At 42.6% G+C, this 72089-nt stretch overlaps 4 non-coding genes and 2 pseudogenes across 4 annotated transcripts; 4 read left to right on the forward strand and 2 right to left on the reverse strand.

Annotated features, from left to right (window-relative positions):
- Window positions 1-4844: 4844 nt before the first annotated feature.
- TRNAF-GAA (transfer RNA phenylalanine (anticodon GAA)) lies at window positions 4845-4917 on the forward strand. Its single transcript has one exon. It is a non-coding gene; the product is annotated as a tRNA-Phe (tRNA).
- Window positions 4918-7563: 2646 nt separating this feature from the next.
- Window positions 7564-7635, forward strand: TRNAA-UGC (transfer RNA alanine (anticodon UGC)). Its single transcript has one exon. It is a non-coding gene; the product is annotated as a tRNA-Ala (tRNA).
- Window positions 7636-13532: 5897 nt separating this feature from the next.
- Window positions 13533-13604, reverse strand: TRNAA-AGC (transfer RNA alanine (anticodon AGC)). Its single transcript has one exon. It is a non-coding gene; the product is annotated as a tRNA-Ala (tRNA).
- Window positions 13605-40752: 27148 nt separating this feature from the next.
- Window positions 40753-44059, reverse strand: LOC143682961 (Na(+)/H(+) exchange regulatory cofactor NHE-RF3-like; annotated as a pseudogene).
- Window positions 44060-49580: 5521 nt separating this feature from the next.
- Window positions 49581-49699, forward strand: LOC143685488 (U2 spliceosomal RNA; annotated as a pseudogene).
- Window positions 49700-66811: 17112 nt separating this feature from the next.
- Window positions 66812-66883, forward strand: TRNAA-CGC (transfer RNA alanine (anticodon CGC)). The gene has a single exon. It is a non-coding gene; the product is annotated as a tRNA-Ala (tRNA).
- The last annotated feature ends 5206 nt before the right edge of the window (window positions 66884-72089 follow it).

The raw sequence follows: 72089 nt of genomic DNA on the forward strand, positions 1-72089 counted from the left end.
GTATACAGTATAGTTAACTGTTGTTAGGTGAAACATATATCTGTTACTGTATTCCTTTTGTAATTAAGCATGTTCCAAGGTGATGTGTATAGCTCCCAAGTTGACAAGGGGTGGACCATGGTGGTTAGGATCTGCTGTAACTTGGCCAAATGATTATGACTAGTTGTCTGGTCAGGTAAGCACTGGCCTGCCCATTGCTGTGAGCCAGGATGCTTCCTGGCTAAACTGGAAGGCTGGTGTATTAAGTCATCAGTGATTTGATTGCATCTGTGGCTGACTACATCTGAGATCAATTAAGGCATGTCTCTCACAAGGTAATCTAATCATTTGAAGGATTTTAAGGAAGAAGAGAGACACTTCCACAGCTTCCTCAGACAGCAAGCTTCTCCTGTGGAGTTTCCTTCATCAGAGCTGCCAGCTGCACAGCCCATCCTGTGGATTCTGGACTAATCCATTCCCACAGTTGCATGAGACACTTTTATAAATCTCATATTTACAGATATTTCCTGTTGGTTCTGTTTATTTAGAGAATTCTGACTACACAGTTTGCAATATGCCTTAAAGATCAAGTGGGACTCCTTCAAGTTACTTTTCCTTCTTATGAAAGAAATCAAGGTCCCTTAATGTTCCAAATAATATTGGTAATTAACTTTTCCAATTCTGCAAATTATCCTGCTGCAATTTTCATTGGTAAAACCTTGAATCTGTAAATCAGTTTTGGTATAATTGACATGTTCACAATATTTATTCTTCCAATCTATGGACACAAAATATCCTTTCATTTACTTTGGTCTTCTTTGATTTCTTTTAGCAATGCTTTGTAGCTTTCTAAATCCAGGAACTTCACATTCTTCGTTAAGTTTATTCCAAAGGTTTTTATTCTTCTAGTTGATTTTGTAAATGACATTTACCATTGATTCTTCAAGAATCAATATGAGCATGTGGTTCTTCTTGATTTGTTAATGTGGTATATTTCATCAATTGATTTTCTCATGTTGAACCACCTGGCATATGTGGGATGAAGCCACTTGATCATGGTGTATATAATCTTTTAATGTGTGGTTTGATTCAATTTGCAAGCATTTTGGTGAGTATTTTTACATCTATGTTCATTAGATATTTTAGTCCATCATTTTCTTTTCTTGTAGTGTCTTTATCTGGTTTTGGTACTGTGGTGATTTTGGCTTCATAGAAGGAGTTATGTAAAGTTTCCCCTTCTTCAGTTGTTTGACAGCATTTGCTCATGATTGTACTAATGCTTCTTGGAGTGATCAGTGGAACTCACCTGTGAAGCCATCTGGTACAGCATTCTTCTTGGTTGGGAAGTGTTTGATGACCCTTTCAATCTCTTTATGGTGGTTGGTTTGTTGAGATATTCTACTTCTTCTGGAGTCAGTGTGAGTATTTTGTGTGTTCCTAGAAAATGTTCAGTTCAATTTAAGTTGTCTAGTTTGCTGGTGTACATTTGTTCCTACTACCCTCCTATGATCCTTTTATCTCGGTGCATTAAGCGCTAATGACCCTCCTCTCATTACTGATTTTGTTTATTTGCATCTTTGCTCTTTTTTTCTTTGTCAGTCTAGCTAAGGGCTAGATCTTCTCAAAGAACCAACTTTTGGTTTTGTTGACCAATTTTTTCTTGTTCTCAATTTCCTTTATTTATGCTCTAATCTTTGTAATTTCTTTCTTACTGCTTGCTTTGTGTTCAGTTAGCTGTCCTTCCTCTAGTTCCTATGGGTCTGTACTTAGGTCATTGATTTTAACTCTTTCTTGCATATAATATAGGTATTTAATGCTATAGATTTACCTCTCAACACTGCCTTTGGGGCATCCCATAAGTTTTGATAAATATATTTTGGAGCACCCTGGTTGGACGCATATATATTGATGATATTGATATTGATATTGTTTATTGATGGATTGCTCCTTATATTAATGTATTATCTGTCCTTTTTTGTCTCTTGTATTTAAAGCCTACATTGTCCAATATTAGTATAGCTACCCCAGATTGTTTTTCATATGCTTCGTGTCAAAAATCTTTTTCCAGCCTTTCACTTTCATCCTATTTGTATCCTTGTGTCTCAGATGAGTACTTTGTAAACAGCAGGTATAAGACTCATATTTTTCTGTAAAGGCAGTGTTGAATCCAACCATTTTATCCTGTGGTCTTTATATGTCATATCTTATTTTATCTCTCATGCTACCATTTTGTTAACCTTACTGATAGTCTTCATTTCTACACTCACTCAAGCCTCTCTCTCCTTTTCTTTCCTTTCAGCTTGCAGGACTCTAGGAGGGCAGATATCTTGTTAACAATCTCCCTCAACTTCTGCCTATCTGAGAATATCTTACTCTCCTTTATTTTGAAGGAATAGTTTGCTCAATAGATAATTCTAGGCTGTTGTTACAGTTTGCAAGCTGTCAGAATGCAATATACCAAAGTTGGAATGGTTTTATACAAGGGAAATTTTAAAGGTTGGAAATTTACAGTTCTAAACCTACTAAAAATGTCCAAACTAAGTATCCTCGAAAAGATACCTTAATTCAAGAAGGCTGATGAGTCAGGAACACCAGTTTCAGCTGGGAAATCATGTGGCTGGCATCTGCGTGTCCCTTGCTCCTAGCTCCATTGTTTTCAGCTCCTGTTCTGTAAAGTTTCCTCCTTTTGCTTCTCTAGGGCTGGCTTTCATCTCTTGGTTTCCCTTGGCTCTCTGCAGGTTCTGGCTTGCTTAACATCACACGGAAATTTCTACTGGGCTCTGAGCATCCCCCAACATTTGTGTCTCTCTTCTCCAAGTGTCAACATCTGTGTCAGCTCTATGTCAGCTCTGAACTCTCTCCAAAATGTTTCCTCTTTTAAAGGGCTCCAGTAAACTAATCAAATGTTCTGCCCTAAGGTATGGAATCAGGATTAAAAGAAATAGTTGCTCCCTGAAGATTGGCTCAGGATTCAAACATGGCTTTTCTGGGAAATATAATACATTCAAACCAGCGCAGCTGTCAATTTTTCTCTTTCAGTATCTTGAATAAATTGTACCACTTTCCTCTTGGTGGTACCACTAATAAATTAGTGATTTCTCTTATCAAGTATCCCTTGTATGCAATGAATGCTTTTTTCTTTTACTGCTTTCAGAATTATCTCTTTATCTTTGGCATTTGACATTCTGAAGTAGGTCTTGAGGAGGTCTATTTGCATTTATTCATTCTGAGGTACATTGTGCTTCATGGAGCTGGGTATCAATGCCTTTGATAAGAGTTGGGAATTTTTAACCTTTATTTCCTCAAATATTTTTTTCTGTCCCCTCTCTCTTCTCTACTCCTTCTGGGACACCTATGAATGCATCTATTTGCATGCTTCATGTTTTCAAACAGTTCCCAGAAATCCCTACTCAGCTTTTCCCTTTCTTTTCTTTATCTGTTCTTTTGTCTCTTTGAATTCACTGTCTTCCAGCTCACAGCTCCATTCTTCTGCCTGTTCAAGTCGGCTGCTGTGTGCTTCTAGCGCATTTTTCATTTCTTGTGCCCCATGAGATCAAACAGTTTTGATTGCATGGTTCAAATTCTTCTTTTTTAAAAACTATTTTTATTGAAAAATCTTCGCACACATAGAGTCCATACATGGTATACCATCAATGGCTCACAATTTCATCACATAGTTATGTATTCATCACCGTGATCATTTTTGGACATTTGTATCACTCCAGGAAAAGAAAAAAAAATGAAAATAGAAAAAACTCACATATCTTATAACCCTTACCCGTCCATGTCCTTGATGACCACTATTTCAATCTACCCAATTTTTTACCATTTATCCACTATTACTTATTTGTTATCCTTCTTTTTTTTACTCATCTGTTTAAGAGACTTGTTTGAACATCATTCATTAGTTCTTTCAGATTCTGTATCTCCTTTGACTTTAATTTGTTGCACAAATCTCTTAAACAGATGAGTAAAAATTGACTGAACCATATCTTATTGCTTCTTCACATGATGGGTTATAATATTTTGTGGATGTCTGGTCAATTAGATTATCTTCATGAGTTTACTCTGAAGATCAGATTCTCTCTCTTATGAGAATTTTGCTGTTGACTGGATTTGTGTTACTTCTCTTCTTCGACTCTGTATTTCTCAGTACTACCAACCATAGTTAGGCCAGTGACCCTGGAAGGCGACACACACCAGCTCCTCAGGGCCCAGTAGGAAGGTCTCCTAAAGATGCCTAAAACTCTTTAATTTGGCTCCCCAGGGAGCCCTCTTCTCTTCACCAAGAAGCATTTCAGATGTCTTCCCGGAGGTGCACGTTTTTCTCCCGCTAGCAGAGGGCACTCCTCAGCAACGTGCTCCCCTGCGCTGCCGAAGCAGTCTTACCTCCCTGCTGCTCCAGACAAAGGCATGCCCACCAGGCTGGGGTGAAACCGTCCGTGGTCCCAGCGTGCCGGCTTTCTGGACAACAGCTGACGCACTGCTAGATCTGGTCCCGCCCCCACCGCCCTTCAGTCTGGAGCTGCCCGCCCTCCAGAGACTGGAGAACGGGACTCTTTCTGCCCCAAGAGTCAGGCAGGGACGCAAGGAGCCGGGCTGGGGGCGGTACTCGCCACCTCTCGCCACAGCTTTGCTCTCTTCTTCCCGCACTTTCCCAGGTGTGGAGGAGCACTTCCTGGATCTCCAGAACCAGGATCTTTTGTCAAAGAGGGTTACTGCCTGACTCATAGTCGTTTATCCTTGAGATAAGTGAGTCCAGCGTCTTCCTAATTGACCATCGTGGAACTTTAACCTATTATATTTTGGAAGAACATCTAAGGGTGCTTCATTATCAGTCGCAATGAAGACCAAAAGGCCCCCTGGCCAAAATAGCTCAGTTGGGAGAGCGTTAGACTGAAGATCTAAAGGTCTCTGGTTCAATCCTGGGTTTCGGCAATTAGTGTTGCTTTTGCATACTTATTAGTCCTCCCTTAATAGTTGCATCAAATTGGGTTGCAACACCTTTAAGCCATTTGCAAATCCAATCAAGGTGTGTACGTAACACTGTCTCCTTTGCTGGTATATCTACTTAGGTCCTCCTTGAAGCGCTAACTAACAGAGTGCATATTTTATTCAAAGTTTCAAAACCTAGGAAATTATTGGCCCAGGAATTTCCAATATACTAATGCCAATGTGCTGGTACATTTCTGTTTTGATGCTATCTTGGTCTGCGGTGTGCAGCGGTGATTTCATCACAGTTGTGGAAATGACCTGTGGTTAAAAGAACCACTTAGTGGGTGACTGTATATACTCATGCAGCACATGCATGGAAAATCAAATTTAACAAATCAAAATTCTCAATTTCTGTCTGAATCCACTCTACCATTAAATTTCTAGATAAGGAAAGTTTTTGAACCCTGGTGAGCTTTTAAGCAATTACAACACCCCAACTTCTCTTTTTGACCAGACATCTTTGCAGTCTTGCACTCCTGTCTGGAATTTCCAAATTTTCAGTTATTTCTGTTTTGTCACCCAGGAAAAAGCAAAAATCAACACTCCTCTATGAATCATTTTGTGAATCATTCTCAAGGGGACATAGAACAGTGAAACATGAAAGCAAGTAAAGACATCAAGACTCAGTAACTATACCCCATGGTTTCCCCTCTAACTTCAGCACCTGCCTCGAAATTCTTTTGAGGGGATAATAGGTCTTTTTTTGCATTTTCAACTATTTTCTCTTCTTTTCAAATAACTGTTTCCATTTCAAAGTATCTATTTTCCCAAACAACACCTGAACACTGACTGATTCATGAGAAAATAACTTATGATACTCCAATATCAGAACTGCATCTAGTTGCAGAAGGAAAATTGGTACAAACAGAAGCAGCATCAGAGTAGGGACAGTACACAGGAACCACACTTCCTTCATTGGGTCACCTAGCACATCTGAATTCAGAAGATTGCGTTTTATTTGATTGGACAAACAATATTAATGAGTGTTTTATTGCCTAACTCAGAATAAGGCAAATATGGCATGAATGTGTTCTTCTCTAAAATTAAATGTGTAAATCCTCAGAGGATGCTGTATTAATGAATTCCTATTATAGTTTATATGTATATATGTTCCACTAGTACTGTTGATAGATTGTCTGAATTTTGCTACTGCTCTTAAATTTTTCCAAATTCCCAATGTCTTCATGACACAAAGAGATAAAATTCTAAATCCCTGAGAATCTAACAGGCATCCAGGTCTCTCCAGGAGCAACGCAAGGTAATGACCACAGAGGTTTCTGCAGTCTTTGCTGATATCGCTGTTACAGCTCAAACAGCCAAGATGCCGCCACCTCTCCCTATGTACACACGCAGTAAAGCAGACACACACACACGTGCACACTTTAGTGTTTGTGTGTGACACTTACCTAATTCTCTCCTTCTGTGAATCCTATTTCTCCACATTCCCTGTCCTTATTCTACAAATCCCATGAGCCAATCACAGAACTACATCTGCAGGCAAATCATCTTCTGCCAATTTCAAAGGGACGCAGTGTTATCTTATGATTAATGACAGACACTCATATAACAGTCAAAGTAAAGGAAAGAGCTGTTAATAGGCACTAGAAAGCTGGTGCCAGGAGAGGGTTTTCCTCGGTCTCAGGTACTTCAAAGAACACCAGCTCACTCATGACAAATCCCAGAGTTCAGAACAGCCCAGAGAAAGCTGGTTTGTGTTTCCTTCTAACTTGAGAATGGGTCTCCTATCCCCAAATGTCAAGGCTCACTCTTCAGCCTTCACCCCCCTTCACATGTGCGCTCCTCCCGGTCATCGCACACCCATGGCTGGAGGCCAGAGTCCTGGGCGGAGCGCACCTGTAACCACATCCTCACAGGTGTGTCCCCTGAGCACTCATGGGTCAGAGCCACGAGTCCTCCCCCCTCCCAGGCTTCCTTCCTTCCCCAAAGAATCTGTAAAACCTCCTTTTCTGCACTTTCTCCTCCTTGGCTTCTCTTTTTAACAAAGGCTTCTTCCAGTGTTTCCTCTTGTCATTTAGTCCTCCGTCTATTTGCCTTCGGCTTCCTGCTCATAATTCAGACCTTCTCTCCGTCCTGGAAGCTGCGCTTTCGCTCATGCCTTGTGCATTTCTCTTCCGGACGATGTCAGGGCCCCTGAGTCAGCGGGTGCCTAGAGCACAAGAGCAAAGACCCTGCCCAGGAAACGGCGAGTGCATCTTCCCCTGGGATTCTTCTCAGCGCCGCGTTCCTCCGTCAGATCGGCCCCCAGCATTCGGGCTCAGGACACCGTAACCATCGTGAAGGGCTCCGGGAGGGAAAAGCCGAAGTCAGTAGCTTTCTCTCTCGGGCTGAGGTTTCTGGGGACACAGAAAGAAGTGAAAACAGACTTTATTCCGTGCCACCCATCACAGCAGCCGAGATTACAGCAACTCACCGCGTTCACGCCACTGTGGACCCTTCCTGTGGGATGATCTGACTCGGTCTCAAACGCTTTGCCTTCCATTACCAGCCCTGCATTAAAAAATTCAGTTCCTTCCACTGCTTCGTCGGTATCTCCTTCTCCGATAAGCGTTTTTCGGACGGTTTGGGTGAGGGGGTGTAGCTCAGCGGTAGAGCGCACGCTTTGCATGCGTGAGGCCCCGGGTTCGATCCCCGGCACTTCCATACCTCATGTAGTTTTACATTATCTTCCGAACTCAAAGGAAAACAGTGCTATTTTCATTTCTGTATTGTGCCTGCGCACATGGAAAGTAAAAATATACCCTTAGATTTCTTTAAATGTCCGTGCTGTTCGCCGCGCGCTCCAAAGATGACTGAAGCAGCAGAGCAGGGCAAGAGCGCAGGGTGGGAAAGAGCGCGTCTCAGCACAGTCTCTGCAACACCAAAGCCACATCCACGCGCCCTTACCGTGGCTGCTGTCTGTACTATCATTAAGGAGATGTAAAGGCGGAAAGGACACGGGGAGGGCCGCTTAGTTTGTCTTGGTTCTTTTTGTTTCCTGGGGATTGGAGAGAGGGTGATTAGGCAAGCAGAGAAGGCTGTCCACTCCACTGATTCCTCTTCCTGTCCCCACCTATTGACCTGCACAGGGAGCACCGCCCAGAGCTCGGTCCATAAAGAGGCAATGACGGCTGTGAATCCCGAGGTTTTCTCGGGGCAGGATGCTGGATAAAGAATCCAAGAGTGTCGAGCCATTACAGGCTACCACACAGCAAAGTAAGAAATAACTATGGATCACACATTCCCAAATGATATTCCATAATGTCCACATTCTTGTAATTTCTCACATTTTCCTCATTGTTTTAACTCTATATAAATCGATGCCAGGGAATCTCAGCATCTAACAGAAACCTTCTATGAAGCACGGAAAGGTTTATCTGTCATAGTGGAAAGTGGGTGCAAAGTAACTGTGACTATCACAGGTGTGCTGAGTGCTTCCACTGGTGAAGAAGAGTCACTTCCTCTGCTCTTGCTGGTCCAATCTGGTCATGTCTGCTTTGTACATCCAGAAAACTCTTAGGAATTTCCTGTCTTCTGATGCTCTTTTCAGGATTTCCAATGCTTCATTCCAATGTTAAGTTGGCGCTATCTGTGCACATGTTTTCTGTTTGCTACTTGTTCCCATTGACCAGTCTGACCCCCTATGTCAGGCCGGGGTTTCCTTACTTATGGAAGCCCTTATTACCAAAAATATGCACAGAAGGCACTCAGGAGGTCTCAGGACTGAGATCACTCTCAATCAAGCTCTCAAACATTTATGGAGAGGGGCTAGTGAAGTGTTTGCCTCATCAGGGATTAGATGAGGGATTAGATGACTCACCTCTTCAGGACAATTTAGAAGTCACCCAAAGAGCCCTGGATTTTTCTGTGGATGTGCTCACAGCTGATGCCAGGACACTCTCTGTAAGCCCAACACCTGCAGTCCCCTCAAGCAACTGAGGCCTGCAGACTCCCAACTTGCAATCCAAGCTTGAAAGTCTGCAGGTTCTAGGGCAGAGGCTGCAGTCATTCTCTCCACCCTCCAGAAAGAGGTGGGAATTCTGGACCCTGCAGCGTCTCCAGCCACCTCCTGGTTGTGCCACCAGTGCTCTAGGGTAGGAACAAGTTGTTAAAACCTTCCTGGACCTCAGTCAGGCTGTGCTCTGGAACAGACAGTTGAAGGAAGAGACCATTCCTCTCCCTCCCTGTAGGAAAGTCTCGTGTCACCTCCCTCTCCTTTGCTGTCACATTTGTACCCTCTTCTCTACCCCTGAGCCATGGCTCTATTTGCTCTTGAACTTTGCAAGGAAGGGCCTTCTACCGTTTGGTCAGATTGGCTTTTCTGGTTGATGCAGACATGAGCAGAACATGAGCGCACTGCAAACGCGCAGGTGAGCGCCTCCAAGAAAACAGACAACCTGGATATTACCAGACCCATATGAGTTAGACTTATCTGGAAGAAAGCTTAAGACGGTATTGCCTGAATAGCTCGAGCCCTGGGCTAGCTCGTTAAAACGCTGGTTCTCCATCAACTGAACTACCCAACCCCACGGTGACACCGTTTCTGAAGATCCTTCCAAGTTTAAGATATTCGTTCTTGTCTCCCCTTTCTCATCGCGCTCGATCACGCACTCCCACTAACACCTGAGGTGCTTTCGCCCACAGGTGGAGCAGACCCTGCCTCTACATTCAATTCTCCGTGCACACCCGCGCGGGAGTATAAACCACGCGGCTTCCCTCGAGTCCACTAGGACCGGCGGTATCTCCTCTACTGAAAATCTCAACCGCGCGCGCCAGCAACGTACTTCAGCGACTAAAGCGCACCCAGGAGCGCGCAAGGTGCAGCGGTGCAGGGCAGGACAGGGAGGTCTTCTTGCGGAACGGTGGGTCAGCTTCCTTCCACCCAGCTGGTGCCTGCTCGCCTCCCGGGATCCTGGAAGGAGCTTCGCAGGGACGGGCTGCAGGGTGCTCTGTCTCTCCCTCCAAATCTCAGGGCCCTCCAGGGCTCCACCCCTCCCTTCTCCGTCTTCTTTCCGAAGACGCTGCCACCAGGCAGCCCACCACACCCGCAGCCTCCCTCTCCTCAACTCTGGCCACGTCCTGTCTGACACCTTCGCCTTTTCAACTCCTCTTCTCTGTTAAATTTCCCAGTTAGCTCCATTCGCTGTCAGTCAATTCTCTGTGGGCTTTCATAAAAGTGACCTCTAGTGTATTTGAACTCTCCTAATCACTGATACCTTATTTTAAACAAAGGATTTTGATGTTTCCTAAAAAAGAGGTTAAGTTTAAGTAAATGAAGCATTTCTGTGGCTCAAAGCAAACGGAATGGAAAATTAGTCCTGGCTTGTCCTACACATGCATTTTATTGAGGAACTATAAAATTGAGATAAATGCCAGTGCTTGTTCCAAATAGTTTGCTGTGAAATCCATGATCATTAATGCCATTCTATTCTCAATTCAGTTGATTTATATTTTCCATTAAAGCTCAAGTTTGAAGATATCAAGTTTGGACAGTGATGACATTGATGCTTTCTGAGGAATCGAAGTTTTATCCCCTGTAGTTGAAATTTTCAATAATTTTTATATTATTAAATATATTTACAGCCTAATATTCCAACCACCTCATGAACAAAGCATTCATTTGTGTTAATGTAGCACCGAAGAGTGGAATCCATGGCTGATTAGAACTTGAGCATCTCATGTATGAGTGAAACAAAATTCAGTGTGTAGATGGGAATGAAAGAGAAAGTAAGCTCAAAGAAGATAGAGACTGACCAAAGTTTATTATTTGACGGGGTTTAGAGAAGTTCCTTGGCTATGACGTGGCATAGATCGTTTGATGGAGTTTCAATTTTTCAATGAGAGATTTCAGTGTTTAAGTCCCTGTAGGGGGCTAGTCTTACGACTGGCTTTGCCTACATATTTCTAACTTTTACATAGAGGCTAGATTCCCTTTGGAAATTCTTCAAGGCTATTGTGCTGTGTACCTCTTTTCATACTGTGTTCCTCCTGTTTCCTCAACTGTCTCGTACAAGGCAAGGCTTTGAGGGGACAAACTAAGGTCACAATAGAAGAGGAACCATTGGTCAAATGTATGCACCTCAGGAATGTTCTACTCTATCCTCCCTCTGTGGGCAGGAAGGCAGCTTTGGAGTCTCTTGCAAGGATTACATGGATGAGCAAAAGAGTTCTTTTAAGCATGAAGATAAAAATACTTGAGAGAAGAAGAAAGAGTGTAGATTGACTCAGGATTTGGAGTCATACTAAATTTTGGGAAAGAAGGATTCACTTAAGAATACCTCAGCAAACTTGACTAGCCTTCTGCTGAGCTCGTAAGAGGTAGGGATAAGCAGGATTTATGCCAGGTTTTAACATTTTTGTTGTTGTTAGGTTGACTTCTTTTTAATTAGAAACAAGAAACAGAAAATTCTTGCCATGACTATGTGATATTAGGGTTTGTATAGACATTGAGCATAAATTAACCGTGCAACTTAATGGACAAAATACCTAATTCCTATCCGGAAAATTGAGGGCTCCCAATGACAATTTAACAATATTTTTAAAATCTCTTTATTTCCTAATATAATGGATAATCCTTACCTCTCACTCTGCATATTCTCCAGGATCCCTGTCCTTCAGACTTACATAAAAATACCAAGTTCAGGAGAGCAGTCATGTCAGCAGAGATCCTGACACAGAGGTTTGAGTGTCCTCTGAAACCTGCAAATTGTTACATAGAAGAAATACTCTAAAATGAAAAGAAATGTCATAGTTGTGCCATGTGACACCCATTTAAGGGGCTGAAAATAATGAGTAGACTTGGAGTCCAAATGCCTGATCCAGGAGCTAAATTCTGCAATGAAACTAGTGTAGATGAAAATGGAGAATGACAGCCAAGAACAGAGAAGGAAATCAGAGGAGGGTGGTTCATTTTCTGTTCATGGATGTCTTGCTTTTTATCCCCTTTTCTGTCTTCTTTTCTTGTCAGTAATATTGGAAAATGGTACCTCAGGTGAAAATATTGATGAATCTGGTTGCTTGTGACTGTGCACTCATTTCTTCCCTATGTTGTTGCAACCACGCTGTACAATGGCAAATCACTGGGTCTTTTTTTTTTTTAATTTCATCTAAAAAGGGATATTCTCATGGAAAAAGAATGAAAGCTGACCCCGTCATACAACATTACAAAGAAAAAAAATTTTTTATTGAGAAACCATCACACACATACAGTCCATGCATGGTGTACAATCAATGGCTCACAATGTCATCACATAATTCTGTATTCAACACTGTGATCATTTTTCGAACATTTGCATCACTCCAGTAAAAGAAATAAAAAAGAAAAATCATATACATCCCCTACACTATACCCTTCCCTTTCATTGACCAATAGTATTTTCAATCTTCACAATTTATTTTACCCTTTATCCAACCTATTATTTATTTTTATCCCTATTGTTTTACTCATCAGTCCTTACCAGGAACAAAAGGACCATCAGACACAAGGTTTCCACAGTCACATGTCACATTGTAAAAGCTATGTACTTCTACAATCATCTCCAAGAATCAAGGCTACTGGAATACAGCTCTACAGTTTCAGTCACTTCCTTCCAGCCACTCCAATACACCGTAAACTAAAAAGGGATATCTATCCATATAATGCAAGAGAATAATCTCCAGGACAACCTCTGGACTCTGAAATCTCTCAGCCACTGAGACATTATCATGTATGACTTCTCTCTTCCCCCATTTGGTCAAGAAGTCTTTCTCAATCCCCTGATGTGGCTCCCAGTCTCCTAAATGTTCTGTGACATTAGTAGCACTCCTTCTATCTGACCATCAGAGTTTCCATTAATTTAATCATAGAACGTGAGATTCCTAAGAGGTACCTCAGAAAATGCCATCGCATTCCAGACATATTTCTTCCTAACCTCAGTGTGCAGTAACAGAGCAACTTGTGAAAATGACCTGCAAGCCTGTGAATCATTTTGACAAAAATGACAACACTTCAAAGGGAAGACAGGGAACTGAATGGGGACCTCTAGGCTGTCCATCAAAAGCTCTCCTGACACAGCTATTTGAGCACACCAGAACATTTCTGCAAATAGTTTCCCAACTGTGGAGTTTGGAAGCCCTCACGGTCTTTGAGAGAAGTCATTCCTCACTCAGTCTTTATCCATGAGGACATGGTGGACTCCTCAGGGATGAAGAGCTGGCTCACAGCTCTCAGAGACTAGTGACCAAAAGGACCTTCTCCAGGCAGGGCGCATTGGATGGAGTGAAAGGAGAGGGCAGGGCAGGAAATACAGAGTGTGATGTTTTCCTTCTTCAGCCTGTCAGACTTGGGCGTGGGAGAGAGAAGGAGGGAGAGGGGTGAGAGAGGGAGGAAAATCCTAAAGAACTGTCCAAGGGCACCTTATTTTTTTACTTTTACTTTGGTGGTCTCTTTTTCTTTTCTTTTCTTTTTGGTGCGCAGTGCTTCCTACTTAAGATTCAGGAGACCCAGGGTCAGAGTAGCATTTGCTCAGGAAGTATCCTCTATTGTGCTAGGGATTATGAAAAGTTAACTCCAGAGCGCGGGGTGGAGGTGCTGGGGATCGAACCCAGGGCCTCGTGCATGCTAAGCACGCGCTCTACCACTGAGCTACACCCCCTGGGCGTTGTCCCACGGTATGCACGGGAAGTGGTGTTACCTGATCTCTTGGTGTTTGAGGATTTACTGAGTAACTGAAGTCCACGCTGCTGTTTCTGAAACCCTCAAGAAAGGAACTTAGCATTGTGGAGTGGAAGACCCCGTTCCTGCCACTTGCAGCTCGCTCAGCTGTCAGCCGCTCCAGGGACTGCGCCGAGCGGACCTCATCGCGGCGTGGGAGCTGCAGCCCGCCAAGGACAGCGGCAGGATGGAGCCTTCTCCTGACACTCCACATCGCTGCCTCTCCACCTGGACCAGGTAGAGTGCAAGGATGATGTGAAAACCGGGACCGCGAGAGCGTCGCAGGAAATTTAGGGCCAGGTGGGGAGAAAGAGCGAATTGGCATGAGCTCACAGGACTGGGTGTGGGGCCAGACGCCCCCGGCCCTCCTCAAGGCCCAGAACAGGGGTCAAGAGAGCAGACGGTCTCCCCGGAGGGCAGGACGGCAGCGCGGAGGGGAAAGGCCTTGAGTGCCCCTCGGTCTTCCACGCCCGTCTCAGGAGACCTGGGCGCAGTGGTTCCCTAGTGGTTGCGCTGGAGACCCGGGCCGCGCCGGTACGGACGTCTCGGTGGTGAAATCCTCTACCGCCTCGTGCTTTTCCGTCCCCTCGCGGGGCGCAGAGCACCCCACGGCCGCCGCGGAGAACTTCTCTCTTCCAAGCCCCGGCGAGGCCAGGCCCGCTTCTGGGCATGGGGTGACTCGGGGTCTCGCAGCCGCACCCCCAGCTCCGCACCAACCCGGACCCGGCCCGAAGTGGGATAAAAGCGTGCGTCGCAGAGACCCGGGCGTCCTGTGCGCGGGGATCCCGGTGGAGAGCGCGGCGTGGGGAGCGCAGTGGAGCGCTGTGCAGGGCGCCCCGAGTGAGCATTTCTGTTGGCGGGGCAGGAGCTGCTGGGCCTGGGAGCTCCGCAGAGCCGCGGGACCTCTGTCTGTCCTGCTGTCCGTCTGCGGTGGTAGTTGTCCTGTGCATTGCAGAATGTTTATCAACATCCCTGACCTCTACACCCAACAGACGCCAGTAATGACCCTCTCCCCTTTATAGCCAGAAAGGCTTTACGTTGCCAATTGTCCCAGCACTTTACCCCAAAATGTCCCCGATCGAGAACCACCGTCCTGGACCAAAGGACAAACTAGGGATGACTTATATGGCTGCCTCATCCTGAAAGGAATATAAGGTTTTCTTTTGATCGTTATATGGAGAACCCAAGAAGAGAGCTACAAGCATTGTTTTCCAATCGTTTATTCACTAGAAAGTATTTATAAACTACGTGTAATGTGAGAATCATTGAAATCCTACAAATATCCATTGGACATTGGAAATTCAACCGGACATCAAAAATTATTAAAGGATAGTGAGTCTGTGACTTCAAGAAGTTTTGCCTGGAGCTGGAGGGGAGTAGGACACAAATACATCAGCACTTACACTATCAATTGCTGACAGGGTGACAACAGACCTCTCTCTGATTCAGTTATTTGATTGATGAGGCTGTTTCTCTAGGAACAGTGTTGAGGAGGTGTAACAACTTTTATGGCAGAAGATAATTATTTTTATATCCCACATGCTCATATTGAATACCTTTTTATTTCCCTGGTGGATATGTCCAGTAATCAGATCAAAACACATATCCGGGTGCATCAGCTAGGGTTCTCTACAGAAACAGAATCAGCAGGAGATGGCTGTAAATCTTAGACCTATTAAAGTGTCTCACCTAACCGTGAGGATTGGGAGTCAAGCATATGTAGGGCAAGCTACAAGCTGGCAGCTCCAATGAAGTCCTCAATGGATTCATGGGAGAGGCTGGCTGGTGAAGCAGGAACAGTGATTGTATCTCCTGAATCCTCCTTAAAAATCTTCCGGTGATTAGATTAAGCACCACTCATTTCTGAAGAGACTCCCATTAGTTGATTGCAAATGTAATCAACTGTGAATGCAGCCGAATCTGTGAAATGTCCTCATAGCAACAGCCAGGTCAAAGCTTGCCTGACCAGACAACCGGGCACCATCACCTGGCCAAGTTGACATGAACCTGACCATGACAGCAGGCTTGAGATAAAAACTGGGCAGAGTAGGAATTTGGAGAGGAAGAGGGTTATTAACTACAGTGAGACTGCACTTAAACCTATGTATTTATGGAAAAACGGGTCCAGGAATGGGTTGTATATAGGAAGAATATATATATATATATGACAGAGGACATAACTCAGAGAATCACTAAAATGTAGAGGTCCACTGTAAAGAAGCCCCAGAATGAGCTTGAAAAAGAGATTTTAAAGAAGTTGGAGGAAAACAAGGAGCTCCAGGAGGATTGAGATGTAAGAAAGCAGTCAAGGACAATATGTTTGGGTCCTAGCCCTGTAGCTCTGAATGCAACATTATTTGGAAATAGGGATTTTTTTTTTTTTTGCAGAAATTATCAAGTTAACATGAGACAATACTGGATTAGGTTAGGCCCTAAGCCCAAAGACTGTGCTTTCATAAGAGAACAGAGAGGTGGATTTGGATGCAGAGATGAGAGGAGACAAAGGTCAGTAGGCATGTGACAATATAGGCAGGTAAGAAAGGTCAAAAATTGCTGGGACCCCCTGGAAGCTTGGAAGACACAAGGAAGGGTTCTTCCCTAGAGCCCACAGAGCACGGCACTGCTGGGAACTTGATTTCAGACTTGTAGCCCCCAAAACTGTCACAAGAACATTTTTGTGCTGTTTTAACCACTCCGATTGTGGTACTTTGTTATAGCAGCCCTGGGAAACTAGTTAATTACTCATGGCTACAGAAGAAATTACAGGGAAGAACATGTGAAAGAATCTCCAGACCTTACACAGGGCTGGATTATTTCACTTTCTCAACAGCTGAAGCACAGAACGTCTCACTACATGAGCATCAAATGAAGGGTGAGCTTTGGGGTAAGGCCAATTTAGCACTAGATGAAATATATTCTTGTCCTGACTAACAAAGTTTAAAATGAAACCTCAAAGGATAGAACCAGTTTCAATGTTTACAAATAATTTAATTATATCTCAGAAAATGCGTAAAATTATTTAAAGGAATACATTTAAAAATTCCGGCTTCTACTAATGTACAATTGACATGGCCTGATAGCTAAAAAAAATCACTAGATATACAAAAAAGCATGAAAATATGCCATAAATTAAAGATGAAAAAATCAGTCAAAAGGAGACCCAGAAATTACTTTTGTGATAGGATTTGTAGATCAGAACATGGCCATGGCTAATCTAAATATAATCCTTATATACAAGAAGGGAGAGGAAAGTGTGGCATGTTACAGACAGACATGAAATAATATAACTTTAAAAAGATCAAAACTGAATTTGTAGAGATGAAGTACATAGTGTACATCTGGAAAAATACACCAGTGGGTGGAGGATGGATTAGAAACCAAGACCAAGCACTGGGTGTGCTCAGGTTCTCTTTTCATTGAGGATAATCTCTCTCATTAGCCTCCCAATTATGCAAATTTAGGGCATTTAGAACTGATCTGCTTTGCCCATCCTGGAAACTGCCCAACATCTACTAGCCATAGATAAGAGAAAACCCTGTAGTCAGAGACCCTCAGCCACTTCTGGTCCTCAGGGTTCTCTGACTGAAGTGACATTTCTAGATGCATAATTCCCCCTTTGGGGTTTCCCTCTTCCCCAGGAGTTTCCTGAACCCTACTTTCCCTCTGGGGAAAAGGCTCCCTTGTACCACAGCCTCTGAAAGCTCACCTGCTGTGAGATTTCCCCTCCCACCCAACCTGTCAAGCCAGTGCCCCAAGAAATGACTTCTGTGTTTTTACCATGTACTGGTCATTCCTTTCTCTTGATCAGCTCTGGAATCCTCAAGTCCAAGGTCTCAACCACATGAAGAGAAGACAAATCACCCAATCAAACCCAAGCCAGAATTGAAACAGACACATTCCAGATATTCAAAAAGTTAGATATAGTCACAGAAGCTATCAAAAGAGACCCAAATTCACCTTTTATAAAGAAAACTGTAGCACTTGAGATGAAAAAAAAGATACACTTGATGAATGAAACAGCATATTTGAACTTTCAGAAGAGATTAGGGAGGTAGAGGGCATAGCATTAAAAAAATGTGAAGCGCCACGCCCCGCAGCAGCCGAGCCGCCCGACCTCCTTCTCCCCTCTCTTTCTCCGCCGGCCCGCCGCGCGGCACCCACGCCCCGCAGCAGCCGAGCCGCCCGACCTCCTTCTCCCCTCTCTTTCTCCGCCGGCCCGCCGCGCGGCGCCCACGCCCCGCAGCAGCCGAGCCGCCCGACCTCCTTCTCCCCTCTCTTCCCCCTCCTGCTCCGGCTGCTCTCCAACCACCACGGTGCCCTCTTCCCCCGCCTTCACCGTGCTCCTCCGCCACCAGCCTCGACAGCCTTGCCGCCCTCACCTTTCCTCCTCCAGAACAGCTACTGGGGGAGTGGAGATAATACAGAGTAGCTCCCGGAGCCACGACGGAGATCAAAGGGACAACGTACCCCATCCTGGAACGGCTGACTATCTGGGAGAACCAGCTCCGGTGAGATCACCAAGGGGCACGGGCTTTCCTGGGTGGGACGGCAAGCGAACGGAGTCCCTCCCTTCCACCTTCCTGGGCCAGCTGGTAGAATTGGACAGGCGGTCCTCTTAGGCCGCGGCGGCTGGTGCCCCCACCACACGAGGCCCCCCGGAACAACTGAGATAGTTGGGTCGGAAATCCCCAGACTGCGGAGAACAGTGACCGGGGGATCCCTTCCAAACACGTGACTCCCCCGTTGGCTGGGAACAGTGTACTCTCCCGGGCTGCGACAGCTGGCGCCCTCCCGCCACGCTTGGTGCCCCAGGCCGACTGGCTAATTTGGCCGGACGCTCTCCTGTGCTGCGACGGCCGGCGACCCTCCCCGCGTTTGGAACCCCGGGCAGGCTGGCATTCTTCCAAGACGCTTCAGTTGCCGAACCTCCCCTACGGCGAGAGTTTTCCAGAGTTGAGGGACCCACAGCAACTTTCGCTGGTGGAACCCACAGACAGGCGTGTGCCACGAGCGCCACCTACTGGGCAGGATAGGAAGAACAGAACCCAGAGATTGCGCAGAAAAATCTTTCAAGCTGTGGGGTCGAACACCCGGGGAAATCTGACTAAATGCCCAGACGCCAGCAGAAGATAACGGATCACGCTCAGAAAATTGAACATATGGCCCAGTCAAACGAAGAAACCAATAGTTCAAATGAGATACAGGAGCTGAAACAACTAATGCTGAATATACGAACAGAAATGGAAAACCTCTTCAAAAATGAAATCGATAAATTGAGAGAGGACATGAAGAAGACATGGGCTGAACATAAAGAAGAAATAGAAAAACTGAAAAAACAAATCACAGAACTTATGGAAGTGAAAGATAAAGTAGAAAAGATGGAAAAAACAATGGATACCTACAATGACAGATTTAAAGAAACAGAAGATAGAATTAGTGATTTGGAGGATGAAACATCTGAATTCCAAAAAGAAACAGAAACTATCCGGAAAAGAATGGAAAAATTTGAACAAGGTATCAGGGAACTCAAGGACAATGTGAACCATACAAATATACGTGTAGTGGGTATCCCAGAAGGAGAAGAGAAGGGAAAAGGAGGAGAAAAACTAATGGAAGAAATTATCACTGAAAATTTCCCAAATCTTATGAAAGACCTAAAATTACAGATCCAAGAAGTGCAGCGCACCCCAAAGAGATTAGACCCAAATAGGCGTTCTCCAAGACACTTACTAGTTAGAATGTCAGAGGTCAAAGAGAAAGAGAGGATCTTGAAGGCAGCGAGAGAAAAACAATCCGTCACATACAAGGGAAACCCAATAAGACTATGTGTAGATTTCTCAGCAGAAACCATGGAAGCTAGAAGACAGTGGGATGATATATTTAAGTTACTAAAAGAGAAAAACTGCCAGCCAAGACTCCTATATCCAGCAAAATTGTCCTTCAAAAATGAGGGAGAAATTAAAACATTCTCAGACAAAAAGTCACTAAGAGAATTTGTGACCAAGAGACCAGCTCTGCAAGAAATACTAAAGGAAGCACTAGAGTCAGATACAAAAAGACAGAAGAGAGAGACATGGAGAAAAGTGTAGAAAGAAGGAAAGTCAGATATGATATATATAATACAAAAGGCAAAATGGTAGAGGAAAATATTATCCAAACAGTAATAACTCTAAATGTCAATGGACTGAATTCCCCAATTAAAAGACATAGACTGGCAGAATGGATTAAAAAACAGGATCCTTCTATATGCTGTCTACAGGAAACACATCTTAGACCCAAAGATAAATATAGGTTGAAAGTGAAAGGTTGGGAAAAGATATTTCATGCAAACAACAACCAGAAAAGAGCAGGAGTGGCTATACTAATATCCAACAAATTAGACTTCAAATGTAAAACAGTTAAAAGAGACAAAGAAGGACACTATATACTATTAAAAGGAACAATTAAGCAAGAAGACATAACAATCATAAATATTTATGCACCGAACCAGAATGCCCCAAAATACGTGAGGAATACACTGCAAACAATGAAGAGGGAAATAGACACATATACCATAATAGTTGGAGACTTCAATTCACCACTCTCATCAATGGACAGAACATCTACACAGAGGATCAATAAAGAAATAGAGAACCTGAATATTACTATAAATGAACTTGACTTAACAGACATTTATAGGACATTACATCCCACAACAGCAGGATACACCTTTTTTTCAAGTGCTCATGGATCATTCTCAAAGATAGACCATATGCTGGGTCACAAAGCAAGTCTTAACAAATTTAAAAATATTGAAATCATACACAACACTTTCTCGGATCATAAAGGAATGAAGTTGGAAATCAATAATAGGCGGAGGGCCAGAAAATTCATAAATACATGGAGGCTCAACAACACACTCTTAAACAACAAGTGGGTCAAAGAAGAAATTGCAAGAGAAATTAGTAAATACCTAGAGGCAAATGAAAATGAAGATACAACATATCAAAACTTATGGGACGCAGCAAAGGCAGTGCTAAGAAGGAAATTTATTGCCCTAAATGCCTTTATCAGAAAAGAAGAAAAGGCAAAAATTCAGGAATTAACTGTCCACTTGGAAGAACTGGAGAAAGAACAGCAAACTAATCCCAAAGCAAGCAAAAGGAAAGAAATAACAAAGATTAGAGCAGAAATAAATGAAATTGAAAACATGAAAACAATAGAGAAAATCAATAAGACCAGAAGTTGGTTCTATGAGAAAATCAACAAGATTGATGGGCCCTTAGCAAGATTGACAAAAAGAAGAAGAGAGAGGATGCAAATAAATAAGATTAGAAATGAAAGAGGAGACATAACTACTGACCTCACAGAAATAAAGGAGGTAATAACAGGATACTATGAACAACTTTACGCTAATAAATACAACAATTTAGAAGAAATGGACAGGTTCCTGGAAAGACATGAACAACCAACTTTGACTCAAGAAGAAATAGACGACCTCAACAAACCAATCACAAGTAAAGAGATTGAATTAGTTATTCAAAAGCTCCCTAAAAAGAAAAGTCCAGGACCAGACGGCTTCACATGTGAATTCTATCAAACATTCCAGAAAGAATTAGTACCTACTCTCCTCAAACTCTTCAACATAATCGAAGTGGAGGGAAAACTACCTAATTCATTCTATGAAGCCAACATCACCCTCATACCAAAACCAGGCAAAGATATTACAAAAAAAGAAAACTACAGACCAATCTCTCTAATGAATACAGATGCAAAAATCCTCAATAAAATTCTAGCAAATCGTATCCAACAACACATTAAAAGAATTATACATCATGACCAAGTAGGATTCATCCCAGGTATGCAAGGATGGTTCAACATAAGAAAATCAATTAATGTAATACACCATATCAACAAATCAAAGCAGAAAAATCACATGGTCATCTCAATTGATGCAGAGAAGGCATTTGACAAGATTCAACATCCTTTCCTGCTGAAAACACTTCAAAAGATAGGAATACAAGGGAACTTCCTTAAAATGATAGAGGGAATATATGAAAAACCCACAGCTAATATCATCCTCAATGGGGAAAAATTGAAAACTTTCCCCCTAAGATCAGGAACAAGACAAGGATGTCCACTATCACCACTATTATTCAACATTGTGTTGGAAGTTCTAGCCAGAGCAATTAGGCAAGAAAAAGAAATACAAGGCATCAAAATTGGAAAGGAAGAAGTAAAACTATCACTGTTTGCAGACGATATGATACTATATGTAGAAAACCCAGAAAAATCCACAACAAAATTACTAGAGCTAATAAATGAGTACAGCAAAGTAGCAGGCTACAAGATCAACATTCAAAAATCTGTAGCTTTTCTATACACTAGTAATGAACAAGCTGAGGCGGAAATCAAGAAACGAATCCCATTTACAATCGCAACTAAAAGAATAAAATACCTAGGAATAAATTTAACCAAAGAGACAAAAAACCTATATAAAGAAAACTACAAAAAACTGTTAAAAGAAATCACAGAAGACCTAAATAGATGGAAGGGCATACCGTGTTCATGGATTGGAAGACTAAATATAGTTAAGATGTCAATCCTACCTAAATTGATTTACAGATTCAATGCAATACCAATCAAAATCCCAACAACTTAATTTTCAGAAATAGAAAAACCAATAAGCAAATTTATCTGGAAGGGCAGGGTGCCCCGAATTGCTAAAAACATCTTGAGGAAAAAAAACGAAGCTGGAGGTCTCGCGCTGCCTGACTTTAAGGCATATTATGAAGCCACAGTGGTCAAAACAGCATGGTATTGGCATAAAGATAGATATATCGACCAATGGAATCGAATAGAGTGCTCAGATATAGACCCTCTCATCTATGGACATTTGATCTTTGATAAGGCAGTCAAGCCAACTCACCTGGGACAGAGCAGTCTCTTCAATAAATGGTGCCTAGAGAACTGGATATCCATATGCAAAAGAATGAAAAAAGACCCATCTCTCACACCCTATACAAAAGTTAACTCAAAATGGATCAAAGATCTAAACATTAGGTCTAAGACCATAAAACAGATAGAGGAAAATGTTGGGAGATATCTTATGGATCTTACAACTGGAGGTGGTTTTATGGACCTTAAACCTAAAGCAAGAACACTGAAGAAGGAAATAAATAAATGGGAGCTCCTCAAAATTAAACACTTTTGTGCATCAGAGAACTTCATCAAGAAAGTAGAAAGACAGCCTACACAATGGGAGACAATATTTGGAAACGACATATCAGATAAAGGTCTAGTATCCAGAATTTATAAAGAGATTGTTCAACTCAACAACAAAAAGACAGCCAACCCAATTACAAAATGGGAAAAAGACTTAAACAGACAACTACCAGAAGAAGAAATACGGATGGCCAAGAGGCACATGAAGAGATGCTCAATGTCCCTGGCCATTAGAGAAATGCAAATCAAAACCACAATGAGATATCATCTCACACCCACCAGAATGGCCATTATCAACAAAACAGAAAATGACAAGTGCTGGAGAGGATGCGGAGAAAGAGGCACACTTATCCACTGTTGGTGGGAATGTCAAAGGGTGCAACCACTGTGGAAGGCAGTTTGGCGGTTCCTCAAAAAGCTGAATATAGAATTGCCATACGACCCAGCAATACCATTGCTAGGTATCTACTCAAAGGACTTAAGGGCAAAGACACAAAATGGACATTTGCACACCAATGTTTATAGCAGCGTTATTTACAATTGCAAAGAGATGGAAACAGCCAAAATCTCCATCAACAGAAGAGTGGCTAAACAAACTGTGGTATATACATACGATGGAATATTATGCAGCTTTAAGACAAGATAAACTTATGAACCATGTAATAACATGGATGGACCTAGAGAATATTATGCTGAGTGAATCCAGCCAAAAACTAAAGGACAAATACTGTATGGTCCCACTGATGTGAACGGACATTCGAGAATAAACTTGAAATATGTCATTGGTAATAGAGTTCAGCAGGAGTTAGAAACAGGGTAAGACAATGGGTAATTGAAGCTGAAGGGATACAGACTGTGCAACAGGACTAGATACAAAAACTCAAAAATGGACAGCACAATAATACCTAATTGTAAAGTAATCATGTTAAAATACTGAATGAAGCTGCATCTGAGCTATAGGGTTTTTTTTGTTTTTGTTTGCTTGTTGGTTTGTTTGTTGTTGTTGTTTTTTACTATTATTACTACTTTTATTTCTTTTCCTTATATTAACATTTTATATCCTTTTCTGTTGTGTTGCTAGTTCCTCTAAACCGATGCAAATGTACTAAGAAACAATGATCATGCATCTATGTGATGATGTTAAGAATTACTGAGTGCATATGTAGAACGGTATGATTTCTAAATGTTGTGTTAATTTCTTTTTTTTTTTCCGTTAATAAAAATAAAAATAAAAATAAATAAATAAAATAAAAAAAAAAAATGTGAAGCACAGAGAGAGAGAAAACAGAACTGAACAGAGCACCAGTGAGATATGGGACAACTTCGAGTTGCCTAATAAATGGATTTGGAGTTCTCAAAGGACAGAAGAAAAGGAGGGCAAGAAGGAGTGTGAAAAACAAAATATTTGAAAAATGAATGACTGAAAAATATCCAAACTTGATGAATAATATACACTCAGGCATACAAGAAATTCACTGTACCCCAGCATATGAAATATGAAGAAATCCACACAAAGTAACATCGTAACCAAATTACTAGAGAGAAAGTTTTAAAAGCAATCAACAGAAAAAGAAATTTTACCTACAGAGGAACAAAGGTAAGAATTGTTGTGGTTACCTGTTAGAAAGAATGCAGGTGAGACGACGGGAGCAACATCCTAAAGCACTGAGAGAAAAAAATAGCCTAGTATTTTATATCCAGTGAAAATCTTTCAAATATTAAGGCAAACTAAAGGGATTTGCAGACATACAAAAAATGAAAGAACTCACCATGAGCAAGCCCACATTGTAGGAAATGTTAAAGGAAGTGTCCCAGAAAAAAGAAAATGAGAGCAGATTAAAATCTTGTTCTCAATAGTGGAATGAAGAGCCCTGGAAATAGTGATAGTGTTGCTAAATACAGAAGTTCCTCTCATCATTTACACATCCTTAAAGATCATTGCTAAAATTCAAAGAATAATAGTGTATTGTGGGTTTCTGGTGAATGGAGGAGTAAAATGATAAAATGGCACAAGCTCTGGGAGAGGAAACCTTGAAGCTCTCCTGATCCTAAGAGAAGAGTCACAGTGCTGGCAGCCCGTGTGTGCCCTTTCTGCTGGCCTGGCCCCATAAAGCTCCCCTGACCAGGGCGCAGCACTGACCTCCGGGCACGAGGGTGCTGATTCCACTTCCCCACCCACAGGCACTGGGAAGAGACCTCCACGGTGAGTAAGTTCCTAAGGAATCCTCAGGGGTGACTCTTGGCCTAGTGTTTCCTGGCCTTGGGGCTGTGCTGGAGTTGGAGCAAACCCTTTGGAGAACAGCTGGCCAGTTTCTTATGAAGGTCAACACATACTTACCATGACCCAGTCGTCCCTCTCCCGAGAGAAAGAACAGCACGAGTCTGCAAGAAGGTTGTGGAAGTGTTCATGGAAGCTGTGATTGCCTTTCCCTAAAGAGAAATCACAATAAAAGAATGGGGATCTTTTTCCACCACCACAGCTCAAAGGAATCAGACACTGTCCTTCTCCCCCTTGAAGAATCAGAAGTGGCCGTACACACTGACTTCCTAGGTTCAGTTAAAGACATCTACTAACCTTTCATTATGGACAAACCATCACTTTGTTCAGAGGTGAGGAGGAAGTGGTGCCTGACCTGATGGAGTTTGGAGGGGTCACAGGGAAAACCTGGAAGCCCACCAGACCACCTGGGAATGGGGGACACACTGTTCCCTCCCTGAGGTTGCTGGTTACAGAGTGAAACCCTTTCTCAAGAAATGGGATTGAGGGAAACAACACAATGGAAAATATAGATGATGTATTTCCTTTTGCACATATTGATGTGGAGACTGGTTTTTCCAGATGAAACTATACTGGGCTTTATTCACAGAGGCTGGTGAGAAGGGCAAGGCTGCAGTAAAAGGGGAGGCAGGGATGAGCTGCGAATGATGCTTCCTGAAGACACACAGGGGTGCGCAGAGAGACCAAGGAGGAGGTGGTGGAGCGGTCTGCAGGAGAAGACACAGAGAGGACTATGCTGAAGGAATTCCATCCTGCACTTTCCGTCGATGTGATTCCAGCCCCACAACACCAAAAACAGGCATTCTGAGGGGGCGGGGACTTGGAGAGACTGACAGGCTGGGAAGAACTAGGAGCAGGAACTTTTCCTTTGGTCTGGAATTCATTCATCCCTGAGCACAACCGGAAAAAGGATCTAGTTGAGATTGTAGAAAGAGTAGAGTTCGGTGTACTGACAACGGTCAGCTTTTCAAGAAAGGACAGAAAGCAGGTGATGTGCTTCCAAATTCTTCTTGAAAACTCCACACTCTGCACTGTGCTGTGGCTCAGTGGTAAAGTACGTGCTTTGAGTGCAGGAGCCGCTGGGTTGGGTCCTCAGTACCTCCACAGGGAGTTCAGGTTTTCAATCTTAACAGACGTTTTACCAGACTTGTTCCGACTTTTCATTTCCATTCATTATTGCTGGATAGCTGAAAAAACAAAAAAACGAGAAAAGTTCAAACCTGCTAAATATCCACCAAGTTCTATGAAATTACCCAGAGTTTTTGTTTTGTTTTGTTTCTTACCTAGTCTCCCATTTGCCACACTTACTATACTTCTTGGTATTTTTTGCAGCACCTTTTGTGTCTTGGCAGTTTGTGTAGTCTGAGGGAAGGAAATTGCAGGAAAAGCAACTGGAGACAGAGCACATATGCCAGCCTAGGACTCTGGTGGTGGTAGAATGGAACTGGCTGTCGGGTAACCTGTCGGTTACCGAATGTGGAGTGCACTAACTGGAATGGGACATCGGAAGGGGAGCTTTCCGTCTTGCATTCAGTTATCCTCATTGTGGCTTCACTGCATAAAAATAAATGGTTTCAGGCTGGATTTTTTTGAAATTGTTAATTACACTTTGTCCTACTAAATTTTAGGTTCTAGAATATCAGAAATCAGGGATCATGAGTTATAAAGGATTTCCTGAAGTACAGAGGAAACACAAAAGTGGGAGAAATTATCAGTGCTGCTGAAAGCAGAGGTGTGGATGACAAGTCTCATTTAAGAGAGTGTTAGACTTCAGCTCAGAGACTCACCCCAGGATTTTAAATGTCCTCAATTTATGTCAAACTGGATTTTCCCTCCTGTTTCAAGTCACCTGAGCACAAACACCCTCCTCTATTCACTTCTCAAGTCCATTGTCTAGAGAGGTAAGGCGAGAAGGTCAGAATTCTGTGCCTTCATTCTCCCATACCTTCACCAGCAAATGCGTGTGCTCAGCCTTGTAAACCTTGAATGAAAACATGCCCCACACATTCCACCAGTGTCTGATGGAGGATCTCGGATGAAGAAGCAGCATAAGGCTTTGGGTGTCGGGCTGGAGACACTGGCCCTGTGCACAGAGCATGAAATCATCCCAGTGAGAGAAGGGCTGTCACAGCTGCTCTTTCAGATCAATCCAACCCTAACTTCTTTGTCTTATCCAGGACCCCCTCGCACTTTCCAATTTACTGGGGGCCCCCTTGGAAATTTCCTGGGCTCCTTGGCTTTAGTCTTTCAAATATCTATGTCTCTGGCAACCTATAACAACCTGTATGTTTTGATCGTGGATTCTCAGAGGTAGGACATGCAACATAATGTGTTTGCATTTTCCAATAACTCCCAACTCTTCCAACTTTGTCAGCAACTGTGCACATTCCTGCATGGCTCTCTCCGCTGTGCCTTCACTATCTTTCCCCAAGACTGGCTCCGTGGGAGGTTGTGCCCAGAAAGACAAACATTAAGAAGCAGTTGCCTTTGCTGGGCCACGTGCAGACCCTCTCTTGGTCCTGCGCCCCTTTGTGCCCACTGTAAAGCCTGCCTCCCCTCTGACCATTCCTTTCCCAACTCACCGCCATGGGGAAGAGTCTCCTCCTGTCCTTCAGTCCCCTAATAAACTTCATGTCTCAGTGTATGCCTAGCGGTTCTTGGCCTTTGGGCTGGACAGGCTCCTGTGGGCCGGAGCAGATGCTGGACAGCTCTGCTGGGCCCCCGACCTGGCTCCATGCCCTGCCTTTGCTCTCGCCTTGTTCCCTCCTCTCAGTTTCATGGAGTTGTGAAGGTCAGTTTAACCTGGAAGAGCGTGTGGACACAGTCCTCACGCGAGGGGCAGACAGGAGGGTGCGCAGCGGAACTGCCCTTCTGCCGTGTGGCTGGGTGAACAACGGGAGCCGCTGGACAGTGACTGGGGTTGATGCTGGGCCCACATGGTGGCAGGTCCACTTCCCCACTGGGCTAAGCCCGGGGTCTCCCTCTGGATGGAGGGTCACTCCATTTGGTCAGTATTGCTGAAAGTGTGTGTAGGAAAAAGTTGTAGTTTTTCTGCGGTTTTCTGAGAAAAGGCGACTGGCTGTTACCCGTTTGCTATTGTGTGGACTCTGGAGCAGGCTGACGGGCCTGGGAAAGTCACAGCATCCGGACTGAGTCCCTCAGAGTCACTCCCATACCACTTCCAGCGAGGCCCCAGAGAGTCCAGTTACTGAGTGCACAAACAGAGGATTTAACCGCGGGCTTTGTCCGCCAGAAAATAAAAGCAAAGAGCATGTTTTATAAGAATTCCTAAGTCTGCCACTTGTGCTAGGGGTGCAGCTCAGTGGTAGAGCGTGTGTTTCGCGTGCGCGAGGTCCCAGGTTCAATCCCTGGCTCCTCCACATGGAATCTTTCCTCCTTTTCCCAAGGACTAGGAAATGGAATAACCCTCCCTTTCTTCTACTATCTCTGGTCACCGTTTCCCCAGCCAATGGACTGCTTCTGAATTCCTTGTTTCTCCCGTGGTCCAGGTCACCTCTCAAGGCGCGGACAGAGCAAAGAGGGCGGCAAAGTGCAGGAAGCAGCCGCCCCCGCGGGACCGCGTCCCGCGTTCCCTCTGAGCGCAGGAGACGACAGGGAAGAAGAGCGGAAACGGGGGCGAGGGGGGAGCCCCGCGAACAGGAGTCTTGCCCTCAGCTGCCCGAGCTCTGGGTCTTCCGAGGCGGAGGGACAGGAGGGCGGCCCTCTGGTGTCCTCAGACTCTCTTCCCTGGACCCCCCACAGCCGCCTCCTCCGCCGAGAGCTGAATCCAAGCAGCAGAGGAGCTGGGTAGGAGGCCCCTGATGTTTCTCGGGAGCCAGTGGACCAGGACAAGCTCTCACCTTCGCTGGAGCAGCTGACCGGAGCGAGCCTCCCACCAAGAGGATTTCAAGGGTCCACCCCGACTGCCGAGCACAGTCATGCTTGGACCACATTGATGGACTTTCACAAGAAGCTCCCACCGCAGGTGACAGAGCACGCCCTCCAGCTCCTCACGCTCACTCACACCACCCCTAACTGAAGCAAAATCACACAGCCCTGCTGAACCGCAGATTTACATTTCTTGTCTCTGACATTTCCTCACTCTACTTCGGCGCTTTGTTCCTAACTCTTTAAACGAATTGGTAGCACCTCAGGCAGCCACCCAAGACCACGCAAGACCCTTCAGGAAGATAGGGCCAATGGTGTTCAGGTAGGGGATAAAAGGAACTACAGAAATTGCTAGTATTTCCAAAAAGAAACTGTTGTTAAAGACATAGTAAAAACTGCAAGTAGCATTATTCTTCACTTCACTTTCTGTACTAGTCGTGAGATGGTGCATGTACCAAAATTGTGAAGTGGGAATTCTAATGACGCCTTCAATTTTCTGTCCCCAGATCTCACTCTCACTAGTTTAACCAACACGTTTTATCCAACTAAACCACAAAGCCCTACCGGCACCGCTGCTGCCTTGTGTCCAGATGTGGTTATGCTGATGTCTGAATTATTAGAAGGTGGACACTGAGTGGATAAACATTCCTTCTGGGTGACTTGCATCCCCTGGACTCCTGCCTGGGGCTCTGACCGCCACAAGAGAAGAACAGCCTGGGTGGCCTTCCTTTCTGCCCATCCTTTCCTCTCGCTCTAGGTAACCTCACTGTATTTGGTGTGGAGCCCCGATACTGCCTGAGGAAACTTCCAGACTGCTTCCAAAAGCCAGGAAGGATGAGAAATCCCCAGAAAGCAGCGGAACTCTGACCACTGTACCTGTGGAGAGAATCCATTTTAGGGCATCTTCTCATGGAGAGGGAATAGGTAAACCCTAGACCTCGAAGCTCCAGGCGCGGATATGCTGAGCAGCTGTAACTCCAGTGGCCTCTGCTCAGACTCTGGATTTCCTGCTCCTTCTCTATCATGAATTTCCCAGTCACCACACTGTACTCCTGTACCTCCACTGCTGTTGGCTCAGAGACACAGCGGAAAATGCTGGGTGGAGGGGTCAACAGAGCAGAGCCCAGCAAGTGAGCTTGGGAAACGTTGATCTGGACAGAAAGAGAAAACAGGTCCTAAGTGAGAAACAATAAGCACATGAAGTCACAGACTGTCACTGCCATAGTAATACCTGGGGGCCAGCATCCTGGTTGGGAACCCTGACAGGGCTCTGCTTCGGAACACCTTCTCTACTTCTGAGACCCAAAAAGAAGCTCATGTGTTGCTGTGGCACCGCAGGGATGTGCAGTGCTCCACCCTCCCCTGGCTCCTGCTTCAGCTCCTTAACCAGGTGTGTGTTCAGTTCCATCATGAGCAGCACCTGCTTTGTCAATGATGGGAGAGTGATCCAGGTCAATTCTGGTGGGTTCCAGGTCAATTCTGGTGGGTTCCAGCTCGTGCCTTCCCTTCCCAGCTGCCTCCTCCACAGACTTCAAGCTCCAGCCTCAGAGACCAGGACAGCATCCTTACAGAGATGGTAAACCAGAACCCACAGCCATGATGGTCAAATTCACATGATAAAGCAATTATGAGTAGAAAGTAAAGCTTTGGTCCCACAGAAGATGAGGCTCTTTTGGCACAAGGCGATGGTGACTCTGGGAGTGTCCAAATGCTCCTCCTATCTCTGGAAATCACTTTCTCCACAGTGGATTTGCAATGCTCAGGGATTCATGAGAAGTGTCTTCCCTTGGACAGGATACTAACAGTTCTTCACCAAGGAAGGGCTGAGATCACAGGACTCCATGACTAGTTGTTAGACCAACCTTTAGCCGGCCAGGAGTATGTAGACAGGCATAGAAGTTTAGGCACCTGAGGGAAATGGAAAACAAGGAGGAAATTTTTCTACTGAACCTCCTATCTGTCCACTGACACAGGTACGGTTGAAGTTGGCGAGGGTGGAAGAATCTAATATAATAATGGTGCAAGGACCTTTTATTTCATTCTCCTTCCACCTGCCTTTTATTTCTTCCTGCTTCATAATAATGAGAAACAGCAGCAAAACACAAGCCGTCTATAGTGTTATGACATGCTTGTTTCTTCATCTTCACTGAACGTTTCAGTTTGCTAAATCTATGGACTGCAATATACCAGAAATGGATTGGCTTCTACAATGGGGATTTGTCTGAAAACAGGATGCTGGCATCCAGAGGTCCTCTGTTAGGTAGCAAGGCAGAGGCGGGGTCTGGTGGTTCTTCACTGCCAGGTCCCACTCTCTGCTGCTGGTTCAGAGCCCTCCTCTCTGAGCTTCTCTGGGTCTTTTCATAGCATCTCTGGCTTTTCTCTCTAAATTTTCTGGGTGTTTGTCTCTGAGCTCTCTGACATTTTTCTGTCTTTTGGCCTCATAATGGTCTCCAGTAAACAATTAAGACTCACCTTGAGTTGGGTTGGTCACATCTCAATTAAAACCACGTAATCAAAAGCATGCACCCACCTGAGGGCTGCACCCACAGAAATGGATTAAGGAACATGCATTTTCTGGGGCACATAAGAGCTTCAAACCAAAACATGGAGTGAGCAGCATTTTTACTCCAGTTAGTTCATGACTTTATTGAGCTGAAGAAGTCAGGTTAAGAGATCCATGGAGAGTCATAGGCCATAGTAGTAAATGAATAAATACCAATGTGTTGACTTTGCTGTGAGATATAAAGTTACAAGTCAAGGTATTCACAGGTAAGAACAGGAAAAGCCTGATGCAAACTTGGCAACACCTAGCTGTGAACAGTGAGGAAACACCCTAGGCTGGGGTACCAGGGATTGAACCCAGGGCCTCACACATGCTAACCACATGCTCTACCACTAAGCTACACCCCCTGGTCTGCTGGTGCTTGAAGAGTAGCCTATGTGAGGGATGACCAGCAATTTCTGTTAGTGTGCAGATGCTTAATTCTTCACAAGTCCAACTCCTCCACATTCAGTTCATCTGACCCTGGCCTGGATGTTGTCTCAAATCTGTGCAGGAGAAATAGAAATGCATTCTGCACCAGAGATGCTGGAGTCTTCCTGGAGTCCCCCCGCCCCCCCTCGGAGACTGCTTTTAGCCACCTGCCCGTGATGTCCAGGACTGAACATGCTGCTATGTCTTAGGATAGAGCCTTCTCCAAAAGTCTTCTTTCATGCCTATGAGCTGCCAAAAAGACACAGAAAATAGTGCAGGGAAATACAAAGACGAGTGTCGCGAGTGACTTTAGGAGAAGGTAGGTCCAAGTGGGCAGGTGTAACAGGAAATTAATGATTGCACAGTAGCTTTCCAAAAGGAACAGCTCTGAAGAGTACCATGGTGGCCTAGCCACTCTTACAAACTGCTGTGTGTGGATTTGAATGAGGCAGTGTCTTTGTCCTCATGACATTGAAGACAAGAAGACACAAAAGACTGAAGCAAAGGAGAAAATTGGACACTTCTGTCATTACAGCGTCTTTCAGATCAAAAGATTTATGCAGTCAGGAAGGCACAAGGGAAGCTGAGCACAACCCAGGAGAGAAATTCACTCTTTGTAGGACCTCCCTAGGCCTGGGTAAGTCCACAAATGCATCGGTCCTGAGGCCGGAAAGTACACGCTTCCCACCTTTAGCCTTAATGTGGTGTGGCTGTTAATCCAGATATGAATTTTGGGAAAGTCCTAAATCTTCTTGTGGGCAGGATAGGTGCCTAAAGGCTGGAGATTATGTTACTACTATACTAGTGTATAAGACTAGTGTTGGGAGCTGGAATGAGCAGAGGTGTGGTCACGAGGGAGGAAAGGGAGAGGAGACAGCGGCTGGTGGGGAGACAGATGAAGCTGAGCAGAGAAGAAAAGAAGCAGCAGAGGAGAGAAGGGGAAGCTGAGAGGAGCAGGGCATGGGGACAGGTCAGTAAGGTCAGATCAGAATTGGACAGGCGTGGAGGTAGAAAGTGATCAAACCCCTTGTTCTACTTTGCTAGCTGCGGGAATATGTACCAGAAACAAAACAGCTTTTTAAAGGAGGGAATTTATTAAGTTGCAAGTTCACGGTTTTAAGGCCGTGAAAATGTCCCAACTAAAGCAAGGCCAATCTAAGGGATCCAGGGATAGATAAGTTTGCTTCAAGAAGGCCGATGACATTCAGGGTTTCTCTCACAACTGGAAAGGCATATGGTGAACATGGCAGTATCTGCTAGCTTTCTCTCCAGGCTTCCAGTTTCATGAAGCTCCCCCAGGGACATTTTCCTTCTTCATCTGCACAGGTCTCTAGCTGCATGAGCTCTGTAGCTCTTTCCAAAATGGTTCACTCTTAAAAGACTCCAGTAAGCAACCCCACCTTGAATGGCTGGAGACACATGTCCAAGGAAATGATCTAATCAAAAGTTACCACCCACCTCCATGGATAATTTTAAAACTCCCGCCCAGCAATACTGAATAAGGATTAAAGGACATGGCTTCTATGGGGTCCACAAATTCAAATCAGCACACACGTCACCTCTATTATGCTTTTTCCAGGTCCTGGGAAAGAGAGAAGGCCCTTTCTTTCTCAGATGAGTTGTTTCCAAGTATATACTTCCCAATAAATTATGGTGCATTTGCAGGAGATTTCAGTAACTTTAAGACTGCCTCGCTTTCCTTTCAGTGGCAGGAAATCCAGGTTGAGTACTTTGTTGGAGAGCATGTGGTGCAGTGTTTGTGGAGTGGCAATAATCCAGGTCCTGGAGGCTGTGGGAAGGGCACAGGGAAGCCACGTCCGACCAGTCCATGTGTGGGAGCAGTGCTGACCACAGAAGCAGGACCCAGTCTACTTTGGGATGGGACTTCTCAGGTACTGACAGGAATTGCCATTCAGCGTCTTTGGGCTTAAAAATACAAGAGAAAGAATAAGGAAGAAAGGTTAAGCAGAGACCAAACATTTTCAGCTGCAATTTGTTTCTCACTAAAACCATCATGCTCCTGGATAGTTCAGTTGCAAAGGATTAAGGCCCTTAGTCTGAGGTTCTAGGGAGGATTCAGGACCTGTTCCTAAGTAGATATTGTCCATTTCTGCATATCTCTTTTTAGACCATTCAGAAAATGTCACTGAACACTGCTGTTTTCTAGACCAGCTGGGAATATTTGCAGTGCACTTTACATCTTGCATCCGCCCTGGTCTCAGTTCAAGTGAGAAGAGCAGAAGTTTGAATGGGGAAAGTCATATTTGCAGTAATATGGGAGAGCTTTGTACCCAGCCGCTTTGTTGCTATGTACCCAAAACAGTGTAGTATGCAGGTCAGAGTGGGACAAGTCTAGCCTACAGTCTTCTGTAGTCAGTAAAAGAAGAGTACATTCTTCAGTTTGTTGTTAGGTTGTTTAATTTTTCTTTGGGGTCATTGGAAAGAGCTGGAAATGGAAGAGAAGTGTTTTATTTTGAACTTGATTTATTTTGGAGGCTTATGGATTTAAAGTCTAATCCATGTTGATTCTTGTTAAGCATGGATGACTCCTGAGGCTGGAGTGCTACAGAGATCTCCTACCTGGAGATGTCCTTTAAGCATGTGGCTGCCGAGGAGAGGGTTTCTGCATGGAGGGAGACACCAGTAAAGAGTCCATTGTGAGTGGAGGACTTGGAACTCATTAATCTATTCATAGAAAACAGTATGATTAGCTTTGCCACTAGAGGGACTTTGCACTTTGACATTCATATTCATTACCATTATCTTCCTTGACCTTCTTAGAACATGGAGGAAAGTCCCAATTCCAGCTCTCTGCCCCCAAATGAGATGCTGTGTATCTTTTTAGTTTGATTTCAACTGAACTTGGGCTCTTCTCCATGTTCACAGGAATCTGTGAGGTCATTTTAGAAGTTGGGAGAACCTGATTTTTCTAGCACGGCTTGTCCCTCAGTTGTATTGGAAAGAGGAAGCTCACCAGAGTAATTGAATGTGAGAAAAGGAAAGAGAATTGAAGGTCTCATTAGTGGGTGTAATACGCAAAACTATGAAGTCTCTTGTGTAAGGTCAGGATGAAGCAAGAGTTGCCTTGGTTTGAGTCTTAGTGTAAAACACAGCAGTTAGGAGTACTGATGACATTGTTTGCACTGGCTTGTGCACTTAAATTGAACCTATATTTTGAAATTCATTAAAATTCTACATTGACCTTGCCTCTTCTTCATTTAGTGAGAGATTCCATTTCTGCGTGGAGTTCTCACCTGTATATGCAAGAAACAAAGAAACAAAACAGCTTTTGTTTTCTTTGTTGTGAATTAATTTTTATTTTCCACAACAATTTATACCTCCCTCTAAGATTTCCTAAAGGATCCTTGCTGTTTTGTAAAAAGTCATCAAAGATTTTTAATGTGATCAAGATACTTTCCCTGAGCAGGCTGTGTTTAAATTCTAGCCATCCTTCAAAACTGTCAGTTTGAATGTGTCCCAAGCATATCTGTTTTGAGCTGTTGTTGTTGCTGGACTGGCATTCTTAGGTTCTGGGCCATACCATGAGAAAGAAGTCAAGGGCACAACACAGGTGAGCAGCTAGGCATAAAGTTTGTTAAGTACACATGCAAAGAGGAGTATGTGGGTGCTCTCACAGGAAAAGAGAGGTGAGAGGCCCCGAGACTGTTGGGCAATCTGCCTTTATTTCTTAGCTTTACTTACTCCCCTTCCCCCTCCTTGTTCAGGGCTCTTTCTCCTACCCTCCCTTCTCTCCAGCATGGCACCTGGTGGTAGAGAGTGCACTTGGGTGGGCTGGCTGCTGCCAGCTGTTCTGCATGGGTGGATAGCTCCAGTAGGGTGTCTGTGCAGGACAGGCCCTCTTGACCTTGATTAACCGCCCTCACCCAAGGCTTCTTCGCAGCATCTTCTCTCCCCTCTCTGGTCTCTGCTCTAGCCTGCCTCAACTTTACCCTTGGAGAGTTCAGGCCTCTAAATCTTAATGTTAACTGAGGGATGAAGGTCTGTCTTGTGTGTCTGCTTCCTGGCTGTCAGGGGTGTAGGCACTATCTGATGGGGCATAGAAATTTCTGCCTCTCTCATTTAGGTTGAGAGGGGAGGAGTCTGTAGGAGTGGTTGGAACACTGAAAATCCTCACATCAGCATTAGTTTGGTCTGAAAGACTTAAGACTTCTAGTCTAGAAGAAATAAACTGGGTAAGAAGGTTAACAATACAAGAGCCAATTAATTGTAAGAGGAGGATAGAAAGGAGTGGGCCTAGGAGGGACATTAGCCATAAGAGATGGGGAAAACTCTGCATCTCTGGTTCGGAAGACAAAAGACTGAAGACCGCCCATGGATTATTCCACCTTGGCAAGCAGAATCCCCCCTTCAAATGAGGAAAATAAAAGGGAAAAGTTATCTGGACTGTGGTAAAGCCTGCAGAGCACGTGAGCTCTGTGAAAAATGTTCCCTCACCCGGACAAGTCTTCTCTCCTGTTCCTCAACTAGAGTGAGTTTTTTAAGGGAATCGCAATCATTTTCATCTCCCCTACTTTTAGGTTTCATTCTGGTTCTTCATTGCCCCTACGAGGTCCGCACCTCTGTGAAGAACTAAGAAGCCATCTCCTCTCTTGTTCCCTCCCAGCACACATCAGCTCTCCTCCCGCTTATCATGCCTGGACTGGGGCTTGGCTGTTGCGGGGAGAATCACTGGAGCTTGACAACTTAGGGGAGAAAGAGTTGAAGGTGATGTTATAAATGTCAACAATGTTTCAGCACCAAGATAAAGGGGACATGACTGCGGTAGGTCCATGGCCAGAGGGGCACACACCTGACACTGAGTTGAGAGCTTTATGGGCTCCTAGGGCCGTGGTCAATGCTGATCGGATGGAGCATAAGGTGGGGACAGAGTCTCCACGATTTTAAATGTGATCAGCAGCTAGCAGTTGGGAACGACTAGCCAAGACTCCTGAATGAGTGAAACAGGAACCTGGGAAAACACACTGTGGAGGGTTCAGGATGAAATTGGGAAGGGAGGGGTAGGAAGGAGAGAAGAGTGACATATGGAGTAATAAAGAAAGGAAGGTGGCTGCAGTAGCAAAAGTAAAACTGCAAGAGGAGTAAGTAGAAGTGGACTCAGACCTGTTACTTTGTGGATACAGAGGATTTGAGATAGTTAAGGAAAGTGTCCCAGCTGTCTTTTTCTCCTGTGCTTCTTGTAAATTCACTGGTAGCAAGAGTCCCTCTCCTAGCAAAGTGGACTGAAATTGTTCCACAGAAAAATTACACTGATTTGTCCAAACCATGGGGAGCATGAGAACAGCTTGCAGTCTCCTACCATAGACAGGCTGAGCACTTTGGAGTTCACACACAAGGTTCAGTTTTTCATTCCAGAGCTGAAGCCACTGATACTGTGGTCTTGTGAGGAAGCGGAAGGGAAAGCAGGGTACCCCAGTCCTAGTCTTGCAATGTAGAAGGGGGATCCCCTGTTAACTTTGTCCTTGAGCTTCTCAAATAATGCTGAGCTGTGCTCACAAAGCAAGGCATAAAAAGAAGGAGAGAGAGAGGGAGAGAAGGAAGGAAGGAAGGAAGGAAGAAGAAAGAAAGAAAGGAAGGAGGGACGGAGGGAGGGAGGGAGGAAGGAAGGAAGGAAGGAAGGAAGGAAGGAAGGAAGGAAGGAAGGAAGGAAGGAAGAAAGGAAAGAAAGAAAAGAAAAAGAAAAGGTTAGGGACACTCTACCATGTAGCTTTGAGTGGATTCCAGGAAAAGTTGCATCCCTGAGGCTGGATGGTTTAGTGGACAAGCAAGAGACTCTCACTCTGAGGGTCCAGATTTCAGGGTCTGTTCAGGGTTAGGTTCACCCTCTCTCTCTGCCCTTCCCCATCACAACCACTCTTAAATGGGAGCCCTCTAAATGCAGCTTTCTTCAGAGGGACGCATCCGAGGGTTTGCACTGGACTCTTCTACCCCTCACATCCATTCAATGGCCACTAAAAAATGGCCAAACTGAATCAGAAAAACCGGAATCTCTTACAAAGTCAGAAAAACTATTTATGTCCCAGGGCTTGACTACCATTTGGAGCCAATGATAAGATATTGGGTCTTTCTGAGACTCACAGACCACTTCACGTTTCCAAATAACTACGTTTTCACTTGGCCTCTACGTTTCTATTGGCCATCTTCTTGACCAAAAGCATTGTAATATCTACCAAGGTGTCTGACCTGAATCTTCTGATTTCGGAATCAGATGCCTTACCCATTAGGGCACGCAGCCGGCTTCACGACGCAGTTGTCTGAATGTTTCTGATTTTAAGGTTTTAACTTCCTAATTGAAGGAAGATTTAACAACATTCAAAAAATGAATAAAATGACATCTGAAACCTCATAAGACAATTACTTTAGATTAATACATGACCAGACGACCAACAGTCACCCAAGTCTGCACAGTTGTTCTCGTTACGGTCACTGATAATGGGCGCACACGTTTGGATGGAGAAACATGATCCAAGAACTGAAGTCTCCAAGGAACAGGGAAGATGATGGTGTAATGAGAGGGAGGGCCACAAGTCTGTAAGTGCAGACCTTTTCCTCTCAAAGATCAGATGGTGCCTGTTCTGGGGAGAAAGATCTGTAAACTCAGAGGTGGCCTCCCCTTGTTGGAAAGTCCTGCTTTAATACCAGGATGATATTTTATTGTAATTCATTTATGCATCGCTATTAGCAACTTGATTTAAATCAACAATCAAAAGGATCACCTGACATGGAGGCGGCCACAGTGGTGGATTCCAGACATCTCTGTAAGGGTGTGTACTGTGCACACACACTCAAGTTGTTAATCTCTCTTACCAATTTCACAAGAATTTGCAGATGTCATCTTTTTACCTCTGATCATTCAGTGTGTATTTGCTAAGGGAAAGGTTGTTCTCTTAGAAACCACAATACTTTTATCTAATTAGTGTATACTATAAATGCAATACTGTTATCTAATATAAAATCCATATGCAAATATCATCAATCATCACCTAAATATCCTTCAGGGAAATGTTTCCCCAACCCAGGTCCCAGTGCAGGATTACATATTACAGGCACTGTTTTGTTTCTTTAATCTGGAAGGGTTTCTCAAATTTCTTTGTCTTTCAAAATGTTAAAAGGCTTTGAAGATTTTAAGCCAGTTGTAGGATCCTTTCAATTTGAGTTTATGTATGTGATGCTCACTTGTGGTTAGATTCAGGTCATGAACGTTGGTGAGGATGTCAGTGATGTGATGCTCTTAGCACATAGGAGGCACGTGACGCTGGCCTCTTTCCCCTCTATCTGTAACGTTAATTAAATGTAAAGGTATCATTTCCTCTCAGTGATTTAATTAGCATGTTACTTGTGGGAAAATATGCGAGGCTTTACAAGTATTCTATTCCTCATCAAAGTTTTAGCTGTATTTAAGGATTGATGGATGAATTTTGCCTGAATCAATCATTAGCATGATGATGACACAATGGTGATATTGAAAATTTCTACCCTGATAAACATGAAACACTGCACAGAGAAATTAAAGCACACCTAAATATGTAGGTAGCTGTGGAAGTGATGACCTTGTAGTGGTAACTGCGAAGTGGTCCTTAACCAGTTCCCCTGAGTTATTGGCACAGGTGGACAGGAAATGTCCTGTAGCTGGAAGGAAATGTGAGAAGGCAAGGATGTCCAGTCAGCAGATGAGGTCATGAAGGGAGAGATTATGGAGAAGTCTCTGGGAATCTGTTGCCTCTCTTGAGCCATAACATCTGTGGGTTCTTAGCAAGCCTGTGATGGTGGGTCTGGAGCTAATGTCTACCTGCAGTCTCCCAGTGGTAAAACTGGCTGGACTTGGAGCCAAGAACAAGGTGAAATCCACTGAGCACTCTGCACCCGTGTCAGACCCGGACAAACAATGAGAGTAATGAATGCTGCCTCTATTCTGTCTTCTGCATTCCTTCATCTCTTCATTCAGTCAGCGCTAGCCAAAAAAACATTCAGGGAAGGGGAATTGGGAAACTATACTTCCTAACCTAACAATGTTACTATAGCACAATATGTCCTTTGAGCAAAGAAACTCTTGCTTCTATTACAAGTTAACCATTTGGGTCCACTTGCTCCAATCTGTACAGAAAAGGAAAGCTTAATCAGCTCACTAAATAGTTTAAATCTATCTTCTCACTCTCACCCCCATTTCTGACAACTTAATTTGAAAACTTTTCAACTCCTGTTTACTTCTGTGCTTCAGCTGCTAACTTTCATTGAATTAGATTATGATCCTATCCCAACACCTTGTCACTTCCAGTGACCTCACAATTCATGATGTACATTTTTGAAGCACACTCAAAAGGCATTTTTAATGTTATCTATTCTATCAACCACAAAATTCTTACAAAAGCGTAATTTTAATAGTGTTATCTGTCCTCACATATACAGATTGATAAATCATCTTTGGTGTTCATGGAGCCTATAGAAGTAAGAATTATAACCATACAAGAAAATGTAGTTAATTTGAAGCTTGAAAGAGTTCACATGAAAAGAAGGTGGCTCCAGTCTTAGCTTTTCCTGCTGAAAAGAAATAAGCTGCCTGCTGAGGCTGCCCCTAAGAAATGACAACAGAAGACAGCCACACGTGAGGAACTGGTTTCCAGGGGTTCCTTTCTAGCAGGGACAGTAAACAGATGGCAGCTCAGTCCTTGAGAAAGGATTCCTAGTAAATAGCCAGAAAAAGCTATCAGCTAAAGCCATTTGTTCTCATCACATGTTGGTATCTTCAGAATTGGAGGAAGAAGAAGTCGTCCTGCGGGCAAGCTCTTTTGCAGTACATGAGTCATGCTCTGACTGCCGGTACTCCTTCTTTGGATTCCAGAGGGCGATCCGGTGATCAGCCAGGGAGGAAACAATAGGGATTCTCTTAGCCTGGAAATAATCATAGACCTTCTTTCCACACACCAAGAGTATAAAACTCGTCCCACTGCTCTGTGTTCTGTCTGCCGCCTTCTCATATGGTTCATCCAGCACTTTTACCCCATTCACCTTGATGACGTCATCTTCCAGCCCAGCCGCATTGGCTGCCCTTCTGCACCTCTTCGGTGAATGAGCCTGGCAGATTCTGAATCGCAGTTAAGTGAAAGCCATATCCATTTCTAATCTCCTACTTCCTCTGTAGTATCTGGATTTGAGACCTCCAGAGAAGCAGGAATAGGAGCTGAAGCCTCCTTCACAGAACCATTGGGCAGTTCTTTTTTCTTTTTTTTTCTCTATCTTTCTGTTTATTTTCTAAACTGTTTTATTCACACACAATACTGTAGAGATCTTGAAAGGGACTCCACATTTTTAGCTTGTGGAGCTAATTTCAAACTAGGCTTTGCTGGTCTGAAATTATGTGCCCCAGAAAAACCATGTTCTTCTAATCCAGAATTCTGGCAGCAGACCTATTGCTGGGTGGGACCTTTTGATTAGGTTGTCTCCATGGAGATGCGACCCACCCAATTGTGGGTGGGATCTTTTGGTTAGATGGAGATGTGACCCCCACCCATTTAGGTGGGTCTCAATTATTTTACTGGTGTCCTTAAAAGAGCTGACACAGAGAGCAAAGAGATGAAAACAAGATACAGATGTTCAGAGATGTTAAGCTAAGAGATGAAACCCAGTTTACCCTGGAGAAGGACCCACAGATGCTTAGAGAGAGCCATTTGGAACCAGAAGCTAGGAGAGAAGGACAGCTTATGTTGCCACATAGCTTCACATGTGACAGAGGAACTGGTTGCTACCTGCCTTTCCTCTGAGAAGGTAGCCTCTTGATGTCTTTATTTGGGCATTTTCACAGTCATAGAGTTGTATCTTTTTTTTTTTTTGGATTTTTAAGAATAGCATTTTTTAGTTAATTAATTAATCAATTTTTTAACAACAACATACAAACATGAACATTCTTACCATATGATCATTCCATTCATGATATATAATGAATAACTCACAACATCACCGCATAGTTGCATATTCATCATCATGATCATTTCTGAGAACATTTGCATCAATTCAGAAAAAGAAATAAAAAGAAAACAGAAAAAAATTCATACATACCACACCCCTTACCCCTCCCTTTCATTGATCACTGGCATTTCAATCTACTAAATGTATTTTAACATTTGTTCCCCCTATTATTTATTTATTTTAAATACATATGTTTTTCTCATCTGTCATTGGGCAGTTCTTGACTTTGATCATAGAGAAATGGAGAAAAATGAGCCAATCTAGGAATGTTGTCCATCTTTGTCTACCGCCAACAGTGACGTCTCATCTCCGCTTCCCCTAATCATTTCCACCACAAAGTCATGATCAAGGGCTTCCACAGACTTGACATTGACAGCAACTACCAGGTCACTGGTCTTCAGGCCAACCTCCTCTGCTGGGCTTTCAGGACTATGTCCTTGATGATTTGGCCTTTCTGTTCTGGGTCTGCCTTCAGGTAAAACCCAGAGCCCTTGCTTTTCTCATTCATCTCCACAACCTGGGGCTTGGGGGTAAGCAGCTTCGAAGTGGCAGTTTCTCTCTTGAATTGGGTCTTCTGCCCTCTGTGGTGCTCATCGGTTTCCTCATCCACCAGGACATGATGTGCAACCAGACTTCTTCATCTTTTCAACCACTTCCTCATGGCTGTTGTTCTAGTTTGCTAGCTGCTGGAATGCAATATACCAGAAACAGAATGGCTTTTAAAAAGGGGAATTTAATACACGTCTATAGAAAGGTCAAAGGCATCCAGGGAAAGATACCTTGGTTCAAGAAGTCCAATGAAGTTCAGAGTTTCTCTCTCAAGTGAGAAGGCACATGGCGAACATGGTCAGGGCTTCTCTCTTAACTGGAAAGGCACATTGTGAGCAAGGCGTCCTCTGCTAGCTTTCTCTCATAGTTTCCAGTTTCAGGAAGCTCCTTGGGAGGCGTTTTCCTTCTTCCTCTCCAAAGGTCACTGGCTCATGGGCTCTTTGCTTCGTGGTGCTGCAGCATTCTCTGCTCTTTCTGAATCTCTCTCCTTCTCCAAAATGTTTCCTCTTTTGTAGGACTTCAGAAACTAATCAAGACCACCCAAATGGGTGGAGACACACCTCTACCTAATCCAGTTTAACAAGTACTCTTGATTAAATCACATCTCCAGGGAGATGATCTGATTATAGTTTCAGACATGCAATACTGAATAGGGATTAGAAGAAACAGCTGCCTTTACAAAATGGGATTAGGATTAAAACATGGCTTTTCTAGGGGATATGCATCCTTTCAAACCAGCACATTCCACCCTCTGGACCCTAAAAAAGACATATTTTCCCCATATACAAAATACATTAATTTCATAACAATATCCGAGGACCTTAAACCATTCCAAGAACATTTCAAATGCAAGATTAATACAAGATTAAAATCAGTACAAAGTCTCATCAGAGTTAGTTAAAGGCATGGATATTCCTAAGGCAAAATTTTCTCCATTTGCTCTGGACCTTTGAAAACTTATAACAGCTGGCATTTTCTACATTCTTTCCATTCACAATCGTGATCATCAGCTAGGATACCAGCTTTCATAGCCACAACTTAGGGTATTATACCAGCCATGTACATGTTTTTTTCCCATGGACAGTTTTCAAAGAGAGGCCATAGCTGTTCCCCTTCTTCACCAGGTAACACAGCCGGGGCTGGTCCAAGTCTGTGGTCCACCATTCATCAAGGGGGCACTTCCTGATCGCTGAAACCTGACACCTTCCGATTCTGCTCCAACTCCTTCAAGTCCACCTGTTTTTGGTGGCTTCCTTGTGGGAATTCCCATCATCACTGAAGGTCCACTCTTCTGACCAGATCCATGACCTGCATATCATATGCTCTTCCTTGTCCACAAAGACACCACTGATTCTAAGAACTATGCCTCCATCCTGGAGGCCAGTCTTCTCTGCTGGGTTGCCATCCTCAACCACCCAGACCAGATAGCCAACAGTGTCCTTCTCGATCTGCAGGAAGATGCCATGACTTTGCCCTTATATTTGGACAGTTGCCATTCTCGGCGTTTGAAGGTGGAAGCCATTTTGGATCTGGAAGGGAGAGGAACGTCTCAGTTCACTTGAGAATTCTCTCTCTGCTGGTGAGCAGTAGTCTTGGAGCTCACTGGACTTTGAACCTCATGATGTACATTTATTCTTTTTGAATGTTAGTGAATCTTTCATAGCTTTTATTGGTTATGTGCTAGTCAAGATTCAAAGGTTCAAAGTTGGACCTTCCAAGCAATAGCAATGATTTTACCATTTCACCCTCCTTTTTCCACTTGATGCTGGAGATGACAGCCAGTTTGAACTGACAACCCACCTGCAGTCCTCCCTTTTCTTCTGGTCCTTTCCAATTCCATATTGAACAAGTGCTGGAAACTTTCATTTCACTGCACTGGTGTTGGTGGTGACTCTTACGAGAATCCTCAACTGAAAAATAAAGTTTCATTCAACATTCCTGGGAGTGGATATTCAATTGAAAAAATAAATTCCCTGAATGTCTAGATTGAGCCTTTTCTGAAGAGACTTATGAGAAACTTGAGTACGTACTAATCACAGAAACATTTAATTAGCATGTGTCTTTGGCATCTAATATAAGGAGTGACATGGGGGAACCACCACTGGATGAATATGTGAAAATATGTATATCTTAATATTCTAAGAGACCCTTTCCATACCATACAACCGGGCACAATGACAGATGCGGTGCAAATTAGATCAAACATAGGAATAGTGTCTGCAAACTCCAGAAAATTATATAAAATATGTATAATGGTAAACCATATTTCAAAGGAGGAAGTGATAAGTCACTTCATATGGAATCTGGTTGTGGGAAATGCGTCTTTTCTGGGTCCTCTAAGGAAGATCCAGGACCTACATTGTAACAATTACATGAGGATTCAAGTAATCAAAAGGCCAGTATATTCCTCCATTTTCTACAAATAAAACTATTGAGATTCCAGTTACCAAATTCCAACTATTCCCTTCCCAGGTCTCCCTTTTCTGTGGTGAAAGTACAGCTTTTTAAAACAAGTTTCCACTCCTCTGCTGTCAAATACTGTTGTAAACTACAATAAAATGAATTCTGAGAATACTTAAAGACATCAAGAAACATGACTCTGTTTCTATTATTAGATCCAACATATATGAAAATACATTTTGATTATTATAATTACAAGAATCATGACAGAACAAATAAGGGAATTACTCCCTATAGTTGTTCATTGAAAGTATGCATTTGGTGTTGCTATTCCATTCATAACTTTTCATGTTTAATCATACTAAACCAGAAATTATGAGTGAATTTGTAATTGATCATATATTAAGCACACTTTGCACAAATAAGCTGTATATTAAATTTAAAGATTGAATGTGATATTTATCTAATCTAAACTGCATTATCAAAACATAGATGGTTAATAAATATCTAAAGGGTTTTTGTGTTTGGGTCTCATAGCACTTATGGTATGCGAACCAGGCACACATACAGATGTTGATGAAAAGGCAAAGAGTAATTTCAATGCCATTTTAGCAACCGCAGGATATTCAGTTTTACCTTCTATCCAAAATGAAATGAATGATGCTGGGTTTTCAAAACTCATCCTCAGGTCCTTACCTAAAGCTAGTGCCAACACGTTATTTTACAGGGTTATGATTAAATGTAAATTGTCTTTGCTGAAATAAATGCATTTTGTATCCATGAATATCCAGGTGTGTATTTTATTTGATAGAAAATAAAATTCTCAATGTTCTGTGAGATTCACAAAGTGTTTAGTGATAATTTTCATTGCTCTGCATGCCCAAGATTATTGTCTAATTTATAGATAATTGTTATCAAATTATGTAGCACATCATAGCAAGCTACAGATATTTTGCATTGCCAAACTTCTTATTTTGATTTTACTATTTGACTGTATTTGACATTGAAAAACATGCTGCATTTCTCCCTTGCAAGGAAGAATTTATTATTGTTTTCAGAAAAATAGCTTTTCTTTTCATTAATTTTCTTTATTTCTTTCCCTGTTTTTAATTTAATTTATTACTCTTCTAATTTATATTATTCATTTGGTTTAAGTCTAATTTGCTTTTCTTTCTCTGTTTTCATGAGTTGGGAGCTGTCTTTGTTTGAGTTACTACCAAAAATACCAGAAGATGGCTGGGTGAAACATGGGAACTTATTTGCTCACAGTGTTGAGGCAACAAGTCCAAAATCTAGATATTATCAAGGATTGCTTTCTTCCCAAAGATTGTGGCATTCCAATGCTAGCCTCAGGAATCCTTGGGATTTCTTGGCTTTTCCATATGTGCTGGTTAGAAACTATTATGGACTCCAGAAAAGCCATGTTCTTTTAATCCTAATTCAATCTTGTGGGGGTTGACCTATGGTTTAGGGTGAAACCTTTTGGTTAGATTGTATCCATGGAGAGGTGACACACCAAATGTGGGTGTGACTTTTTGATTAATTTCCACAGAGGTGTGGTCCCTTCAAAGTGGGTCCTGATTAGCTTACTGGGGTCATTTAAAATGAGAATCATTTGGGAGATATCTCAAATGCAGACATTTGGAGAGATGCTTGGAGTGCTGAAAGAGATGTTTAGGGAGGTCATATGAAACCAGAACACAGATACTTGAAAAGAAGAAATCTCCAGCCCTGAGAGATGCTAAGCTAAAAGATGAAACCCAGAGTTTTGCCCAGAGCAGCTGAGTGAGACCCACAGATGCTTGGAGAGAAAGCCAATAGATTCAGAAGCTGAAACAAGGACCTCAGATGCCAGTCATGTGCCTCCCACATGACAGATGCCAGCCTTTCTTCAGATCTGTGGTATCTCTCTCTGGATGCCTTAATTTGGATATTTTTATGGTTCTGTAAGCTTGTAACTTAATAAATCCCCTTTATAAAAGCCAATCCATATCTGGTGCACTGCATTCCAGCAGCTTTAACAAACCAGGACACCATAGGGTCATATCATTCCTGTGACTTCAGGGCCATCTTTATAAATCCTCCATTTCTATGGATTATGAACTACCCTCATTCAGTTGGCCACACCTTAACTAAAAATAACATCTGCTGTCTTATTCACAAGGGGTTCACACCAGGAATAAAAGTTAAGATTAAGAACATGGCCAAATTGAAGTACATAGTATACATAATGTAGGTGCTTAAAATATTCGTAGTTCCTCCCTCACATCCCTTGCGGCATTATAGTCATTAATTTTACATTTCCATATGCTATAAATCTCTAAAACAATGCTATTATTGCTTTAAAAATTGAGATAGAATAATAAAAGATTATAAATAACTTTTTCTTAAATTTCTTTTCCAGTGCTCTTCCTTTTTTTGTGTACATCCAAGTTTGTGATCTATATATCATTTCCCTGCTGCCTAAAGATCTTCTTTTAACATTTCCTATAGGGAAGTATACTAGACAGTTCATCTCTGCAAGTAAGACACTGAGTTTTAGCACCTAACTGTCACTAACAGTCATAAAACCAAAATGAATTCATGAGGGTCACACTTTGAAATAAAACTAGTAGAAAACATTTGTCTTCATTTTTTAAATCTCTTCCACAGTTGTCATTTGGAATATTACTAATGCCTCATGATTTTTTCTTCACAAAAAATCTAGCAAAATTAATTCTGCTCAGAGTAAATTATGCTTTAAAAAAATAACGACTTCTGGGCCAAGATGGTGGCTTAACAATGTGCGCATTTTAGTTCGTCCTCCAGAACAACTACTAAATAACCAGACACAATACAAAACAGCTCCTGGGGCCACATCAGTGACCGGACACACGGTGTATCCCAGTCTGGACCAGCTGGACCAGCTGCGAGCCCCCCCAGAACTGTCAGTTCCCCAAGCAGTTGGCGCCCCTCCCCCACAGGCAGCTTCCCAGAGGGGAAAGGAAAGAGACTTTACTAGCAACAGGGGCTGAAACCAACCAAACACCAATTGTGGAATTAATTAACAAATTCTGACTACTAAAAGTAGGCCCCCAGCTCAGGTGAACCTGGACAAAGCGGAGGTTGCTCATTTTTGCCCCGGTGCCAAGGGCGCAGGACTGATGGAAAAAGGGGGAAAAAAAGAAGGAAACAGAGGTTTTTATGGCTGTATTTCTACAAAGGCTTGACTGCCTTTGGATACAGCGGCAGGGCTTCTCAGGCTGCAACTGCCCCAGGCATAGGCAGAAACAAACTCGTTTGAGGGCTTGTCTGGAGCCTGTGCCTTCCCCAGGGGAGGGGTGAAGCCCAACTCAGGTGGTATCCCTCCCTCAAGGAAATCAGACACCAGGGACTGGTAACTTGAAGCCATTAAAACCAGCCTACAACCTCTCCTCTGTCTCCACCACGCCCCCAGCCAAAGTTAAAGGTACCGCATCATCTTATGCTGGTGGGACCCACAGGCAGACAAGAACCACATACTGGGCAGGATAAGAAAAACTGAGCCCAAGACTTCACAAGAAAGTCTTTCAATCTGCTGGGTCTCACCCTCGGGGAAAACCAGTACAGGTGGCTCTTTCCTCCTGAAAGGAGGCCAGTTTGGTCTGGGAAAATCTGGCTGCAGTCTATAATACCCAAGTAGACCCTCCTAAGTGTGTGTGGGGGGAAGGCACCATATAAGCAGGGCAAGAAACAAGAAAACAAGTACTGAAAATTTTCTTCTGTTAAACAAAACTTAAGCTAGAGGTCCAGATAAAGCTGAATTGAATTTCAAAGAACAGATAGACAACAAATTCATCCAGGAAGAAAACCGTAGGTAAAAGAAGTGCAAGCAATCTCCAGAATAAACTAATTAAGGTAATTAAATGCCTACACACCAGCAAGAAATAATAAATCACACTAGGAAAATTGAAGATTTGGCCCAGTCAAAAGAAAAAAACAATTCAAAGGAGATACAGGAGCTCGTAATTCAGAATGTACGAACAGACATGGAAAACCTAATCAAAAACCAAATCAATGAATTGAGGGAGGATATAAAGAAGGCAAGGAAGGAACAAAAAGAAAAAATGGAAAGTCTGAAAAAACAAATCACAGAACTTATGGGCATGAAAGGCATGGTAGAAGAGATGAAGAAAACAATGGAAACCTACAATGGTAGATTTCGAGAGACAGAACAAAGGGTTTCTGAACTGGATGGTGGAACATCTGAAATCTGGCAAGAAAAAGAAAATATAGGGGAAAAAATGGAAAAATATGAGCAAGGACTCAGGCAACTGAAAGACAATATGAAGCGCATGAATATACATGTTGTGGGTGTCCCAGAAAGAGAAGAGAAGGGAAAAGGAAGAGAAAAACTAATGGAGGAAATTATCACTGTAAATTTCCCAACTCTTATGAAAGACTTAAAATTGCAGATCCAAGAAGTACAGCCTACCCCAAAGAGAATAGATCCAAATAGATATACTCCAAGACACTTACTAATCAGAATGTCAGAGGTCAAAGAGAAAAAGAGGATCTTGAAATCAGCAAGAGAAAAGCAAACCATCATGTACAAGGGAAGCCCAATAAGACTATATGTAGATCTCTCAGCAGAAACCATGGAGGCGAGAAGACAATGGGATGATATATTTAAATTACTAAAAGAAAATGGATTTTGGGAGCAGGGAGATGGAATAGGAGCTTGCTCTGTCTACTCCACATATTGACCTGGTATTGCAGTACTTCCAGAAATGGTGCACCCCACTCCTCAATTGCTGTGTGAACTGACAGACATGACTTTTCCTTGCTGTCCTACTTTGCTTCTTTTCTTTACCAGACCGGGATATCTACAGTTCTCTTCGTGATTTTTATTCTGAGCTGTTTGTACTGTCATTTCTTCTTCGTCTGTCTCTTTCTTTCTTTTTTTTCTACTGTCACATCCTTTATTCGTGGTGATGGCCAACCCAGGTTTCAGGCAAGTGATAAATAAATGCTAGGAAAAAAATTAAATTACTAAAAGAGAAAAACTGCCAACCAAGAATTCTATATCCAGCAAAATTGTCCTTCAAAAATGAGAGGGAAATTAAAACATTTTCAGACAAAAAAATCACTGAGAGAATTTGTGACCAAGAGACCAGCTCTGAAAGAAATACTAAAGGGAGCACTAGAGACAGATACGAAAAGACAGAAGAGAGAAGGGTGGAGAAGAGTGTAGAAAGGAAGACTAGGAGTAAAGGTAAAGAGAAGGAAAATTAGATCTGACAGATAAAATCCAGAAGGCAAAATAGTAGAAGAAAGTACTACCCATGCAGTAATAACACTAAATGTTAATGGATTAAACTCCCTAATCAAAAGACATAGACTGGCAGAATGGGATTAGAAAACAAGACCCATCTATACACTGTCTCTACTCAAAGGACATGAGAGCAAGGACACAAACGGACATTTGCACACCAATGTTTATAGCAGCATTATTTACAATTACCGAGAGATGGAAACAGCCAAAATGTCCATCAACGGACGGGAGGCTAAACAAACTGTGGCATATACATACGATGGAATATTATGCAGCTGTAAGACAGAATAAAGTTATGAAGTATGTAACAACATGAATGGACCTTAAGGACATTATGCTGAGTAAGACTAGCCAAAAACAAAAGGACAAATACTGTATGGTCTCACTTATATGAACTGACATTAGTGAATAAACTTGGAATTTTTCATTGGTAACAGAGACCATCAGGACATAGAAATAGGGTAAGATATTGGGTAACTGGAGCTGAAGGGATACAGATTGTGCAACAGGACTGAATATAAAAACTCAGAAATGGACAGCACAATATTACCTAACTGTAATACAATTATGTTAAAACACTGAATGAATCTGCATATGAGAATGATAGAGGGAGGAGGGCTGGGGGCATAAATGAAGTCACAAAGAAAGATAGATGATAAAGATTGAGATGGTATAATCTAGGAATGCCTTCAGTGTATAATAATAATGACTAAATGTACAAATTTAAAAATGTTTTTGCATGAGGAAGAACAAAGGAATGTCATTACTGCAGGGTGCTGAAAATAGATGGTAATTAATACTTTAAAATTTCAACTTATGTGTGAGACTAAATCAAAAAATGTTTATTTAATACAAAATTTATATTTTGACTACTGCATCTCTTAATATAACTTATGTAGATAGTTGTTTGAACAATATAAGTACATGGAACCTTGGGTAGGACATTTGATTTTATTGGTTTGTCCAGAGTGATGCCCCAATGAATCCCAGAGTGATTTGATCAGTGAGTGGAAAAGTATTTGCAAAGTCCCCTTTGGGGAAGGGTGAGAATGGGGGAAAATTCAACCTCCCCAAGTTGAATTATTGATATTCTCACAAGCAGTGCGGACAACCAAAGCTATAGGCTGAGCCCCCAGTCTTGGGGTTCGTTCATATGAAACTTAACTCCACAAAGGATAGGTCAAGTCTACTTAAAATTTAGGCCTAAGAGTCACCCCCAAGAGAGCCTCTTTTGTGCTCAGATGTGGCCTCTGTCTCCAGCCAACACAACAAGCAAATTCACCACCCTCCCCGTCTCTGCATGGGACATGACTACCAGGGGTGTGGATCTTCCTGGCAGCATGGGACGGAAATCCTGGAATGAGTTGAGACTCAGCATCAAGGGATTGAGAAAAACTCTAGAATGAGCTGAGACTCAGCATCAGGGGCATTGAGAAAATCCTCTCGACCAAAAGGGGGAAGAGTGAAATGAGACAAAGTGTCAATGGCTGTGAGATTCCAAACAGAGTTGAGAGGTTATCCTGGAGGTTATTCTTACACATTAAGTTGATATCACCTTGTTATCCAAGATGTAATGGAGAGGCTGGAGGGAACTGCCTGAAAATGTAGAGCTGTGTTCCAGTAGCCATGTTTCTTGATGATGATTGTACAATGATATAGCTTTCACAATGTGACTGTGTGACTGTGTCTGATGCTCCTTTTATCTACCTTGTCAACAGACGAATAGAACATATAGAATAAAAATAAATAATAGGGGGAACAAATGTTAAAATAAATTCAGTTTGAAATGCTGGTGATCAACGAGGGGGAGGGGTATGTAAATTTTTTTTTATTTTTCTGTTGTCTTTTTATTTCTTTTTCTGAATTGATGCAAATGTTCTGAGAAATGATCATGATGATGAATATACAACTATGTGATGATATTGTGAATTACTGATTAATATATATAGAACAGAATGAGCATATATTAAGGATGTTTGTGTTTCTTTGTTGTAATTTTTTAATTAATAAAAAATTATAATAAATAAATAACACAAATTTTACTTTTAACAATTTAAAGCATTTCTAAACATACATTTTAAAGTCTTGGCTAAGACTCCCCTTCTCAACATGAACAAGTCTAAATGGTGCTACCCAGGAATCCTACAGACTGGGAGAGGGTCAGGGAGAAGGATGAGGAGTAACAGAGAGGATAGGAGTCATCAAGTGAGTGTGGCTGCTGAATCACTATGTTGAAGTTCCTTCCAGTCTCCAGTGTTTTGGAGCCGCTAGAAGGAAATACATGACATGGTGGAATTGTAACCCACGACAAACCCTGGGATCTGTTCAGTTACCATTTCTTGAAGTGTGCTTTGAAAATTACTGCTTTTTCCTTCCTTTGCTTTCTCTATATGTTATATTTACAATAAAAATGTTTTTTAAAAAGTTGAAAAATGTTTTTCAACTAAAAGTTCACCTGACTTGAAAAAACATACCCTAATGGGGGAAAATGTTTAGACTTCTCAGAGTTCATACACGTAGGGACTTGATGGACAATTTAATCTTAAAGAAACACTTATGATGTGGTCAAATTGTAGAAGCTTTTATTTTTCTGCATTTTTTATACCTGTTCACCAGGTGAGTTGTACAACATTGTCTCTATTCTGTTTGTCATGTCTAGTCCATGACTGTATGGTTGGTTGTCACAGCAATATGTTCTTACTCAGGTTTTCCTTTCATATAGAATGTAAACTCAGCAAGCTTTCCCACGGGTCACCTCACTGCATGACTCTGGGCATCAGTAAGCATGATTGTGTGATTCAATGGCCACTAAGAAGACCCTTGAGGGAGAGAGAAGGGGAATGAGTGCGAGAGCGAGCTAGGGAGAGAGATGCATGGAGAGAGGGAGACAGGGAGGGGAAGAGAGAACAATCCAAATTGAGGTGTCCTGTTAGTGTACATCCTTTTCTTGTGCCATGTGACATTATATTATGTGAAATAGTCACAGATTATTGATCCGTTTCCCTCTTACTTCACAATTAGGTTGTTTGCAGTTTTGGTTTATTTGGAATACAGCTATGAATATTTAAAAAACTGCCATTTAATGGACATATGCCCTCTTTGCTTTTGTGTTTATATATAAAAGTGGCATATGAGTCATATGTTGATTTATGCTTACCTTTGAGAAGACATTACTAAACAGTTTCCCAAAGTGGTTCAACCAAATTACACCCCCACCAGCAATGAATGGGAATTTCAGTTGCTCTACAGCCTCACCAACACTTGTTATTATTGATCATATTTTAGTTATTCTGGTGGTATTTTAGTCTTCATATGCATTTGCTTGATGAACATTATATGGAACAACTTTCTATGTACTTATCAGCATTGGAGATATCCTGAGTATGTTCGTGCCTTAAACCCATTTTTTATTTGGTCTGTCTTTTTCTTATTGATTTGAAGTATTCTAGATCCAAGTCCTTTTCAGAAATGTTAATTGCAAATATCTTCATTTCATCACCGGCTTGCCTTTGTACATTGTTAATGGTGTTTCTAATGTACAGAAATCCTTAATTTTAACAAACAGAAATTTATCGATCATTTTATAAGATGTAGACTTTTGTATATTGTTGAACAAATGTTTGTCTTCTCAGAGGTCATGTAATAGTCTGCCATGAATTGCTATTTTGTCTTTACAATTAAATCCACGATCTAACACAAATTAATTTTTCTGTGGACCATTTTTTTCTGATGGTTTTTCTATTATTTCTCTGACTTGCAGTAAGTTTTGTCATAAATCATATATATATGAACTTAATTTTGTTTCATTGGTCTATTATTGCAGCATCATGGTGGCAATATCACATCAACTTAATTTCTGCAGCTTTATACTACATTATTTCACTAAAGGTTCTTTTAAAAAAATATTGAAGAAAAATACATGCAAAATAAAGTACTTAAATGTTATAGTTCAAATCAATGGATTTTGACTCATACATAAACTTATGTAAGTACCACCAAGGTGAAGGTATCAGATTCTCTGAGAGAGAAAGCTGAATTTCTAAGAGTAGAGATCTCGAGTAAAATGCAAAACTAGCACACCTGAACAGGGACTTGACCCCTAGTCCCTCAGGTTTAAAGATCTGATGCTCTACTACTCTTTTCTCTGACACTCTAATCTAGATTGATATACCTGAACATTTCATTTAATATTCTGTATTCTGCTGCAAAAATATCGCCCTAATTCTCATTTCAGGAAAGATTTGGTTTGAAAGAGATGTTATGATCTCCATGAGCATTTTCTTTTCTTCTCTGTCTTCTGTTCCTTTAAGCTTTCAGAACCAGAGCTGCAGGGACCCTTGGAGAAAGCATGGGAGTGTCAGGCCATATTGCTACACCCAGTGGATTTCATTTTTTTGTCAAATAATGTGTCTTTTCACTCATTTCTAATTTCTCCAGCTGCACCTAAATTTCTCAAGGCAACACTCAAACTCTAAAGGCCTCAATGTCTTTTACATTTTTCTTGCAGTCTTTGTAGGCAGAAAAGGAAGAGAGTTGGAGAGAATTTGAAGATGCAAGAGAAATTTCCATAATGGACATCCTTCTTTGACTGAGGAAACGGCTACTCAGGCACTCCTTTAACAAGTGGACCCCACAGCCAGCCAACTACAGTGGAAAATCACGTGGTTCTGAGTCTTCTGGTCTCTAGCATTAAGGGTGCTTTTCCCAGAGTGGTCAAAATTCAAAGGCTTTAGAAGCAGTGTCACTGAACACAGCAAGTAATGTTCTGCCAATTATTTGTTTAGCAAATATCCACTGTTCTAGTTTGCTAGCTGACAGAATGTGATATACCTTCTGGAATGTCTTTTAAAATAATTTATTAAATTGAAAATTTACATGTTCTAAGCACATGAAAATGTCTAAATTTCAGCAAGTCTATAGAAATGTCCAATCTAAGGCATCCAAGGAAAGATCCCTTTGTTCAAGAAGGCCGATGACATTCAGCTGAGGTTTCTCTCTCAGCTGGAAAGGCACATGGAGAACATGGTGACATCTGCTAGTTTTCTCTCCAAGCTTGTTTCATGAAGCTTCCCTACAGGTGTTGTTCCTTCTTCATCTCCAAGGTATCTGGCTCTGTGGGCTCTGTAGCTATTTCCAAAATGGTTCCCTCTTAAAGGGCTCAGTAAGAAACCCCACCTTGAATGGGTGGAGACACATCTCCATGGAAATAATCTAATCAAAGCTTACCATCCACAATCGGGTGGGTCACATCTCCATGGGAACAATAAAAAAACTCCCAGTCAGCAATACTGAATGAAGATTAAAGGACATGGCTTTTCTGGGGTCCACAACAGATTCAGACCAGCACACCTATAGACAATGTGATAATTAGTTGCAGAGGTGTCCTTGGCAGGTATGTGTTCCAACCAATAGTAGAATAGGACCCAGGTAATCCACCTCCACTGGGTCCACAGGATTAGTGACCAGTTGACATGTCCCATATGGTGTGGCAGTCTATATGGTCAACCCAGGGAGCACAAAGAGCACTCTCTGATGATGTTCACTAACTGCTGGCATGGGATTGGCAGCTGAAACAGTTGGGACAGATGTCACAGGGATCGATACCCTTGGTGTCTGCTTCTCTGATGAAGCCAATCCACTGCTTCCTTGCTTTCATCTGTAGTGTTCTGAACCTGTGAGAATGCATCTGCTTCCACATTCCCAGGCAACGTGTTTGGAGTGTGGACAGGGACATGATAGACAGTTACCTTTCATCACTGTCTGGTGTCCAGATGTTTTTTCACAATTCTTGTCCTAGAAGGGGCAACCTATGACTGTCCATTGTTCTTGCTTCCAGGTTGCCATCTGTGGTAGTTAGATTCAGGTGTCAACTTGGCCAGGTGAAGGTGCCTAGTTCTATTGCTGTGGACATGAGCCAATGGTATGTGAACCTCATCTGTTGCTCATTACATCTGTAGTCAGCTAGGAGGCGTGCCTGCTGCAATGAATGAAATTTGATTTAATTGGCTGGTGCTTAAATGAAAACTCTCAATGTAGCACAGCCTAAGCAGCTCAGCATACCTCATCTCAGTTCTTGCAGCTCAGCCCAGGCCTTTGGAGATGCAGAAAGGAATCACCCTGGGGAAAGTTGTTGGAACCCAGAGGCCTGGAGAGAAGGCCAGCAGAGATTGCCCTGTGCCTTCTCACATAAAAAAGAACCTCAGTTGAAAGTTAGCTGCCTTTCCTCTGAAGAACTATATGTTAACTAAATAAATCCCCTTTTATTGAAAGCCATTCTATCTCTGGTGTGTTACATTCTGGTGTCGAGCAAACTAGAACACCATCCAACTCATATGGCCTTTGTAATTAGCCCTGATGACAGTGCTGAGAGCATCCCATGGTTTATGCACTTTTACCATCTATACTGCTCTTAACTGAGTCCATTGACTGCTTTGCATAGTACCAGTCCCCACCATATGGTGTCAGTTCTAGGTTGTATTGCCACAGCTGTCCACATGGGAGGTTGCCCCTACAGATCCATCAGTGTACCAAGCAGATGCAGGAATGGTACCTGTGCCTTCTGTAGTGGACATCCCAACAGCTATTTCAGATGCAGTGACTTTAGCTGTTGATTTTTCTCTGTGGGACACTGGTCCAAGATTCTTGTGCTTTTCTGCACTCAGAGGGCTGGAATTGAAAATGCTGCACTGTAGCAGGTAGGCTTTACATTTGGTCAGTGTGCTCAGTTGAGCTCTGCCAGAGTGTGGCTTAGAAGCTGTGTCATTTAACCATCACTGAATACAGATGGCCATTTTCAAAGTGACTGGGCATGTTAGTGTCCATCGTTCCATTTGCAAGAAGGCATTATAGCAGCACACCACTGTTTTTCCGGGGGGCTGTAGTTCAATTCTGCCCCATTTCTATTATTATGACCAAAAGCCAAGAGGCTTTCATTTAGCATGTTGCCTCTGCCATCCAAAGCCAATATCAGTGCTGGCTCTATCCAATTCATAGGTCAGGTCTGGATCTATGCCCCCCAGTGCTTGTGCCCTTTTTCCCTTTTTAAAAGCAGCCTGTTGGGAGGTAGCACATTCCCAGGGATGACCTTTCCTAATCAAAACATATAAATCCTCCCCCGCTGATATGGACAATAGAGGCCAACTTTGGATTCCCCACAGATTTTCTCTTCCCAGGACTCATGCCCACTAGCTGGCGGCTCTTTGGTCTCCTGGTTGGTTCACCACTGTTCCAACTCAGCTCTTGGAGAGCTCTAGATGGTACAGCTCCAAGACCAAAATACATGTCTGGCACAGAGTTAACACGAATTTTATTAGGACTACAGACAGGAGAAGATCTTTCCCCATGGCAGCCACCCAGAAAATGGAAGTCAGCACTCTGCAAAGGTGGTGGTCCATGGAGCGGTTTAGGAAAAGGTCAATCCATAAGGTATGAGAATAATTTCAGCCGGGCCTCATGACATAGGGGGTTGGAGATTTGTTATCAACATATCAGGGGAGAGGAGTTTTAATTCTTTGAAGATAAATGGTTTACAATATCATCTCCCAAGAAGGGCCGATGACCTTTAACTTTTCCATGGGTCATGCAGGCAGCTACATGCAGGACTTATTCTCGACATGGAGAGGGAGGCTGGACCCTGGGTCTCCACAGTATGTGTCTGAAGGAGCTATCTGAGAGGGAGTTCTTAGCAAGCAAAGGGGCCTGGGTTAATCTTCATGTTTGCTTTTCTTCAAGCTGCAGTTCCTCGATCATGTCTGAGCCACTCCTCCACCTTTCATATTGTTTCTCCTCTTCCTCTCCTCCTTCCTCTTTCTCCTTCTCTTCCTCCTTCATATCTTTACTCACTGTAGGCTGTGCACATCTAAAGGGTGGGGCTGCTTTTAGTATCTGACCATTTTGCCTCCGTGGGTACTGTGGCCACTCAACATGACTGTGCCAGCACAAATAACATTAGACTGAGCAAAACAAAAATGATATAGTTTACACAGGAATTTTCCAATCTAGGTATTTTCCTTTGCCAAGGCTACTGGAATGCAATACACCAGCGATGGATTGGCTTTTATAAAGTGTATTTATTTAGTTACAAATTTCCTGCGGCTTTCTCTGTCACATGGGAAGATACACAGTGGCATCTGCTGGCCTTCTCACCTGGCTCCTGGATTCAAATGGCTGCCCCCAGGGCATTTCCTTTCTGCATCTCCAAACTTCTGGGTCTCTGCTCCTTCTCTCTCTTTTGACTCTCTATTTAGCCCCCAGCTAATTAAATTAAATGTCACTCATTGTGGAAGGCACTCCCCTTAGCCCACCCAGATGTAATCAGCCATAGATCAAATTCACATGCTGCGCTTGGGAGCTGGGCTGGCAAACCTTGCGCAACCTTCTTTTCCCTTCTGCAGGGAATGAAGAGCAGGACAGACAGACAAGGTCCGAAGAAGGGGAAAGAAGAGGCCGGACAACTCACTGTGAACTCGCTCAGTTTTCTGAGCACCGTCGACGCGGCTCCCCCCACCCAAGCCCCCCCCCCCCCCACTCCCCTGTCGTCGCCTCCCTTCGGAAATGGGGATTTGCACCTGTGAGCACCAGGGCCCATGGCTTTGGGGGAAGTTGAAGAAAAGATTAAGTGGGAAGGAATCAGGAGTATGCTAATGACATTTTGAAAACATGACCAATGCGCCCCTCGGTCCGGCCGAGAGAGCGTTAAAATGAAGACCCCTGCTCTCACAGCGGCCAGCGGCTTATGCACCGTTGCTGTCCCGCCCTAAATGCACCCCTAGCCCCCAAATTATTTATCAATAGACCTTTCTTGTTTGAAAATCCATCTAATCAACGTGTGTAGTAAATATCTCCATCATTTTCCCCTTTGATTGTATGTGCACTCAGGCCTTCCGTGAAGGGTTCATTGACCAGATGCGCATTTTCTTCAAAATTTCAAAATCTGGGAAATTATAGGGCCAAGAATTCCATTACACAAATGTCACTGCACTTACTCATGTATGCTTTGATAATTTCTCTGTGTGCAGTGGGGAGCCCCCGCCCCCTAGTCAACTTTCTGGGCTTCTTTAGTCCACTGGCTGGCTTGCCAAATGCTCCCACCCAAAGGGGATTTTTCCAGCCGGAAGACTAAAGAAAACAGCAGGCAGTGATTGGGACATGAATTTTATCAGGGACTTGCAAACAGAAGACCCGTCCAGGTGCTCCGCAGGGGGTCGGTTCCGAGCTCCGCGTGAAAGCAGTCGGCTCTGACCCGGGGGGCGGCGCTTTACAGTGGGTAAACAGCAGGCGCCGAGCACGTGCGCCAGCACAGGAAAACTTCGTCATGTCTGTGTCTGCGGGCACAGCCTCTCCTGCTGTCAGCCTTGGGGAAAGATAAGGAAGGCACCGGGCGCAGAGACACCTGTAGGAGAGGGCGGAAGTGCTGACCAGGCGCCGTGCTGACCAGGCGCGAAGCGGTGCGGGATATGGGAAAAGACAAAACACTGCCAGTTACACCGTACTAGGCCTCATTTTTTCCAACACGTGACATTGTTATAAATAACATTGTTCTTTGTGAATTATTATAGAACCTAGGAAGTGGGTATATAGATGTTAACTGTATAATTCTTTCCATTTTTTTAATGTCTGAAATTTCCGAAAATAAATTTCTGGAAAAAAAAAATCTATCAATAAACCTTCAGATTCTGGCTGTTGCAGGGTAACTGGTTCTAGACTTGCCCTCTTATTTTAAAGACTAGAAACATGGACAAAATATTGGGGGGCAAAGCGTTGTCTGTCATTAGACAACACATAGCACAGGACTGTAATCCCTGAAAAAAGAGGGAAAATGACCCCTGCGTGCCTCCTTCATCCGCTTTTTCAGGACTGTAGCACAGGGAAGGGAACGGCAAGCCAAGCCCAAAGGTCTCACCAAACTCAGGCAGACCTTAGGGAGGGTAAAACAGCTGGAACATGAGAGGCAAGAATCAAAGAGGAAGGAGATACTCAAAGAGCTCCGGAAATCCACACGCGGGTTCTCTGGAGTCTGGCTGAATCCGAGATGCACCTGTAAGGGCAAAACCACAGACAGTCAGGCAGCTGCCTGTGGGTTGAGCTCATGCAGTCCCCGGGAGGGTGTAGGCTCTGACCAGCTGGAGTGCAGGGCCCCTGCTTAAACCTGAGACACTCAGGAGAGACCTCACAGTCACAGTGTTGAACTAGATCAAGAGCAGAGTCTAGCTCTGCCGTGTACAGAGTTCTCCAGAGGAACAGAGCTGATAGACATACATATATAATGGATTTATTTTAACTCATTGGCTCCTGCAATTGTGAGGGAAGTGGCAAACCCCAAATCCATGGGGCAGGCTGGAGACTCGGGTGATTGTTGGTGTAGCAGGCTTGAGAGAGAATTCCTTCCCCAGAAAACCTTTTTTTCTTTTTCTCTTCAGGTCTTCAACTGATTGGATGAGGCCCTCCCAGAATTTGGAGGGAAATCTCCTTTATTTAAAGTCAACTGATTTCAGATGTTGATCAGATCTATGAAAAACCTTCACAGCAAAATCTCAACTAGTGGTTGAGCAAACAACCGGGAAACATAATCTAGACAAATGCACAAAGTTAGCTACCATATATCCTAACAAAGATGTTTAAAAAGCCATGTGAGGATTAAAATGATCTGGAAATAGCATAACAGCTCTCCTGATTTAAAAAATCAGCATTCTTTACCAGAGGACAACTAATTCACACATTCAAATATGTAACGTTCACAATAACTAATATCAAATTTTTTAAAAATTACTGCTCATGAGAAGACAGAAAATGTAACTAATGGCTAGGGTAGAAATTGTCAAATAGACTAGAAATGCCTGAGATGGTGGAAGCAGCAAAGATTTTTAAAGTGCAACTATAAATAGGTTCCACGAAGACAGACATTTAATCTTTTTTTTCCAATTATGAATCCTGAGTGCTCAGAACAGAACTTTATAAGTATTTATTATATGGATGCACTGAATAAATGATACAAACATTTGAATATTTTATAATTGTAAAAGAAAGAATGAGAAAACTTCCGATGAACTGATAGGAAGAGACTTTCAGGATATAGCTATAAGTGAAAAAAGCAAAGTGCAAAGCAGCATATATATATAATATTGCATTTAAAAAAACTGTGAAAGAATGCAAAAGGACCTAGTAATTTAAATTTTATCATTATGAATGACTCTTCTTATCCTTGGTAATTCTGGATTGTATAGAAAATTAATTTGACAAGACCCATTTTTTAATAAACCAGTTTCTTCCTTTAATAGTCATTGGGAGTTCTGATATATTTGATTTTTTTCTATAATTTTACTGCGGGCTGTTTGTATTTTTTGTTTTATGTATGTAAGACTGCATGTTGTCCTCTCTGTTTACCAGACTAATAGGATTTTTGCCCATCCCATGGCAAGTCAGTTAAAAAATTATATTTCCTGGCATCCTTGCACATGAGTACAGTATGGGACAAAGCCCTAGCCAAAAGCATATGCACAAAAGTGCTATTTACTGCTGCTGTATATGCCTCTGAGATCATAAGAAATGCTCTCCCTGCCCCCTTCTCTCTTTATACTGACTGGGATATGCCGATAACTGCAGAAGTCCTCTTTGACCTACAAGGGGTAGCTGTATTTTGTGCATGACAACACTGCACCACCTGCATTTTCTGAGCTGCTTCCTGAAAGAGAAATATTCCTGTCAAATTTGAACCCACTCATTTATTTTTTATAAGAACAAAATAAATATGCTGATTTATTTTGTAAAAAAAAAAAGGACTAAATTACAATGGAAAAACTGAAAAATTCAACTGTGTCAAAAAGAAAAACATTTAAGAAGAAGAGAAATCAACATACATGGAGAAAAACAAAATCATAATAGTGGTAAAAGCAGCGCTTGAGACCATCAAGTGTTTATCTTAAAACAGAACTTTTCTTTTTTCATTTAATCTGCCTGTTAACCCTCATATGTCTAAAGTGGCATGTCCAAGATCAGTTAGTAAATAACTGAGCTCAGATTTGATTCAGGCCATCTGGCTTCAGCTGCTAAACTCTTAACTAAGATACATAATGCTTATTATGCTGGATAAATAGTCAAGATTCAAAATAGATGATAAGCAAAAGAGGTGATCCTGAGAGAGACACATTTTCAGAAAACAAATGTAGAAAAATGTGTTTTTGTTAGTAATAAATTTCTTAGTGAAAATGATAAAAATGTAATTTTATTACAATTAACCTACTGAGATAATTAGATAATGTCACAGGAGGGCCTATTATTTACATGCATAGTATGTTTTATGCAAAATTGTCAACACTGAAACATTGGCTATGCTTGTACTTGAAAGAAAATATAATGATACAGTACACACATATGCAATTATAGTTTCTGAAAATTTCCAGAAGGATATTGTCAGGGTCAGGTTCATCTCAACCTGGCCAGGAGGTGGCCAAGTGCTGGCCTGTCTGTTGCGATGAGGACATTTCATGGACTTAAATTATGATCATGTCAGCTGCATCCACAGCTGATTGCATTTGTAATCAGCCAAAGGGGAGTGTCTTCTGCAACGAGTGACATTTAATCTAATCACTGGAAACCTTTTAAGGAGGGTTCAGAAGAGACAGGCTGTCTTCCTGCTTCAGCTGACCAGCCTCTCTTGTGGAGTTCATCCAGACCCTTCATCAGAGTTACCAGCTTGCAGCCTGCCCTACGGACCTGGGACTCTGCATTCCCACAGTTATGTGAGACATTTTTATAAATTTTATATCTATGGATATTTCCTGCTGATTCTGTATCTCTGGAGAACCTTCACTAATCAGATATCCAAGAAAGAAAGAAGTTTTGTCTTGGAAAGAAGGATTCTTAATTTAAAGAATAGGAAGAAAGATTCTTATTTTTTTCTTCTTACATTTTTTGGCTTATCTTGAGTATTTTATCATAATAATATATTATTCTATAATAAAATAGAATTAGCTAAGGGTACAATGTTATTGAAATGATTTTGCTTCATATCTATAAAAATGAAAATTTCAACACTTGGGGAAACAATATTGCACTTTGAATATTATTTTAAAGTTGCTCCTAGAACTGTTATTTACAGGAGTGAAAACTGAAGACCACATAAATGTATCAATGAACAGATTATCAAATAAAAGCCTTTATCAAAATATATGCATTATCACATCATAAAATTGACAATTAAAAATGGAAGTTATAAAACCATGGGAAGAGTGCTTATAATAATTGTAACTGAAAAGCAGATTTTAAATAGTATTTTATGATAATTTCCACATGTAAACTGTATATGAACAGAAATTTATACATGAACAAAGATCTGAAATAGAAAATCATAAAACCGTATGTTAGAATTACGGGATTTTTTTTCAAGCCATGTTTAAGAAGAAATATCTTGGGGAATTTAGAATAAGGAAGGACATATACGAATACTTAAGTTATAGGAATATTGAAAATTGTATTCCAATGTGTCATCATAGGCAGAGAAGCCTAAAATTCTATGTTTAAGAATGGGATAAATCAAAGCATTATTTAAAGAATAGTTTCATTCCATTATGCAAACTTCAAAATATCATCCAGACATTTGTTTTGTCATGGCCATCAATGTAGCTGAATTTTCCTAAGATGTCATGTCTTTTTCTCTCACAGAAGATTAAACCTTTTTTCAACTGAATTCTATCTACAGCTTCTGATATGGTGATGAATAAGTATGTGGCTGAAATTCTATTTTGATTGATAGAAGATTCTGCTCTACCAGGCTCCACAGCCTTGGGCATCTGTCCCATTGGAGGGTCGCCAAGGTGTTTCCAGGCAAAGGCCATGGATTCTTCTGCCTGATGAGCTCAATAACCAGTTCCTGACATACCAGGGAATATATCAGTCACCATTCTCTAGGGAAACAGAACTGGCAGGAGATACCTGTAAATATTATGAGATTTTCTAAAAATTGCATCACATGACTGTGGGGATGTGATACTGCAAACACAGCTCTTTCCATAGATGGGCCCCCGGACCTGGCTCTACAGGGCAGAAACACATCTCTCAGTGGGAAGTGGCTTGTTGCAAGAGCGCTGTGAAAGGAACTGGAGGAATCTTCCCCAAACCAGTTCAAAATGGGGATATGGGTTTGTGTAGGTAAAGGGAAGGGGGTAGAAGTCAAAACTAAGTAATGCCCACATGGTACATTCCCGTCAGGTCAGCGATGACACGGCTGTTCTGGAGAAAGGCACGTAGTTTCTCAATCCTGTGTTGTCTCCGGCATGTCCTGCTGTTCCAGCTTTAGTGATTAGCTTTAGATATCGATGTGCAAGCTGTTACATGCAGGGCCGTCATGACACTTTTCTTAGCTGATCCTCAGGAATGTCAGGCTTTTGCCATTTGAGGGGGAGCTACTGATTCACGGGACCACAGGATGTTCTTGATGTCTCCTGTTGTCTTACTCTCATGAGCGGAACTGAGAAGGTCTGGCTAATGTCCCGGGAACAAAGCACAAAGAGTAGACTGCCGAGGGAAGCTAGGGCAGTCATATTCTCCAGCTACCGCTATTTCAGATCTTCTTTTTAGAGTCATTTTCATTCTTTTTGCTATAGACCATACAAAGTTTCAGTATTGTGGCATGATAAACTCAGTTTTTTGTTATCTAAAAAGTCTTTATTTTGCTCTTTTTCTAAAAAAAAAACAAAACACTTTTTCATTTAACTAATTTTAGTCTGACAATTTTAAGGCACATCTTGCAGACTGCCAAGTCTGCCTGAGACTTCTGATACCAAAGGCAACGAGTTAGAAGAAGGAGTTAGAGGAAGGAGTCCGCGGGAACCCACCCTCATCTCTGACGCAAACTACAAGTCCAGCACGTCCCAAAACCACCCTGAGTTTTGATAATGTGCTGGAAAGACTCACCAAACCCACTGAAACCTAAAATACTCATTGTTACGTCTATTACAGAGACAGGATGCAGAAAATCAGCCAAAGAAAGAAGCAGACAGCAGAATCTGAGAGGGCATCAAAACTTGTTATCCTTAGGACACGTTATCCTCCTAGCATCCCGGTGGGACAGTGTTCACAGAGCATTGCACCTGAGTGTTAGCTGCAGCTTTTATGGGGACTTCTCTACACAGGCATGACTGATTGATCGCCCATACGGTTGCATTCAGTTTCCAAGCCCTTCTCCCCCAGGCCAGGCTGACACCCACCAGGAGTCACCTTCTTAGCATCAACCATCAATGTGATTTGGGGGACCCACCAGCACACTCCCATCACTGAGTAAATTCCCAGCATGAAGAGTTTGCCCTCGAGGGGACAGAGACAGAGGCCAGACCTCTCTTTGGGTGAGGTCAAATTCTTTGCTACACAGTCACTTGGGGAAACTTCTTCATCATCTTTACTCAGGTTCAGTAAGAATTTTTTCAGCCATATATAATGTATTTTAACCCATATTTTTATTTTAATTTTGGTATTTATATATTTTTAATCCTGAAGTTATAATATTGTCCTTTTGTAATGTTTTTTAAAATCATTTTTCATAATCTTTACATCTTTGCTTTTAAAAATTACATCTGGTCCTTTTAAAATAACTTTATAGTCATATTCTGTAGCTAATTATTCCTGTATTTTAAACCCTCAGTGGTCTAAATCTGGTATCATTCTTTTTAACTTTGATTCATAGCTACTTTTACTTGTCAACCTAAACAGCAAACTAAGTTACAAAGCAACAAAAACATTTATTTAGGGTCTTAGAATTGCAAAACCGGGAGCACAGATTCAGGTTTAACAGCTCCAGTTGTGTCCCTTCTTGGCATTTCCAGGAGAGGGTTTTTAAAGGAAAAGAACAAGATTAGAGACTTTGTTTGTTGTTGGCGGGTGTTGGGATACTCTGACTGTCCTGCAGGGTCACTGAGCTCTTTGTTCGGATTGTTTATGGTCTGGGTGTCCGCGGGTTTTGAGGAACGTTGCTGATGAGGCTTTGCCTGCTTGGCAGTTTGGGATCTCCGCTGAGACCTGCACACGTCGCCTGCAAGCGACCTCCCGCTCCATTTTATATCTCTTAGCCCTATTAATTCCAACTTGTTTTCTTTCCTATTAAGTCCAAGATTTTTATACAGCCAAACTTCACAGAAAACCGCTGCGGACAGCAGGGCTGCTGGATCTGTGCCGGGCAGCCGCAGGCACAGAGGTTTCGCGCGGCAGCTGCAGCGACGCGCTGACCGTTCCACCCACTCAGCCGCAAGGAATTCGGGCGCGTTTTCCAGGATCCTTTGGCTGGCATGCCAGTCTCCAGAGGCTCTTGAAAAAAAACACTTAATCCTTTCCTCTCGGGATTGGGATTAGCCAACGAAGAAGAGCGCGAGGGTCTTGGAGAAGGGATCACTGTGCTGAAGCTTCTGGTCTTGTCCCGGGTCTCAGCACAGCCAGGCGGCGCGCGTCCCGCGGAAGCCGGGACTGCTGGATGCACCGGTGAGGCTTCGGGTGGCATTTGTCCTCGGTCGCGCTCGGTGACCAGACGCAAAATAATAGCCGCACGTTGGGGTCTCCTAACCACAGAGGAATCCCACGCGGAAGTTTTCGCGGGCAGGGGATGTAGCTCAGTGGTAGAGCGCATGCTTCGCATGTATGAGGCCCCGGGTTCGATCCCCGGCATCTCCACAGGCGGCCCTCCACTTTATTCCCTTCCTTTCAACACTCAGCCTTTTGTCTAGATTTATTATTTTTAAAAACTTTAATTTGTATTTATTTTATGATGACTTTATTCCAGAGCCACAAGTTCTTTCTTTTCCGTTTCCTCTGGAGACCTCCTTCTTTCTGGTTTAGGAACAATGCGCCCTTCTGCCGTCAGGGGGACGCGCGCGTGGGTGAGGCCCGCGTGCACCTGAGGGTCTCTGCTCACTGGGTCTGCTCCACCCGAGGGGCCACGTGGAGCCCCTCGCCTTCAGCATCACTCTCCGAGTTGTAAGGCTGCGCCTCGACACTTCGGCCCTCGCTTTGGGCTGCCCCTGCCGGGCCCGCTGTGTAGCCTGGGCGCGCCACGCAGCTTCTGCAGAGGGACGCCCTGCAGACCCTGGGTGGCTTTTCGAATATGCATCCCCGATATAGCCTGAGCGGTTTCTCGGGGGTTCCTAAAGGGATCACGAAGATTTGAGCCTCTTGATTTGCGAAAGTTTGTAGGATTTACTGCGTCAAGTGAATAGCGAACCATTTTCAGGGACCACCCGGTCGGTAAGGGAAGAGGAAGAGCGCTGGCTGCTAGGAGCATTGTCTACATTATCAAAGAAAGTATTTTACTCCTTCTCGCTTCTGTTTTTATCATTTCCTTTAAATCAAACTATTTCCTGTCTTTGTTATTCTTTCTCTGCGCTTTGGTTAATTAGCCACCGCCCTGTTCCCTCATTGCGAGACACTTCCTTGGCAGGGGTGGTTATTAGGAGGCAAGCAGCACAAAGCCAGAGGGACAATTCAGAAGTAAGTTCATCCCATGAACGCATCTGGAAAGAGGAAATATCGTTACCTGTGAGAGAATGATTTAGGCTGCATTAAGTGAAACCCTATCTGCTTTGCTCTTCACATGGGCACTCAGAGACTTACCTGATGGACTACAGCATCTTTGGCCCTGCACAAGATTGGGGCAGGAGTAGTAGAAGTTAGAAATAGTGAAGTTGACTAGAAACCCATAGAAGCTAGCCTGACATCACTTGAGGACCCAACTTTGGTTGCATTCTGGGCAACTGAAATCAATTTTTAATCTTACATAATTTGTATTGCACTTAAGTTTATTATTTTATTTAATTGAGTGCTTTGGACAATTGATAGTGCATTTACTTTATTTTTTCTGTTCACATTTTTAAAATACTCTAAAATCGATGGTATGTATTTCATTGCCATGTGAAGAGGAAATCCAACCATTATTAAACAAATGTGTTGGTTGGCTTTTCTACGTTATTCTGTAACTGTGGCAAGTTAAGGGATACAATAGAAAGTCCAGTGAGAGAGAGCCAATTTATAAACACATCCTTGAAACTCTGTATCATAATTACCATGTCCGAGATGTGTAAAAAATACACTAGGCCACAGAAAAGGGTAGGAACAACTCTTCTTGGGCAGGTAGGTCAAGGAAATTTTCACACAAAAAGAGACACTTATGTGTATTAAAGAATGAGTGGAAGTTTTACATTTGGAAATGAAGGTGTTTTGCTAGTTACAATAAACAATATGCATGTGGCATGAAGACAACAAAAATATTGTTAGAAAATTTAGGTGGTGACATGTGACTGGATCATAAGATGTGATAGAGAATGGTGGGAAATGATGTAAGAAATTCTAGAATATATAGCTCATCAAGGGCCTTGGATTCTGCATCAATCAGAGTCTTGGTTGCCAAAAGCAAACAATGAATGTGGTTAACTTAAATGGAAAAAAACATAAGCATCTGGCACCAAAATGTCAGATTTCCTAAACATAATAAAGGAGTTCAATCACCAAAACAAAACAAAGCAAAACAACCGTTCTCACTGAGATGCCTCTGCTTAGGCCTTCCTAGGGGAATCTGTAGGCAATTAAGAAACAATGAAGCATTACAAAAAAGAGACTATCACAATAAGATTTGAATTTTACAAAGTTAATTATGTAAATAATGTGGAAAATAAGTTGGGAATGATGGTGAAATGAGATGAAAACAGGAAACTAGGTAAGATATTGTTACAAGAGTTCATATGAATTGTGGTGGAGACTTTCACTGAAGATTAAATTTCAGAAAATGAAGACTTGTCCTGTGGCCATTGCTCAGGAACCAAAATAAGAGCAATCAGAGGCTTAAAATCTCTCCCAGCACCTCAGCAGTAGGATATGGCTGACTTTTTCCCAAAAGATTAAGACCCAGCAAGACTGGATCCACTTCAAGGAAGAAGCTAAATTCCGAAGTCCCACCTATCTCAGTCTCTTCATTTCTCAATTTACACATTTTTCCACCCATTTTTTCACTTCTGTTTCATTTGCTAAAACTGCCAGAATGCAATATACCAGCAATGAATTAGTTTTTATAAAAGGAATTTATTAAGTTACAAGTTACAATTCTAAAGCTGTGGAAATGTCCAAATTAAGACACTTACAACAGGATACCTTCTTGGAGGAAAGGCAGCCAGTATCTGGAACGCCATGTCAGCTGGGAAGACACATGGCAGGTGTCCACTGGTCCTTGCCCCTGGTTCTTTGTTTTCAGCTTCTCATTCCAGTGGCTTTCACTCTAAGCATCTGTGAGTCCTCACATAGCTTCTCCAGAGCAGACACTGGCTTTCCTCTCTTAGCTTAGCATCTCCAAATGTCCATCTCGCTGCTCTCTGTGTTGGCTCTCCAAGCATCTCCAAGAGTCTTTCTCTCTTTGCGAGCTCTTTTAAGGACTCCAGTAAACTAATTAAGACACACCTTGAGTGGGCAGGGGTCACATCTCCATGGAAACAACCTAATCAAAAGACAGTAAGTCTGGACCCAGACTGTATTAAAAGAGCAGGGCTTTTCTGGGGTACATAATAGTTACAAACAACCCAACTTCCAATGGGATCTTTTGGACTGTGGAGAAGATATAATTTCTTGGAACCCATTCTCCAATGTCAGGGTCAGAAAATCAACTGGTTCCTTCGTGAAACCACATTCCAAATCCCAAATGATTGCATTTTTACCTGAATGTAAAACCCTTCTCCTTGGAGTCTAGGGCTTATACAGCCGTCTCACATCTCTCATCAAGAACACTCTTTCTTATTTAATGAAGGCTTCCATGTCTGGCTTTATCCTGTCATCCTTGGAGTCTTCAGCATCCATTTAGACAGGATCCAGCACTCAGCTTCTCAGTCCCTTGAAATTTTTCCCCAAAACCTATATTTCTATTTCACTGCAACCTACTCATACCCAGAGTCAGCTATTGATATTGTCAGGAAAGAGTGTTATGCACAGCAGTAAATCCATGCAGTATAGAACTGTTTTTTAGCACAGCAGTAAATCCATGCAGTATAGAACTGTTTTTTAGAATGCAGTTTCTGGAGTTAGATGCTGAGACTTGAATCTCAGCTTCACATCTGTTCTGGTTTGCTAGCTGCCGGAATGCAACACACCAGAGACGGATTGGCTTTTAATAAAAGGGGATTTATTTTGTTGGTTCTTCAGAGGAAAGGCAGCTAACTTTCCACTGAGGTTCTTTCTTACGTGGAAGGCACGGGATGGTCTCTGCTGGTCTTCTCTCCAGGCCCCTGGGTTCCAACAACTTTCCCCGGGGTGATTTCTTTCTCTATCTCCAAGGGCCCGGGCTGAGCTGCAAGTGCTGAGATGAGGAATGCCAAGCTGCTAGGCTGTGCTACGTTGCGATCTCTCATTTAAGCACCAGCCAATTAAGTCAAACGTCACTCATTGCAGCAGACACGCCTCCTAGCCGACTGCAGATGTAATTGGCAACAGATGAGGTTCACGTACCGTGCTTATGTCCGCAGCAACAAGATTAGGTATGCTCACCTGGCCAAGTTGACAACTGAATCTAACTAACACAACATCTAATGTGGGACCTGAGTCAGACTATGTCATTGATTTGAGCCTCAGTTCTGTCATGAGTAAAGTGGGGGAATAATGATGCAAACTCACAGGACTGTATAATCGTAAATAAAATAGTGCATTTAATGTACTTAGCATAATAACAGACTCATGTCAAGAACTCAGTGGGTATGTGATATATACTATAAGGATTAAGTGAGCTTAAATAAATATGAGCAATATGAGGGTTCACAAATATCAGCTGCTCTTTTTAATGATAGTATTGGGTTAGTATTTGTATTAGTAGTTTCTTGTTGGTTGCCCAAAGCCCAGTGGCTTAACTATATATATATATTGTTATATACACATACTTTTTAATCTTACATTTCTGGACATCAGAAGTGAGAACAATGACTTTACTGGGCTAACATGCAGGTGTCCACAGGGCTGTGTCCCCTTTGGAGGCCCTGAAGGAGATCGGGAGCCACTGCCCTTCCCAGCATCTCCAGGATCCTTCCTCCCTCTCCAAGGCGTGTCTTCCAATCTCCCCCTGACTCCTGACTCCCTCTCTCACCGCAATTCAGTCCTACCTTACTGCCCTTCCAATTATTCCTAGTAGGATTTATATTTTGTTCTTTACAATTCTTACCGCAAAAAGTCTTTACTCTCTTGAAACGTCTAATCCAATTCTCTGTCCCTCCAGCTAATGCGTTTACCTCATATTTCAAACACAAGAATATTGCCAAATGAAAGGTGTCTTAAATTTCTTCATCAGCTTATAAATGCACCTATATGTGGATACATTCTTTTTACATTCCTGCCTGTTAAAATGGAAGAAATATCCCTTTTCCCAGTGCTGCACAAAGTTTAATGAGCATAGAAGTCACCTGTGAATTTCTCTAAAATGTAGGTCTCGTGGGCCTTGAATAGGCCTGAGATTCCACGTTTGTAACTAATTCCGAGGTCATTCTGCTCTAATAGTCTGCAGGTGACACTCTCTGTGCCAGGCCCTTCAGTCCCCCACAGCTGGCCCCCCACCTGCTCAGTCCGTCTCCTGCCTGTTATTCCTGCTGCACTCACATCTCAGACCTCTTCTTCTCTACTGATTTCTTCTCATTATTATTTCAAATGGTTCAAATTTCTTCCATACTAAACCCCCTCACCCCTTTCTAAGTGTTCTCTTATAGCCATGACCCTTTCTCTTCTCCCAATCTCAGCCAAGTTTCTTGAAATGGACATCTCTATTCTATCTCTCCATTCCTTGTCTCACTCTTAATTCTCAATCCTCTGGAAACAACCTTGTATCCTAGAATTCCAATGAAACTACTCTTACCAGAATCACTGA

Source organism: Tamandua tetradactyla, chromosome 5 (assembly GCF_023851605.1).
Source record: "Tamandua tetradactyla isolate mTamTet1 chromosome 5, mTamTet1.pri, whole genome shotgun sequence".
In the NCBI taxonomy this organism is placed as follows: domain Eukaryota; kingdom Metazoa; phylum Chordata; class Mammalia; order Pilosa; family Myrmecophagidae; genus Tamandua; species Tamandua tetradactyla.